The sequence below is a fragment of the Triticum aestivum genome, chromosome 6B (assembly GCF_018294505.1).
Source record: "Triticum aestivum cultivar Chinese Spring chromosome 6B, IWGSC CS RefSeq v2.1, whole genome shotgun sequence".
NCBI classification, from domain to species: domain Eukaryota; kingdom Viridiplantae; phylum Streptophyta; class Magnoliopsida; order Poales; family Poaceae; genus Triticum; species Triticum aestivum.
The window spans coordinates 706,758,376-706,830,464 of NC_057810.1; the positions used below are offsets into that span (position 1 = coordinate 706,758,376).

Consider the following 72,089-nt stretch of genomic DNA (forward strand, 5'->3'; position numbering starts at 1 on the left):
CACCCCTGTGTATGCGCAATGAGGGGTCGCCACATTACTTAAAGATAGATTTATTCCATATTATTGTGCAAACTTTTGCCTCTTTGTCTCTACCTCAATCCCAGGGCTCACCGGTACCCGAGACTCCCAAGATCTGGACAGAGAGGTAAAGTGCAGAGGTGAGAGGAAAGCTATGACGAAAGTGGTGACACTAGGCCAGTATGGTAGGCAGAATCAAGTCTCTGGGGAGACTATGACACACTCAATGTGTTAGTCTAGATATTTTGTTAATAAACAAGGTAACTCCACGAATCGGATAGGGCTGAGGTTGAAAAATAGATCCTCAATGTCGGAGGCAGTCGGTCGTGTTGTTATTAGTATGCATCTCCCACATAATATGTTCAGATGATATATGTAATGGTGTTTACCGCTGCCATTGTTGATTAACACTTTGAAATAACAAAGTACTTGAAGGTACTTATTCACTAAGCTTAATTCACTTCCTAGATTTGATAAATCCATTCCTATGGTCTCTAGGGAGGGAGGCTATATCTACATCCGAAACTGGGTCAAAGGTAATCAACCTTTTTTCTGCCATCGTTGTTGGGGAAGTATTTTTCTGCCATCCGAAATCATTGTATTAAATCTAACAAAAAGCTTGTGATGTTTGCTACTCCCAATAATGATTATATGTGTGCACTTATTGCACAACATGATGTAAAAATGAGAATGGGATAAAACCAAACCTACTAACTATGGTTCAGCAAAACCAATTTGAAGGCTCTGCTGTGGAGTACGCAAGTATGCATATGCATATTTTTACAGAACTTTATGACATGACTCGCATAAAAGATATTGATCCCGATGCACATAAACATTACACTTATTTCCTTTCATTAATAATTTTGCCTAAATAATGTCTAATTAGTATTATCTAAAGGAGCAATTAGTTTCTGCAATATGTTCGTGACTAAATATTTTCTACCTGCAAAAATCGTATAACCACATGCTAATATTTCAGCTTTTAGGTAGGAAGACCGCGAGCCATTGGCGCTTGAGTGCAAATGCATGAGGAAGGCGTTAGAAACTTTCCTAAGCATGGCATCAAAGGAATGGCTAATCCTTAATGTATTTTATAATGCCTTAAACACTTTATCAAACAACATGTTTGACATTGTCGCAGGCGAAACTATCATGGGAAAACAGGCTACTCAAGCATATGAACTCCCGGATGATATGTAAGAAAAACCATGCTCAATGGCATGTTAATAGATCCACGTCTAGGAAGGTAAATGACATCAATGAACAAAAGAATGAAGAGATTATGGTAAAAATTGGTGAGCTCATAGGGTATGATAAAAGGTAAAGAGAAAGTCCTCATAAATGATTTTGTGAAGCTAATGCCAGTGATGTCAACTTTATTGCTTGCAATACTTACAGTCATGGGTGGAAGGATAAAAAATGGTTCTAATTATAAGAAACAACCATATCCTAACACTGCATGAACACCGAATAATTATAATTGAGGGGATAATAACACTAATCGCCAAACCCTAGAGAAAACCCTCAAAGCTTTTATTACTACCTAACTTGAGCAAAACAATACCTTTACGCAAACTCTTGAAAGCTCATGATTATTGTCTTCGTCAAATGACCCATAAAGCTAGACTAACAACTGATGTGCATGATCCTCAAGAATGAACGCGCAATATGGAGGCACAAGTTGTTAAAATAGCTAAGAGCAAAACCCTCATCGAAGCCAAATTTCCAGGTAAACTGGAACCAAATCCGATATAAACAGTAAAGATGATGAGGAATGATGAAGACATGTCTGAAATACTTGACAACAATTACATTGTGAAAGATTTCGATAAAATGACAAATTTTTTGAAGAAACCAGTTCTGGAAGGATGAGAATATGAACCCCACAAAAAATGCATTCATCTTGTTCCCACATACTTACACGCATTAAATTGGGAATATAAAAGATTGATTGATAAGTTGTTGGCTCAACAAGAGGACATATTTCAGCCTACTATTGAACTAGAGTTGGGAATTAACAAGTTCAAAGCATGATGTGATCTAGGGGCTAGTGCTTCCATCATTGTAAGTCTTTATATGACAATCTTTTTTTATTAGCAAGCTTAAATTGAACACTGTTGATTCCACTCATAAGCAAGTAGTGGGTGTCAAAAAAACATGTGTGTGCAAATTAATGGACGTCTTACTCTTATTGATCTAGTCATAGTGGATATACATGAAGATCTGATTGACCCTATAATTCGTTGAAGTAAATCACAACACAATGAAAAGGGGATCAGGGTAGGGTTAATAAGGATGTGAGCTCTCGGCCTTTTTTGTGTGAATTGACTGAAAGATGAGGATCAGTGGCGAAGGAACGCCGGCGACTGCCAGAGTAGCTTGTTATGTTGCAGGAACCCAGCGACAACGATGATGGCTACAGATTATGCCCTCCTCTCACTCCCATGTGTTTGAATGGATGAGGAAGGGGAAACTGAGTGAACAGATGAGAAAAAATTGGGTTCCTACCTTTTATATCCCGAGGGATCAGCTCGGAGCCGCACAGACAAGCTCTCGGGAGCGGGGAGGATCATTAACCCCCCCCCCCCTAATTTGGAACGAACGGACAGTGAAAACTGTAATTCATCAATGACCACTCTGTAAAACTGGCCGGTCGTTCTTGACTTATTATTAGTGACCCACCTAATGTTTGTGGCCGGTCAGTGATGACTCATGTGCCATCAGTGATCAGTCTAGAACACTAGGGGAATGGGATCAACAATGACAAGTCATCAGTGATCCCCCAAGTTGGTCGTTCAGTGGTGATTGTCATCATTGATGCCTTTAGAGTGGCCGGCTAGTGATGACCCTCATCAGTGACCGTCCCAAACTGGTCGGTCACTGATAAGGGGTCATGGTGTTCGGTCCTGTAGTAGTGAATTATAGATACGTTGGAGACGTGTCACGACCCACACGTAATGAGGTCCACTCATCATCCACCTCTTTAGGTTGCACTAATGTAACTAAAGAATCAATGTCCCACCACTTCCTAGACATCGAAAATGTACATCACTAAAAGATCAGACGGTGCGGACAGAGAAAATCGTCTGGATGGCCCGAGGAGGCGGTTACTCCAGCATTCTTTATAGCATGAGGAGGCGGTTACTCCAGCATCCTTTATAGAAGTAACGACAGGTGGTTTGAACCCTATTTTTGAAGAATGTGGAGAATTGTTGTATATACATAGAAGGAGAAACTGGTATTTATTATATTATTGTTTATGCAAGGGAGTGATATCTAAGCCGTTGCTATAAATATGCCACATTACACGACGAGATTGCCATCAATGGAGCATTATATTGTTACTTAGATAGCTATTTCGTGAGAACCATGGAGAATCAAATCCGCATAAATAAAATGTTCATGTTGTAGCCCGAAGGTGGCCAGAGTGGACCATGGACCCACGCCGACTATTTCTCGCATTAAGCGAGCCTGTATAAAACTCTCGATGAAGGGTGTAGAATAGTTGGGCCGGCCCATTTTTGCACACAGTTAAACTGTAAAGGGAATGGAAAAATGGGAGAGGTGGGGATCAATCTCTGCTCTTCTTGGAGAGGGCTCGCTAAGCTAGCCACTGCGCCCGTGTCTTGCATGCAACAAGTCGTTGGCGCGATGTGTACTTGTTTAATAGTTTCAAATACATGATTAACATTTTTTCAAATACTTTTCAAACATTTTTTCAAATACTTGTTCAACATTTTTCAAATACTTATTCAATATTTTTACACACATGATCAACATTTTTTCAAATGCTTGTTCAACATTTTTCAAATATTTGTTCAACATTTTTCAAATATTTGATCAACATTTTATATACATGATCAACATTTTTTTAAATACTTGTTTAACCTTTTTCAAATAGTTGTTCAACATTTTATAAATACCTGTTCAATATTTTTTTCAAATTTTTTAAGAGTGTTTTTGTAATATATATAAATATATTTAGAATATTTTAAAGTATAAAAAATAGTACAGAAATAAAAGAAAAAAAGATAAAAAAAGGACAGCAGTTGTCGTCTCCTAAACTCATGGGCCGGCCAGCTCGCTCACCCCTTCAGCGAGTCTGAAAGCAAACTCGCTGAAGGCGAAATATAAGGGTGCCCCATTGACCACCCTGGGTTTTTGCCATTAGGCCATGTAGGCCGATGTATTGCTTCAGCCCAAAAAACAAACACAACGCCGAAGCCCAGAATGTTTCTTGGTATGGGTAATAGATATTCCAAATTACGTTGCTGAACCCATAAGAGTCGACCCATATCCTTTTTTTCTATAAAGGGTGTTATTTATTAACACATAATGAAGCATCAAGAGGATACAAACACAATAAGCACACACCTGGTCACTGCACGACTAGAATACACACAACCAATCCCAACGTGCCCACACATAGGATAATGCTAGCAAGGACCAAAAACATGCCAAGACGGAGGGAAATACAAAAGGAGCGGAAAAAGAGCAACATAAATCTTCACCGAATAGTTGCTGGCCCCAAAGAAGACCATGCAAGCCCGCACGATCCAGACATGGACCCAGCCATGCTGCTAAAAACCATGCACACACCAGGCAAGCAGCTAATCACCAAATGTCGCATGTGGGTCCAAGAATATTCGCTGATACACGAGTGATGTTGATCGATGGGACAACAAAAGACACTACCGCAAAAATCTCACGTTGGAGACGCTCTGGCGATCCCTAGCCTTCAAAGCAAGTGTATTCAGTGGTAAATCTAGACATGGCAAATAACCCACAAACAATACACCACGGTTCGCCACTACATGTCGCCAACTTGAATCTGACATGTGAAGCTAATCCCATGGTCACTATCTACCTCCATCAACTTCGATGAGCATCGATGACTTGGTCATTTGCATCGCCCTCAAACATCACCAACACTGCCACCGCACATCACCTTCCAAAGCCAGATTGCAACGGAGAATCGTTGGTACCCACCGCCGTGCATCATCTCCATTCCTCAGCCACCCAAATCACACAAGAGAGACAATGAAGCGGTTGCAGCACAATACTCCCACCAGTCCACGGGTCCCTCAAGCCAAGATCATCTTCAAAATGATGCCCCGGACGGTCCTAACAAAGGTGGCATCATCGTCCAATATGAGGAAATTTGAACCTCATGTTTTCCCCTACAGCAAATGGGGTTGGGACGGGAGAAGCGCATCTTAGACGATCTATCAACGCGACACCCGTTGGCACCGTCGCCATCATCTTTCGACGGCAGACTCACAACCCAATCCGCCGATCGATTGGGCAGGGTCGACTACCATCGCCACCAACATCGGATCTGGGTGTCACACAGACCACGGGCGCTCACGACACCTGTCTACCGAATGTTGCCCGAGCCACCAAAAGGTGCTTGAGCTGCCAGCATCAGCTCCAAGCTAGATCTGAGTCGGACGCTGGTGCCAGCTCCCATGTTTTTCTGCCACCATCGCCTCCGCATAGCGGCCATTAGGAAGGTGGCACCAAAGTCAAGCCTGGGTAGGGCACGACCGTCGCCCCCGAGTATCGTGTCGACCGTTCTCTGTGTCAAAAGTCCACCTATTCACATAGGTCATCTACAACAGGACACACCCATTTTGACACTTTTAACGAGTCAAGTAATTTCTTTTTGCGTATTGTAGCGGTAGTAGACAAAAAATCAGCCACAATAGGTAAAGTTAAAAAGTAAAATAAAAAAACTTATTCCTTTTAAACTGTTTTTAATATTTTAAAATTATAAGAAATAGAAAAAAATTGGTGAACATATTCTTAAAAACTAAAATCATGTTTCTAAAAAGAGAACATTTTTTGTGAACCATGAATTTTCTGAACTCTTTTGGAATAATGCAAACATGTTTTAAAAATAATAATAATTTAAATTTTTCAAAAACATTTTTATAAACTGTGATTTTGAGCAATTAAAATGTAAAAATAAAAAAGAAAAGAAAAATAACAAATTTTGAGGCAAGAGAGATATAAAAAATGGAAAATCAAAAATAAAAACCGAAAAAACATGTCCCAAGACTGAAAATTGTGCAATAGGAATGTAAACAGGCCGGACCAGTTGGTGGCTGCTGCCGCAACAGTTGTGTGATTGCTAGGCACTTTACTGCAGTGAGCGACAAATAGGATTTCTTCTGTCTACTAGACGAGACCACACGCCTCGATCAGCTGCTTCATGAACTGGCCAACAAGAACATTAAGGTTTATTTGCTAGGGTGCATGGAAGATGTGTGAGGGCAAAAGTTCCCTACCCAGCCCACTTTTGGGTGTTTGGTAGCCTACATAGAGCGTCCTCAACATGCACGAGCTCAACCCAAATACCATCATAGCATGCACAAAGAGAGAACACCCTAGCAGCCATTCATTGATCAGCATGCACGAGCAAAGTGAGTGATGACGTGAAAGGTCCATAAATTCAAATTATGGTTAGATTTTCAATTATATGACCCCGTCAGCCTCGCTAAGGCCAAAGACGAGCTTTTCAGTCTCCCTTAGGCCGAAAAGGCCTTTTCGATCTATGTTATAGACCAAAAACTGAGTGCCCAGGGCTTCGGTCATGCTTAGGCCGAAAAGGCCTCTTCGGCTTTTGCCAGGCCAAATAGTACTTCGGCCCGGCACTTCGCGTGAACGGAAGGACAAAGTTGCATGTACTTCGGCCTAAACCAGGCTTTAGAGTACCTTTTTTTTTCTTTAATGGGCTATGTATTCAAGGGCGTGCTGGTCGTGCAAGACTGAAAATATATATAGACTGCCAAACAAAGTCTCAGCTCAGCATGTTTTAACATATACACTGCTACCAAACAAAAACAAATGCATGCATTAAACATGTCTACACTCAACATGCATCAGAGGAGAACAACCATCCTAGGTTGAGAATGCTACCAAACAAACCCATTAACCTAGTATCTCGGATAGCATATATGCAGCGGAAGCCGGCCACACGACAGGTTTCTTACGGTGGACGTCGATCCTAGCAAGTGCACTCGTGCAGCTCAGTGGAGACATAGGATCCTCTCTGGAGCAACGAATGATTGGCGGGGGCAAACGCACATGACAACAGAGCAAGTAGTGCTCCCTACAACTTTATTTGGAAGAGATGGGCTCGCTCTGGAGCTACCTATCACCATGGCCACAAATTAAACAAGCACGATTATATACTAGAGTACCGTCATGTGCACGCACATACGCCATGGCGCTTCATGGGCTCGCTTTGCCTCGGGTCGCCCTGCCAGCAGCACGCACGAGTCCACCGGTCACAGTCGGACTACGGTCAAGCCCGCTTCGTGCATTCCTCGCCGTCTGCGAACCGCAAGCTCAGCGTTTGCTCGTCGTCCACTGCCTACTCGACAACCGGCGGCAAGGTATGTACGGTATAGTTGTGCTCAAAATGTATATATGTTCCCTCCGTCATTTAGTTCCCGCATAGGAAGAAGGGGAAGCAGGGGCAGACGCGCAAGAGCTAAAGCTTCTGGGGACGTGGAGGGGGCCATTCGCGCTGTGAGTGAAGCTCGCGCTGAACTTCAAGGGCTTGAGCTATGAGTACGAGGAAGAGGACCTTGCCAACAAAAGCGATCTTCTCCTCGAGTCCAACCCGGTGAACAAGAAGGTGCCCGTGTTCATCCACAACGGTGTGCCCATCTACAAATCGCTCGCCATGTTGGAGTACATCGACGAGGTCTACCGTGGGATGGGATCATCCCTCCTCCCCGCCGACCCCTACCAACGCGCTAGGGCTTGATTCTGGGCCGCCTACATTGACAACAAGGTTCATCATTTATTACCATTACTAGTGCATGTGCTAGTTTTATTAGTTTGTTGATGTAGTGTGTAATATATATTGTTTGTGTATATGCATATGTGTCTGCAGCTAGTCACTCCATGGTGGAAGATGTTTGTGGACAAGACAGACAAGGAGAAAGATGAAGGGACAAAGCAAACACTTGCAGCAGTGGAGATGCTAGAGGGGGCACTACAAGAAATATGTCAACTTATGACCACCACTATTAGTCACTGAAAGGTCACAAATTTCCATTTATGACCTTTTTGTGACCAAAAACATAAGGTCAAAAGCTGGGCGTCGTAAACTGACTATAGCGACCTTTCTTCTGGAATGGTCGCAAACGTTTATGACCAAAATACGTCTACTGTGGTGTTTTGGTCACTAGCAACCTCCCCAGGACACGTAGGCATCCAGCATGGCAATCTGACGTGGCACAAGATTCAGCCCGGTCCAATTCGGTGTTTATATGGGCCGAACCCATTAATTCAGCCCATTTATATTTTTTTCCTCTGTGCTTTGATTGGCTAAATGGGCCTGGCCCAACAATTAGGATTTTTTTCTGAGATGCAGTCTTTTACAATCCATTTTTTTTGGGCCTCAACCTTTTTAGAATCTGAAAGTTATATTGCTCTTTTTAGAAACAAGTCCAACATAGTTTGGGCCATGGTCTTTTTAGAGCCCAAGTATTGAGTGCAATATAAATTCTGGACATGGCCTTTTTACAATCCAATAGTGGGCCAAGCCCTCTTTTATTTACAGCCAATATTCTCAAGTCAATATAGTAATAGTACTTCTTTCCCACAATAATAACACAAGTATAGAAAACTTTCTCACACAACTTTATCTCGCATAACATTAGACAAACGAACACATATCAATAACTTATCTCCTATGTTCACAAATACATAACTTTTGGAATAGCGGCACAAGCTGCGGCAATACAAGCATTCAAAAAGCAGAAGCCAGCAAGCAATATCCATTAGGAGGTGCCTTGCATATTGCCTCCTTCGAGCCTGCGAGAGAAAAAACAAGGTGAAGGTCAGTACGCATCAAGGATGCTACTGTTCTGGGTCAAGCCAAGTCAAGCGCATAAGAGAATTTAGTCAACAAAAAGTAATACACTACAAAACAAGGGAGCTCTCAAACCATACATCCTTGATGCTATTAATACACTACAAAACAAGGGAACTCCACAGCAAAACAAGGGAGCAATTCAGGGAAAGGAATACTACAGTTGCTTGAGACATGTGCTACTCGCTCGAAAGTAATCAGTAACCAACGAGTCAATAAAAGTGTGCAAGTAGGCCACTCTACCCAGTGAGATTAATACACTACAGAATCTATCTAAGACAAGACCACCACCGACATTAAACTGTACTATATTTCTGGACAGCAAACTAAATGGACGGCTGCTCTCAAACCATACATCCAAATGAAGCAAACGAGTACTCTACGGAAACCTTAGAGCATGCTTTACAACTCGTATGTAGAGGCCAACTTGAAATTATGAGCATAACAAACTCGTTTTTCAGTTAGAAGCTCGCTTCCCAAAACTGTCAGGTAGTGCAGTTTTTTAACTGAACCAAATTTAGTTTACGAAACGGCCAGAGAAATCCAATTCTACAGGAGACATGATCATATTCCTAATCATCATGCATTTGCCATGCAGATCAACCAATTCTTCTTGAAAAATGAAAATTACAGCAGTGATTCTGAAATGGCATTTACCTTCCATATCAAAGATGAAGCGTTCCCTTCTTTTAACTTCTTCAACCTAGAGCTCCTGTAGAAGAATGAAAATGACCGTTATCATGGCCGCCAATTCAAAATGAAAGCAATACCTTCCAACAGAGAACAGCTAGGAAAAGAATAATTAACAGAATAATAAATAGATACACAAGCAGCTAGGAGTCAATCCTGAAGCATGAGGGCATGGATAACAGTAGCAACCATGAGGAGTAAATAGTAGCAAATATTATATTGGTGGAAAAAGGTAAATACCAGCAAGCTCTAAGAAGACTCCAAGAGCTTGATGGCTCACAATACAATCATGTTTTCGATAACAAATACTACTAGAATTAAGGCACTGAACATATTCTAAGAAGTATCAACATCATGGCAGTAAAAATTAGTAGTAGCAGCTAGCAGGACATCAATCGAACACAACGTAATTATCATTTGAACAATACCGGTCACAACAAGTAATCAGAATACAGCAGCGAGTGGGTGCAAACACCAACCATAACCAGGAATACTGGAGAACTACAAGTTAAATGTACTCAAAGAAACCACCAAAATCTCTCAATACCGGTCACAACAAGTAATCAGAATATAGCAGCAACAAGTACCAGGAATAAATCACGTTAGTAACTAGAACAGAGAAAGAAAATGTAGAAGTGGCACGAGTCATGAATGGTGTCTTGAGTTACTGCTGCATCGTCCGTAACAGAGGTCGAGGAACTCGCTGTGATGGGTTGCAGCATCTATGCTGATGCAGTCTCAGCCACAGGCTCCTCCTCACACCTGAAGTGAAACACGCAGGTTGGTCAGCAGAACTACAACAGTTTAGCTTTTGGAGATGACAAATAACTCAAATTACCCTTGATATCTGTTTCAAAGAAATTAACCTTCTAGTATGGCCATGTTAATACATAAAATTAACCTTTTCCCTTTTACTTTCTATGAAAAATGTAAGAGACCAGAATTCTACATGTAGCTTCTGTAGACATAAATCCTAGAGAAATACAACTCTGTACGAGAATCACCCCAAATATGAAAAGAACAATTCGGTATCGCCTAGACAAGGAATTGAAAACGCATGAGCTGATGCTATTGTATGATACAGTTATATACTCCCATAAAAGAAGTGTTGTTTAAGTACACTCTCTTCTCTTTATTCCATCTATTAAGTATATACTCCCATAATAGATAAAAGAAGTATATACTCCCATAAAAGACTTCCAGCTGCCTTTCAGTGCCTACGTACAGTGCTTTGCAGTCAGGTTTAGGACTAGCACAGTGAAAACAAAACTATCTACTTGTTGTACTTGTTATGTTAAACCATCGAAATCAATCTGGTGTGACACAGGTGGGTTATGCTATCCATGACACGAGCACTGCATTTGTTAATATCGACTGCAGTAACGAGGGACTGTTCAATGCTACGATTCAACCACGGAGTAAACTCAAATGAGCATGGAAGAAGAGCTCACCTCATTGAAGGCGAGGATCTGGCCGTAGCTCTTCTTCACGCATTCTCGAGAGGCTTCCGAATTTGAATCATGTCCTCACCAGAACTTGGACTTTGCGTGGATCTCGCTGGTGGCCCAGAGCTTCATGCGATAGATCCTGGGATGCTCCTCGGTCGGCGTCGGCAGGCCCCTCCCGACAACCTCGTATTGGTGGAACTGCACGAGTGCGAGCGCCAAATGGTTAGTTCAGATCACACGACAAGAACTAATCCCCATGATAATGGTGCGTACGAGTAAGAGGGGCTCACCCTGACTGTGACCATCCTGGCCGGAGTTGCTGAGGTCGCCGTGCGTCGGTCTGGGGCGATGGGATTGCTGTTGTGCGATGCTGCGACGGGCTTCTGTTCGCGGGAGCCGCGCCAGCCCAGGGCCCCGCCGGTGAGCTCCGACGAGGGGAGGGGGGAGGGAGGCGACCCCCATCACCATGGCTGCCAAATCCCTCCGTCCGAATCGAGGCTGTGTCCGCCAGATCGGTGTGGCCAAGGCTGCCAATCCGCCTCGCCTGCTCGAACTGGGCCTCGAGGAGAGGAGGTGGTGGCCATCGACGGTGGGGATGGGGGGCGACGGCGGCGGCGGCGTCCATCTCCGCCTGGATCACGCGCGTGGGGGTATGGGGAGGGGAGGGGAATTGGCTCGCGAGATTTGTTCGTGAGGGGGCGACTCGGACAAGAGGGGTGGTGGAAGGAAGGATGGCCGGTGCTGGGAGTGATGAGGAGGTCAACGGCGGCGGGGGTGGGGAGGCCGGCGGCGGGGTTGGGATGGCAGGGAGAGGGAGGTCTGGGTCGGGGACAGGGGGATCTGGGAGGAGGTGGCGGCGGTGAGGAGCTGAGGGAGGAGGAGTGTGGGTGCGGGTTAGGGTTTGGGCTGCGGATGGATGGCTGGATGGAGAGGTGGAGAGTTGGACGAATGGATGGGCGCCATGTCATCGATCCGTGTGACAACTAAACCCACCAATGAGAATAGAGCACATATAATTGTGTTTTTCCTTTTGTTTTTCTTCTACTTTTACACATGAAAAAAAATCAAAAAATGGTCTCACATTATGCACAAGTTTGTATCTTGAATGAAAAACAATGTTGCCTAAGAAATTTTTCATTTTCGTTGCATGAAATATTCATTTTCCATTTCTCGAGTGCTCAAAATGAGTTTTTTTGTAAAGAACATACCAAATATTTGTTGCAAAATTGTATCAAATAATTTTTCTAAAATACTAGACCATATTTAATGTACAAATAACCAAATGGTTGGGTGTCAAAAATTTTAATCTACCTCTCGTGAAAAAGACAAATTTCCGTCGATTCAGCTGGAAGCGGGTCAAATTTGAACTACAGTTGCCTCATAGTTTGCTATTTATTTTTTCCAAAAATCATTTCTAGGTACATAAGTATCTATTTAATCAGAGAAACATCAAAAGTTTTCCAAGATTCAACCACTAGCTAGGAACGGTCAAGCCCGCCGTTTTGATCGCATTTTGAAACGGGCATAAAAAATTCAAAAAAAATCAAAAAACTGGAAAACCTTTGCATTGTGTCATCATATGTGGCCAAGTTCGTAGGAAAAATAACAAACTTGTAATACGACAATTATTTTAAAAAAGTGTTCTCAGAAACGAGCTATCATGTGTGGAGATCAATGGCTTTCAAGCCAAATGATCAATCTTATGGCCACATCCATGGCATAGTTTGTTCAAATGATCTCATATTGTGCACAAGGGTGCATATTGGAATGGCAAACAATGTTGCCTAAGGAAGTTTTCATTTTCGTTGGACGAAAAAACCATTTTCCATTTTTCGAGTGCCCGAAAGGAGCTTCTTTTGTGAAGGAACTACCAAATAATTGTTGCAAAATTGGACCAAATCATTTTTCTAAAATACTAAGCCATATTTAATGCACAATTGACCAAATGGTTGGGTGAAAAAAGTTTTGATCCACCTCTGGTGAAAAAGACAAATTTCCGCCGATTCATTTGGAAGCGGGTCAAATTTTAACTGTAGCTGCCTCGTAGTTTGCTCTTTATTTTTTCCAAAAATCATTTCTAGGTACATAAGTATCTTTTTAATCAGAGAAACACCAACAAAATTCCAAGATTCAACCCACTAGCTAGGAACGGTCAAGCGTGCCGTTTTGACCGCATTTTGAAACGGGCATAAAAAATTCAAAAAAAATCAAAAAATTGGGAAACCTTCGCATTGTGTCATCATATGTGGCCAAGTTCCTAGGAAAAATAACAAACTTGTAATACGGCAATTATTTTAGAAAAGTGTTCTCTGAAACGAGCTATCATGTGTGGAGATCAATGGCTTTCAAGCCAAATGATCAATCTTATGGTCACATCCATGGCATAGTTTGTTCAAATGATCTCATATTGTGCACAAGGGTGCATATTGGAATGGCAAACAATGTTGCCTAAGGAAGTTTTCATTTTCGTTGGACGAAAAAACCATTTTCCATTTTTCGAGTGCCTGAAAGGAGGTTTTTTTGTGAAGGAACTACCAGATAATTGTTGCAAAATTGGACCAAATCATTTTTATAAAATACTAGGCCATATTTGATGCACAATTGACAAAATGGTCTGGTGTAAAAAAATTTGATCCACCTCTCGTGAAAAAGACAAATTTCCGCCGATTCAGCTGGAAGCGGGTCAAATTTGAACTGTAGCTGCCTCATAGTTTGCTATTTATTTTTTCCAAAAATCATTTCTAGTTACATAAGTATCTATTTAATCATAGAAACACCAAAAAAATTCCAAGATTCAACAACTAGCTAGGAACGGTCAAGCGCGCCGTTTTGACCGCATTTTCAAACGGGCATAAAAAATTCAAAAAAAATCAAAAAATTGGGAAACCTTCGCATTGTGTCATAATATGTGGCTAAGTTTCCAGGAAAAATAATAAACTTGTAATACGGTAATTATTTTAAAAAAGTGTTCTCAGAAATGAGCTATCAAGTGTGAAGATTCATGGCTTTCAAGCCAAATGATCAATCTTATGGCCACATTCATGGCATAGTTTGTTCAAATGATCTCATATTGTGCACAAGGGTGCATATTGGAATAGCAAACAATGTTGCCTAAGGAAGTTTTCATTTTCGTTGGACGAAAAAACCGTTTTCCATTTTTCGAGTGCCCGAAAGGAGGTTTTTTTGTGAAGGAACTACCAAATAATTGTTGCAAAATTGGACCAAATCATTTTTATAAAATACTAGGCAATATTTAATGCACAATTGACAAAATGGTCTGGTGTAAAAAATTTTGATCCACCTCTCGTGAAAAAGACAAATTTCTGCCGATTCAGTTGGAAGCGGGTCAAATTTGAACTGCAGCTGCCTCATAGTTTGCTATTTATTTTTTCCAAAAATCATTTCTAGTTACATAAGGACCTATTTAATCATAAATACATGGTTTGGTGGCAATACATCAAGGTTTGGGCGGTAGCCGAGGGCCCCAACTCTAGAGCGCGTAAACTCGCATGCCCGCCGCGTGGTCACCGCGTGACCGTGGCGTTGCCATGTGTTCTGGGCGGCCTAGGCATGTCTAGTGGGTTGGGCACTCCCCAGGTTGGTGCTAGGAAGAAAATTACAACATAAGATTCTCACGAGGAGACCAATCAATGCTCAAACATGAATTAGCAGCCAAGTGTTTGATTAGTGGTACGGGAAATGTACATGGCTAATGGGCGTGAGTTTTGGCTGAGGATGATCAGTTACTAAGAAGACCATTTTCACAAATTTTCAGCTCAAAAGGAGGAGCCTAGGTGGTACTTGCTTTGCAAACTACCACACTGGACATAACTACGAATGTTGAAGCTCGGCTCAAAATAATGAATGGATTGAGCTGGCATTTGGTGGAGGATGGTTATTTGGGCATAGGAAAGCACTGTAGAAAATGGATGCTATTTGGACATGCCAAAGTGGTACCTCCTTCACAAACTGTTACTCTGAACAGAATAGGAAAACGAATATTTTTGAATTATTTTTGAACTAGGCAAGGAAGATTTTTACATATTTGATGATGATATGACCCAAAGAATTTATGAGATTTTTTTGGGAATTTTGGGAATGATAGAAATATAGGTTGCTTCACAACCTAGGGCAAAAACTGCCACATGGACATGACACATAGGCAAAACTGATGAGATGGCGCCTAGTCATCACAACCCACCACAATCTACAAGATTATGACCATCTATATTGGTCATTAACAACTAGAAATAAGGCAGCGGACTAGCACTGTTTGCTTTGTGACCATTTTGTGTAAGGAAATTATGACCTTTCTGACCAAAATGGTCGCAATGGTTTAGGGTTTGAAGCCTCCTGAACAGCTTTTGACCAATTGGTCTAAATGGTCATAAATTTATGACCAATTCTTCGAGGGTCACTGACAGAAGGTCATAAGTTGACATATTTCTTGTAGTGGGGCCTTGAGGGAATTCTCCAAGGGAAAGCCATTCTTTGGAGGAGAGAACATCGGCTATGTTGACATTGTGTTGGGTGGTATGGTCGCATGGATGCAAGGAACCAAGGCGCTTTGTGGTGTGGAGCTCCTTCATGCCACCAAGACTCCGCTTTTGCTGTCATGGATGGAGCGCTTTGGCAAACTAGAACCTACCAAGGTGGTTCTGCCAGAAGTCGATAGGTTGGTCGAGTTTGCAAAGATGAAACGTGCCCAAAGGACCCTAATCTAAGATGTCTAAATATTCCAAGAATAGTTGAGGATCTTAAAAGGAGTGCAGAGAAGTAGTCATAACACCGGATTATTATTGTTCTCTCTCATATGTTTCTTGTGACAACGTAGAGTGTTATTATTCAGACAAGCTAGTATTTGGAGTTCAATCATCTACACATTATTCCCCTCCTAGTACAAGTAGCACGTTGTCGATAAGCTATGATTTTTATGGAGTGAAAGGATTGTTGAAACATATGCCCTATCACCCCCCCCCCCCCAAATCAGTCCAGACATTTGGAGTAACTGGACGGAGCATGAACTTAATACGGTTAGAGAAAAGAGATCTTGAATTCATGACATTATCAATGCAGTATCTAAAATAATAGTTGCAACTTACATCAATCATATCCTAGATGTATGCACAAGGGAGACCAGTAAGGATCAACGATAAATTATTCTATTAGCCTTGTGTGACTACAGTATGCAGGAGCACAACACCTTTGGACGGTTGGAAACATGCCATGGAGGCAATGGTAAAGTGTTTACATGGTACCATTATGTTCATGTAATGTGATGCATGTAGGATGCGAAACACTTGGTGGAAGAGGCCAAAAATGATCATTGTCTTAGCATAGTTGTAAGAACATAATCAAAACATCGTTTCCATCCACAAAATAGTACCTCTGAGCACGCTTGCGATGAGATGTCACATTGCAAATGGATGTTTGGCTATTTCATTTGCGTTATGGTGGACAGAGGATGTGGCCCCATCATTGCTAGTGATACACTACTAGGGAAAATCCTAGTAGTAGCGCGGGTTTAAAGCCCACTAGTAGCGCGTGCTGTCGCGCTACTAATAAGGCGCTACAGCTATTACTTAGCAGTAGCGCGTGTGGCACACGCTACTGCTAAGACACATAGCGTCAGCGCTTCTTCTCTCACGCGCTGCTGCTAATCAAGCTAGTTGCAGCGTGTTTACTATCCATCACTATTAGTATTCTTTTTTTAGTGTATTTATACGCCGTTATATAAATTTTGGTACAATACCTATTATGAGGTTTATATCTTTATGTCCATAACAGTGTGTCAAATAAAGGTGGATTAGGTTCAAGTGGAGGCAATATGTGGTGCATGTTAAAAGTATACTACTAATCCAAACTTGATCTAGTTTGGACTAATAGTACTTTTGATGTGCACCACATGTTGCCTCCACTTGAATCTAATCCGCCAGCACAAGCTATTTAATCATCATCATAGTCATTACCACCAACAGTATTTATTTAATCACCATAGTCATAGTGTAGCACATAATCATCTTCAAACTCATTCTAGCTAGCTAATCACCACCAACACTAGATGCGGTAGCTATCTAATCACCACTAACACTAGCTAATAATAATCATCATAGTCGTTACCACCAACACTAGCTATTTAATCATCATAGTCATAGTGTAGCACATCATCATCTTCAAACTCATTTCTAGCTAGCTAATCATAGTGTAGCACATTATGATTGAGAAACTCACATAATGGTATAACTGAAGGCGTCTGCACATCGACTCAGATGTCGGTATTACCTTCAATATCATCTTCCGGACGAATATCAAAGGTGATAACCATATCAGGCTCAAATGCATAAGTCGTCCATAGTGCTCGTCATGTTTTGCATCCAAAATAGGTGTAGTCGTCTGTGTTGTATAATTTTGCATGGAAAATATAACCATGCTCGGCCTTCAAGTAAACTTTCTTTACCTCCATAGTACGACTGAAACCTATCTTATCCAATACAAAAACTCTTGCATGGCACGAGATACGCTAGTAGAATGGTAAAATAAATAAATTATAAGTTGAAGCAAATGAAGCAGATGTCATGCTTAATTACGAAAAAAGAATTGTCGTTGTGACTTACTATATCCACTTCAAAGTTCTCGTCCAGCTTGATGTTGTCCTATCATCATCTAGGAAGATTCCGTCGCACAGGCTGCGCTCGTCTTCACACTATTTGCAAATACCGAAATCCTTTTCGTCGTCAGACATTTCCTATGTTCATAGTTGAAACATTAATTGAAAATCGATCGAAGACAACTACCAGGATACTCAACACACAAATCCGAGGCACTCGATATTTCCTACATATTCTGGCACAAGTCATGTCAAAATTCACGGAAAAATCCGGCATGACCTTTGCTAAAATAGGACATATCGAGCGCCTGAAATATGCCGGAACAGAATGAATCAACACTCCGGCAAAACATAGGCCACTCGGAGGTGTAACCTGCAAACATGACCGGCCACTTGGGCAAGCACATATCCTATTTGAGCAACACAAGATAACATTTCAAAATATCTTATAAGACTAAAATTAGCATGCATTCAATAAGCAAAAGTAAATCATCTGATGCGTCCGTACATCGTCGAATATTAACACTAATACATCCCGAATAGTATCATACATATAACATCACTAATTACCATCTAATTTGAGGAATCTAGGGGTGGAAAGTGGTAGCGGATATTCCAATTATCCAACTTAAATGTGAAATAAGTGGTCAAATTTTACTCGTTTTATGATTCATTTTAGAAATTTGATTCGTTTTCACCCTTACATGAACCCTAACTAATTTGAGCCGCATCCGCATCTGATTCGTTTCCATCCTTACATGAACCCTAACTAATTTGATGCAAATAAAATATAAAGAAAACCTAGGCAGAGGTAGGGGAGAGGGAGGAGCAGGCGTGCTCACCTTGGGTGCCTGCGACGAGGGAGGGGCAGGCGGCGTCGAGGTCGGGGTCGGGGCTCGGGCGCGCGGCGGAGGGCGGCGTTGAGGTCGAGGTCGGTGGCGGTGTCCGGGGCGGCATTGAGGTCGGGGGCGGGGGCGGCGTTGAATCCGGGGTCGGGCGGCGTAGAGGGTGTGCGTAGAGCGCGCGGCAGCCGACGGGCGACGGCGACGGCGAGAGCTGAGGAGTTGGATTTGCGGGAAGTGGTCGTGGGGAAGGACGAACCCCGTGGTTAAGTCAAAAGTAGCAGTAGCGCGTTCCAGAAAGCGCGCTACTGCTACGTTAGCTACAACGCTTTCTGGGATACGCGCTACTGCTACTCCTTTCTCTTTTTTTCCCTTTTTCATTTTTTCACATTTTATTTTTTTTCCTTTCACCTTCTTCTATTTCTTTCATTTTCAATTACCTTTTTATTTGCTTTTCATTTAATTTTATATCCTTTAGCAGTAGCGAGTTTAGAATAAAACGCGCTGCTACAAAGAAAGTAGCGGTAGCGCGGTCCGGTATAGATCACTACTACTATGTGTAGCCTATCGGTTAAGCCGTGGAAATTTTAGTAGTAACGTGTTTAGAATAAGGCGCGCTACTGTTAGAACCTTATCTGTAGCGCGGTTTGCACAGGCGCGCTGCTGCTACTTAGCACCAGCGTGCTTTTCTGACCCACGCTACTGCTAAAGTTTTGTGTATACGATTTTCTTTAGTAGTGATATATAGGACCCCCTCATTGCTCACTTCGATAGCAGTTGTTTACGGATCAACTCACTAGTGGAGTTGGCACAGAAGATCTCATTGCGTGGGCAAGGAAACCTAGCAATATCGCCCCCTACCGGTTGGGGCAGTGTGGACGGCAAAATTCGGCCACGCCTCCCCCTGTTATTGTCGCTAGCAAAGCTTGCATCAAGCATGCAGTGATCCGGCACGATGTGGCCTTTCACATATGGAGCTTAAACAAGTTTTTAAATCTAAGTTTTAGAACTATTTTAGCCTTTGCCGAAATCACCAAATTTCTGTGAGTTTCAGATTTCGGTTTCATTTTGGCCAAAGGAACGAAATTTTCACTTGAATTTGATTGAGTCTGAACCAAAACATTCTAAAAAATGTAAAACTACTTAATGAAAATAATATGTGCTGAATTAATGAAATTTCATTGAAAAAGTGAGAACCATGCTATGCCCAATCATGCATGAGGTGGCACTAGCGGCACATAAAGATGTTGTAATTTTAGTGAGCATCTGATTTACATTTGTAATCGAAAATATTCAGCACTTCCTTTGCAAAAATGAAACAAGCCCCGGCAAGAAGAGCATTCTATCCGATCCATATGCTAATCACTTGTGGCCGGCTGCTGAAAAGCATGGGACCCACATACCGTATGAATGCAAGTGTCAGAAATGTGCAGAGTGTATTGTCGTGTATTTCATTTGGGAAACGATTTACAAGTTATACAGCAATTCGACGCTTGAATCTTGAGAACTGAACGAATGGCCGAGGATCTGCCGGTATCTAGTCGTTACCGCTCAATTTTCCGTTTCACTAAACTTGGCCCGTCAATGCACGTCTGGTCCAAATCTTCCGACACGGAAGCAAGACATGCATAGTGTCGAACATTATTGCAGCAGTGGCACCCTATACCCTATGGACTACACGTAATAAGATGGTGATGAAGAGGGCTTATGGCATGCTTCACACTTTGTGTTTAATCTTGGCATTTTTGCAACAGTGGCACCCGATATGTATGCGGTGGTACATGGACCGACTAGGCGGCACGATGGATGGTATTCAGGTGGTCGACCGTCGCCAGCTCGGTGCGCCTCTAACAGTTGATTCCTCGTATTGACTTGTTTTTCACTTTTGGCATGTCTTTATGTTGTTTTCCCAAGTGATTTTGTTAATTCATATTTAGATCTCTTGTTGTATGAACTTAGAGGACTTAATAATAATAATAATGCAGTTTTTAGAGAGAACTCTTGTCCGGTAGAGAAATCATAGTGCAGTTAATTTCCTACAATGAGCTGGGTAGAAATGATCTGTGATGTCGGGGCTGTTTGGATTGTGACTATGTTTGTCATATATTGCCACATTATTTTTGCCACACTTGCCTAACTTGAGTTGCTCAAATTGTTAGCCACACTTTGGCTTGCCTAAGGGAATCTTGCCACACCTTTTGTGTCTATGACACGTGGGGTTCACTTCTCATAAAAAAAAAACTCTTGCCTTAGGTGTGGCTAGAACCAAACACCCACCTAACTTGGTCAAACTTGCCTAACGTGAGGTGTGGCAAAGTGTGGCAAGATGTGGCTAGAAACCAAACAGCCCCGTAGTGCAGTTCGATGGAGACATGGGATGATTTGTACTCCAATGGGTTTTCCCGGTGCATGGTTGGGGGAGGGAAAATGTACAAGACAAGACGACACAGCAAGGACGAGACATGACTGTTGTTGGAAAGTGACACAACAGGAGACCATTCCAAGAGAAGAAACAGTGGATAGCGGTCCATTTATATCCTCGTACGCTCGCCTCTCAACCGTCCATGCGTCTATATAACGGTCCTACCTATCTTCCTGGATCGGGAACCGACCACACAAGCACGGTTAGACACGAGCTCAAATCTACGTGCGCATCTAGCTTGATTTTGTTTGCTTGTTCTAGTGTAAAACTCATGGCAAGCCAATGTATTGATCTAGATTCAGAAGAAATGTAGTTGTTGCTGTCAAGACCACTTCGGTTGTTTTTGCTCGCTGTGAGTGTGATCAGGCTGATGCCATGTGGATTCAAACTTAGGGTTATTGTTCTATTTCTTCGTGAGTGTATTGGTCGGTTTTTTCTGCAAAAATTGTTGCTTGGCCATGTTTCTGGCTACAGTATAGTTTCCAGTACAATTGGGATTTGAACTAACGAAGGAGAAGCTGTTGCATAAATTGTTTTGGCATGCTTAGCTGTGTCATCGTGTATTCATGCGAACTGATTCATCTCCACTTATCGAAGGTATGGCATGGCAAATAGGTTCATGTCAGCTGATTTTTCTCCACTTATCCAGCCATGGCGGTTCATTTTTTAAAAGCAGGGTCGTGCTGTTGGGCATGAAGAAATGACAGGCAATGTAATAGCTTGCCTAGGGTGCTCCATTGTACTGTGGACCGGCTGGCAAGGGTGAGCACGCCTCCTCTGTCGCACAGATGAAGAACAGAGAGACCTGGCGGTGAGTTCGTTGGGTGGAGGTAGATGACAACAGTGGCTGGTTTGATGTGAGGGCGTAGTAAATTGGGAGAGATGACAGGACGGGGAAAAGTAAAGCACGGTACACGACGCATAGCTGTACCACTGGGCGCGGGCATCTCTCCATGCACATATTAAGCTGATTCCCTGAACAGATGTACATGAACATGACGACGTGGCGTGATTACTACTGTAAATGATAACACTGCTTGATCTCCCCGATTCAACACAATCACGCATGCAGCTATGGTGAAATCAAAATGAGAAGAGCTTATTGTTTATCGGTTTTGATCACACCCGTGGACAATTTGCTGGTGAAATCAAACATCATATTAAACATGACCAAAGATATTGTTGCTTGCTTAGTACTTAAAACGCTAATGGTGAACGCTCCTCCGTGCTTCGCTGGACGCAAACGGTCCACGTACGCCTTTTGCCAGCCATGCATGCACAGGTACGTACATCGGCCCATGCTCTGCGTACACGTCAGATGCCTGTAAGATGCCTGGGTCCTTTTGCATGTGCGTGGGCCCTCGCTGGTTCAATACAGGCCAAAAATAATTCGAATACAGCTATCCATTTATAACCTCGTACGCTCGCCTTTCAACCGTCCATGCGCCTATATAACGGTCCTACCTATCTTCGGGAACCGACCACACAAGCACGGCTAGATACGAGCTCAAATCTACGTGCGCATCCACGTACATACGCCATGGCGCTCCCTGGGCTTGCTTTTTCTAATTCTCAGGTCGTCATGTTGGCAGCATGCACGGGTCCGCCGGTAACAGCCGGACGACCTTCAAGGGCACGCTTCATGTATTCCTTGACGTCGGTGAACCGTAAGCTCATCGTAAGCTCGTCCTCTATCAATAATCCCTACACGGCAGCTGGCGGCATGGTATGTACGGTATAGTTTGGTTCAAACTTCGTACATATTTTCTTTTGATTGAGAATTTATGCATGTTGCATCGATTTGTTTTAAAAAAAAATTGCGGTAATCATCGATTATTTATTTGAGCTAGCGTAGCAACAAGTGGCAGCAGGGGAAGACGAGCATGAGCTAAAGCTCCTAGGGACATGGAGGGGCCCTTTCGCGATGCGAGTGAGGCTGGCGCTCAACTTCAAGGGCCTAAGCTACGAGTACTAGGAAGAGGACCTTGCAAATAAGAGCGACCTTCTCCTCGCGTCAAACCCGGTGAACAAGAAGGTGCCCGTGCTCATCCACAATGGTATGCCTATCTGCGAGTCGCTTGCTATCTTGGAGTACATCGATGAGGTCTACCATGGGATAGGACCCTCCCTCCTCCCCGCCGACCCCTACCAACGTGCTAGGGCTCGATTCTGGGCCATCTACATTGACGACAAGGTTCATCATTAGTTATCATTACCGGTGCACGTGCGAGTTTTATTAATTTGTCGATACACTACGTAATATATATTGTTTGTGCATATGTTTGTATGTATGCATATGTATTTTCAGCTAGTCGCGCCATGGTGGAAGATGTTTGTGGGCAAGACAGATAAGGAGAAAGATGAAGGGACAATGCAAACGCTAGCGGCGGTGGATATGCTAGAGGGGGCCTTGAGGGAATGCTCCAAGGGGAAGCCGTTCTTTGGAGGAGACAACGTCGGATATGTTGATGTTGTGTTGGGTGGTATGGTTGCATGGATGCAAGGAACCGAGGCGCTTTGTGGTGTGGAGCTTCTACATACCACCAAGACTCCGCTTCTATTGGCATGGATGGAGCGCTTTGGCGAAATGGAACCCGCCAAGGTGGTTCTGCCAAAAGTCGATAGGCTGGTTGAGTTTGCAAAGATGAAACGTGCCCAAAGGGCTCTAATCTAAGATGTCTCAGTAGTCCGAGAATAGCTAAGGATCTTGATAGGAGTGCAATGCAAAGAAGGAGTCGCGACACCGAATACTATTGTTCTTTCTCTCACAGGTCTGTTGTGACAACGTAGAGTGTTATTGTTCAGACAACCTAGTACTTTGAAGTTCAATCATCTTCATGTTATTCCTCCCTAATATAAATAGCTCGATGTCGATAAGTTATTATTTTGATGGAGTGAAAGGATTGTTGAGACATATTTTCTATTCCTCCCTTCAGCTCAGAATTTTGGAGTAACTGGATAAAGCATGAACTTAATACAATCAGATCAAAGAGGTTTTGCATTTAAAACCCTGCCAACGCAACACTAAAAATATATTTTACAGTCTACATTGATCCTAGCCTAGACATATACAGAAGGAAGACAAGTAAGGATCGATGGTAGATTATTGTATTATTAGCCATGTGTGACTACATGATGCAGAAGCACAACACCTTTGGACGGTTGGAAACATGCCATGGAGACAATGATAAAGTGTTTATATAGTACCATTATGTTCATGCAATATGATGCATGTAGACTGCAAAACACTTGGTGGAAGAGGTCGAAACGGATATCGCTTATCGTTAGCGTCTTGGTCGGCTGAGAATTAGAGATTAATCGGAAATCCGATGATTAATCGATCTTATCGGTTGACTATTAATCAGTCTTTTTTTTGGTAAATCCCACGTTCCAAGCACTAAAACATGCTATATTCAACACAAAAACAATACTGAATAGAAGTGTTACATTGATTGCTTGCCTTTGAATTCTTGTACAACTACAAAGAAAATAGGACAACGGTACATATTACGTTACAAGGTCCACGAAATACAAATAAACATAGTTCTTGCACACATAATGGTAGAAATAGGCCCAAATTCTGATAAATCGTTTGCAAGAGCGATAAATCACCACAACCAATAAACGACGATGATATGACATAATCTTATCGTTCACCCACCGAATAGTGACAAATCGGATGATACATCGTTGAATCGGTTGGTTTTTGAACAGTACTCTAAGCATAGATGTAAGAACACAATCAAAACATGGTTTACATCCACACGGGTCCTTCTGAAAGCGTTTGCGATAAGATGTCACAGTGTAAATGGATGTTTGGCTATTTCGTTTGTGTTATGGCGCACGGATGATATGCCCCCTCATTGATAGTGATAGGACCCCCTCATTGGTCATTGCTCACATCAATAACAGTTGCGTGTGAATCGCACGCGTGGTCAGAAGAACTCCTTGCATGCACAAGGAAATCTAGCCAATGTCTCGCTAATGGTTGGGATAGTGTGGACGGCAAAATTCAGCCTCGCCTCCCCTGATTTTCGCTAGCAAAGCATGCCTGAAGCCTGCACTGATCCGACATGATGTGGCACTTCGCATATGGTGCTTGAATATGGTTTTAAATTTAAGTTCTAGAAATATTCTAGACTTTGCAGAAATCACTACATTTCTGTGAAATTCATATTTTGGTTTTGATTTCGGCGAAAGGAGCGAATTTTCCACATGAATTTGATGGAGACTGAACCAAAAATTCTAAAAAATCCAAAACTAATTTAAAAATCATTTGAATTTATGTGTACTACCAAAATTACTGGAGTATTTTGACCGAGAGGAGACTATTTTAATATGTACAGAAATTAATGAAATTTCACTGAAAGTGAGAACCAGTGATGCACTCATCATATGACCGGCGGTCATGAGCGTTTCGTGATTTTGATCCTCATACTATGACCAATCATGGCATGATGTGGCACCGGCGGCACATAAGATGTTGTAAAATTAGTAAGAATCCGATTTATTCCCCACAAAAAAAAGCATCCGATTTACATTTGTAATCTAAAATATTCAGCACTTCCATTGAAAATATGAAATAAGCACTGGCGAGAAGAGCATTACATCCGATCCATATGTTAATCACCCGTGGCTGGTCGCCGTACACGTACACATGAATTGCCTGACCACTCGGACCAGCTCGTCTGAGGCATCACCGAAGGGGGCGAACACGAAGAAGCCCTGGCCCTGGCCCTCGAACTCGGCGAGCTCGACGGGCTTCCCCATGGCCCGGAGCCTCGCCACGTACTCAGCCACCCGGTCGCGCATCCGGTCACGGCCGGCCTTGGCTGTTGGCGCCACCTCCTCGCCGCAGCGCCCTTCTTCTACCTCTTGCCTCACACAAGGAGAAACTCCACACACACCCACGCACACATGCACCAAGGAAGAACTCACAAGCTTTGCCAAGAGACTCCCTTGGTGATCACACAGTGGCTACATTGTTTCTCCAGCCCTCACGGCCCCTTTTCATTGCTCAATGTGACACATATATACACAGGAGGGCACACAGCCAGCCATCACGTCTGGCCATCACGCACGCACTAACCGGCCAGCACATCCAGCCACTACTCCAACTAACTCCATGCATGATGCTATCCATTCCTATCCATGCGCCACCAACACACGCCAAGAGCCACCGGCTTGGACTCATTCCAGGCAAACTACACCGACTCATCCATGCACTAACTAACCGAGTGACCTGACTAGCTAGTACCGTATTAAACGTCACCTAACATGGTTTACTCCAACACACTCCCCCTAAACCATGATCTCGCCGTTACCGGAGTTGTTGCAGCTCCTGTCATTGTCGTCGTCATGGCCGTGACCCAGCCCGCGGATCCGACCCGGCGCATCGACGCCGGTCGCACCGCCACGGACCCGACCTGGCGCACTCGCCGAGCTCCATCTCCGCCGGCGACACACGCCTGGCGTCCCTTTGCGTCCCGCACGTCCCGCACGCATCCGACGTGCCCGACGAGCCCGACCGCACCAGTGCGTCCCGCACGTCCCGCGCGCATCCGGCGCGCCCGACGAGCCCGACAGCACAAGACGCTCACCGCGTGCCGCCTCCGCGTCCGCCCTGGCAGCCGTCACGCCACGCCTCCGTGCCACGCACCTTCCACGGTTGTCGCCCCGAGCCGTCGCGACCTCTGCGCCACCACGCAGGTCCTTCGCGACCTCCTCGTCTCCGCGACCGCCGTGCCCTTCGCGCGCACTCCCCACGTCCCCGCGCTCCCGCCGCGCACGTACACGATCTGCGCAACCAGGTCCAGCGCCTCGACGCGGTCCATTCCCGCGGTCCCGACGCGCCCGACACGTCCAGTGCGCACCCATAACACGCACCGGTCGCGCCCGGCTCGCCGCCGCGTCTTATTGCCCTGCACCGCCGCGGCCTCCATGCCGCCATGCACTGCCTCCACGCCGCCACACCGTGTTGCGCCGCCGCGCCATGACGCAGCGCCTCGGCGGCCTCCGCGGTCGCCGCACGTACGACGTCACCGCCCGCCGCCTCCGCCACGCGCTACGGCCGCCCCTCGAACCTTGTGGCTCTGATACCAATTGTTGGCGCCACCTCCTCGCCGCAGCGCCCTTCTTCTACCTCTTGCCTCACACAAGGAGAAACTCCACACACACCCACGCACACATGCACCAAGGAAGAACTCACAAGCTTTGCCAAGAGACTCCCTTGGTGATCACACAGTGGCTACATTGTTTCTCCAGCCCTCACGGCCCCTTTTCATTGCTCAATGTGACACATATATACACAGGAGGGCACACAGCCAGCCATCACGTCTGGCCATCACGCACGCACTAACCGGCCAGCACATCCAGCCACTACTCCAACTAACTCCATGCATGATGCTATCCATTCCTATCCATGCGCCACCAACACACGGCCAAGAGCCACCGGCTTGGACTCATTCCAGGCAAACTACACCGACTCATCCATGCACTAACTAACCGAGTGACCTGACTAGCTAGTACCGTATTAAACGTCACCTAACATGGTTTACTCCAACATTGGCAACCAGCACCGGAGGGAACCGCACGTCATCGAGCGGGGCGCTCTCCGGCCCGAACGGGTTCGCCGCCGGGTGGTCCCTGGTCGCTCCGTCCGGCAAAGCCAGCCGCCACATCTGGTCGAAGTTCTTTCCAGGGTCGAACTCGGACGACGGCGCCATGGCCTCGGCCTCGGCCTCGGCCGCCGTCCTCTCCACGCCACCGAAGTAGGGCCAGAGTATCACGCACCCGACGACCCGCACCCGGTCACCGAGCGCGAGGGCGCCCGAGCCGAGGCGGGCGGCGACGTGGTGCACCATGTTGCCGCCCGCGGAGTCGCCGCAGACGAACACCCGGCCGAAGTCGGCGCACTCGGCGAGCCAGGCGTCGGTGCCGGCGGCCGCCTGGTCGCGGAGCCACGAGAGGACGGTCTCGGCGTCCCGGTGCGCGGCGGGGAGGCGGTGCTCCGGGGCGAGCCGGTAGTCGGCGGAGAGCACGAGCGCCGGGAGCTCGCCGGCCAGCCGGAGCGCGCCCGCGTGGAAGTTGGGCCACTCGAAGCTGCCGATGCAGAAGCCTCCGCCGTGGAAGTAGACGAGCACCGGGAGCTTCGGGTGCTTCTTCTCTGCGCGGCCGGCGGTGGTTGGCCTGTACATCCGGAGGCGGAGGCCGTTGCCGGTGTCGTACACCACGTCTTTCCACTGGACGGGCAGGTCGGAGGGGACGTGTCTCAGCATCGGCAGGTGGGAGTAGTCCAGGCTGCGCCTCACGGTGCCGTCGCTCAGGAGCTGCACGATGCCCATGCAGTCCTCCACCATATCCGGCGGCGGCGCCGGCGCCGAACCCGAGACAGCGGACGCGGGCGAGGACGGTATAGTCGACATTGTGGTACGAATGGATTGGCTTGGCTACACGGCGGTCTTTCCTATACAAGCTACAAATAATAACCGGCCGGGCCAAGCAACTCTACATGTGCTCCGTTTAGTCACCCACAAGAAACACACAAACACAAAAAGCTTGGCTCATCAGGCTGGTGCCTCGTTGTCTTTTTTAGGGAATGGTGCCTAGTTGCCTGATGACCGTGTACTCCCTCCGTTTTTATTTAGCACGTGTATTAGCTTTAATCAAAAGTCAAGCTTTATAAACTTTGACGAAGTACATAAACAAAAATATTAACATATAGAATAACAAATCAACAATATTAGATTTATTATTGAATGTGCTTTCACATCATATAGATTTGTTATGGTAAATGTCTATATTGTTTTCTCTAAACTTGGTCAAACTTTCCGAAGTTTGACTTCAGTCAACTCTAATATTCAGAGTCGATAAAAATGAAGGGAGTATATATGAGGAAGAGAAAACAAATCAAGGCACATTACTCGTGGTGCTCTAGACGCCTTCAGCGGCGCTCACGCACACCCCGATCAGGTCGCGGCCTAGCAGAGTTCGCTACGCAACCTAGTTTTTTCCTTCCCTTTTTGTGTTGTTGATCTGGTAGATAAGAACCAGCTTTTTTAATACTTTTGATTTTTTTTCATGAAATCTAAAAAGGTTTATGGATTTTATTAAAAATGCTCATCGATTTTGGAAAAAAGTTCATAACTTTTTAAAAGATCACAAATTTGAAAAAAGTTCATCGATTTTTTTTAAAAATTCATCAATTCTAAATAATTTCACAAATTTAAGAATAGAAAAATAGAAAAAGAAAAGGAAAAGGAAAAGGAAAAGAGAAGAAAGAAGAAAAAGAGAGTAAGTAATCGCAACATGTGTGGTGCCCCAGTTGGTTACTGCAGTTTATCTTTTTTTTTAGGGTAAAGTTACTGCAGTTTATCAATAAGAAGGAGATCGTGGGTTTGAATCACCTTGCACGCACGTTTTTAGCAGGTTAATTGAAGATAAAAAAGCTAAGCGGGCCGGCCAGCGCGAATGGAGGTGTGCGCCGGTTTATGTAAAACGAAGAAATAGGTGCTGGAGGTGCCGAATAGGAAATGTCGTTGTAGTATGCACGCTATGTGGCAGGCCTGTTAATGAAAGCTCTAGACGTGAGTCATTCTTTGATCTTTTGTTTTCTTTGAAATCATTAGTAAAGGGTTACCCTTTGCGAAGTTTACTCTCCACCAATTCAGACGCTGACAAGTTAAGTACTACAGGTATGTCACTTTGTCTCAACTGTGAGTTTTTTCCCATAGATTAGTTATTCAAAATATTCTTGAAATGTGTGTTTCACTGTTATATTTCTTTGTGGCGAGGTCTTTGAAATTAGATCCCATGTTAATAGGTCCCACGAACCTTTTTTACAAAAAGAAAAAAGAAGAAAGAAACAAAAAACAAAATCGGTAACTGAAAAAACTAATAAAAAAAGCTGGAGCCCAAAAGCACAGTTGCAGTTTTCACCTTCTTTTGAAAGCATAGGCTATTTTTTCCCATTTCTGGGAAGCACAGGCCGTGCTTCTTACAGTAGCAAGACTTTGGTTCTCGTGAAAGCCCAAATGTGCTTTTCGTAAAATCACACGCTGTGCTTTTCTTTTTTCTGGTGAAGCATAATTGTGTTTTTTGAAAAGCACAGCTACGCTTCCAAGAAAAGCATAGGCGGGAAATATAGGTTCTGCTTTTCATGAAAGCATAACATGTGCTTCTTGCGGAAGCAAATCTGTATTTTCAAAAAAGAACATGCTTCCGCCAGAAGCACGGCATGTGTTTTTCTTTTTTTTTATGAGAAGAACAACTTTGCAAAGAAAATCCAAAAAAGGTTTTCCACCCAGACCAGGGAAAGTTAGGCAAAAGCCAGAAAGCCAAAAGAACCCAAAAAAAAATCTGAAAAACGCTTGCTAAAAAATGAAAAATCCTTGCCCCCACCAGTGCATCCTGCACACGACATGTGGCGGCAACTAGACGGGCGCTCCCATAGTGAGGCCCCACAAGGATGCCCGTTCAAATAAAAGTTAGTTGCTCCCTCCTTTCTTAGCGTTCCATCGAGCTTAACCTCTTCTTTGATAATAGCGATCAACTCCGTGTTTACCTCTTCTTTATCTTTCATCACATAGATGAGTTCATCTACTTTGGCGGTCAACTCCGTGTTTTTTTCTTCAATAACATTGACCCTTTTGGTGTGTTTTTTTTCCGGCAAAGTAGGTCTTTTTTTTCTTTGAGTAATATTAGTAGGCCAGATATAACCCTGACGTTCTACGGGCCGCTGCCAAGTAGTGTGTGGCTTCGACTGTTTTACTAGGCCGTCCTGATCCTTATCTTATTGGGCCCGGCCCACAACTTGCCGCCTATCTATCTTGCTTCCACGCCGGCCGCAACGCAGAGCGACACCGCCGCCGCCGCGGGGCCTCGCCGGAGAAGCAACCCAGCTTCCGCGTCTTCAGGATGGTGGCGACTCTGGGGAGCCTCGGTATCAAGACGCGGACGTGCAGGAGGGCCGTGAGGGAGCTTCGGTCGTACGAGGAGGAGGTGGAGAAGGAGGCGGCCAAGACCGCAGCCATGAAGGAGAGAGGCGCCGATCCCTACGATCTCAAGCAGCAGGTGAAAAATCTCCTAACTTACAAGACTCTTTCTTTTCTTGTCTTCTTAGTAGTTCTACTTCTAGTCCGTTCCAGTTTCCCCCCGAAAATATTAACCTAAATGAATACTCTGCATAATTTTCTTCATCTATTGTCACAATAGAATATTAGACAATCTATTGTTCTTCAGGCTTCAGCCAGCAAAGAAAATCTTCTTCTACTCTTCATATATTGTCACAATAGAGTACTCACAACCTAGACTTGGTGGTGGTTGATTGAATTTCTGTCTGTGGTTTCTGCCCATGTGGTAGTCTTGATGTTAGAGTTAGAGTAGACAATCTATTATTCTTCAGGCTTCAGCCAGCATATAGATAATCTTCCAACAAGAACTGGTTTGCATTTCTTGTATGTATGTATGCATGTATGCTATTGGTCGGACAGCCTATCTAACTGTTACAAAAAAAAAAAAGCATCTTGAAGCCATGATGGGCATAGCATGCGACGAACCGTAAATCAAATGAACATGTGGTATATGTGCTCTTTGCATCCCTTTTGACAAATATATATATATTTCCATTAATTATCACATTTTCCAGGCTTAACGTGTAGCTACAACCACATGCTTATGAGATATTACAATTCACATGTGTTTGGAGAACTCTGACATGTTTTTTTACTTTTTTGTAATTGAGATCAAGAATGGCCATTGCTGTCAATGTCTAAGATCCTTTATCTAAGTGCCTCTTTAGATGAGGAAATGCCAATTTGTTGATCATACAAATATCTGAAGTTGTAGCTCCATGTGAATTGCACTGTATCTTAATGTCATTTATTTCTTCAGGAGAATGTTTTGGCAAGGATGATGATCCCAGACTGTCATAAGCGTCTTGAAGCCACACTGGCAGAACTGGAAGCAACTCTGGTACCGTTTCTGAAACATTTGAGCTAAATTTGACATTATATATGTGTGATCTTGTCATGAGCTGTTCCAAGCTATTTGCAGGCCGAGTTGAAGGAGTCAGGAGAACAAGGTGTTGAGATAGGAGAGGCGGAGAGCGCGATCACAGAAGTTGAAACTGTATTCGAGCAATTCGAAGATCAGCTCACTAGTCAAGAGCGCCAGTGTGTTGAAGTTTTAGCAAGCATCTTGATAAAATACTTGCCCTGACTTGTAACTGATTACATGAGATGTTTTCAACCGTTGTTCGTACCTTAGAAACTCATTCCATGAGTTGTTTTCATGTGAGTTGGTGTACCCATTTTATTCGGTGTTTGGTTGGTTGCAATCTCATTATTACGCAGCTGAGAGCGGTTGACTCAGAAATTTGTCTCGGATGAATCAGATGGAGTTGTAACTTGATATTTGAGTGGATACATTAGAGACATGCCAATTCAGATTCTGTAAATTTTTCAGCTAGTTTGAACTATTTGGACCAGCGGAAGGTCTCACGAAAAATAGCATAAGCCGCAGCAGGCGCAGGCCAGAACAGTTAAATTCGAGATTTTACCAGTGCAAAACTGCAGACAATAGAGTTTAATTAGCTCTTAAACTTCTCAGTGGCGGAGCAAATGCGCAGTGTTACTTGAGATATATCTAGTCAAGAAGAGGAGGATTTTTGCAAGCAAAATAATGAGAGGAGTTAAGTAATTCACGGCATAACATGCTCGGCCTATCAACTGTGATGCATTTTATATGTAATCCTTATGGGTCATGGCATCTGTTTCGCATACTCAATCGCTTTAGGGCATTTGTAACCGATCACCTATCCGGTTGTAAGAGAGGATAAAATCGATTTTCGTCCCTTATGCAACACAGCTGATCCCCTAAGCCGAATAGAGGATAATTTATCCTCCGGCGTCTATCAAAACCCCCGTCTGAAAAACGGCCGAGGAAAAATTTTCATCACGCAAAGGCCTCCTAGTGACCGGCCGGTGACTCGTGTGAAGCTCCCTTGTCAACGGCTGCCCTACGGAATCACTACAAGAAATATGTCAATTAGTGACCTTCTCTTAGTGACCCTAGTTGATTTGGTCGTAAATCCACAGCAATTTCGCTTAGAAGGGCTCAAACCCTGAATTGCCTTACACCAAATGGTAATAAAGCAGACAAGAGTGGTCCATGACCTTATTTCTACCTGATTACGACCAATATAAATGGTCATGAGGTTGTGAACGTGGATGCATTAGTACTTATTGCTATGACTAGACGCCACCTCATCAGTTTTGCCTATGTGTCATGTCCATGTGTCAATTTTTGCCCTAAGCAACCTATATTTCTGCCATTCCCAAAATTCGCAAAAAAATCTCATAAATTCTTTGGGTCATATCTTCGTCAAATATATAAAAATCCTTCCTTGCCTAGTTCAGAACTAATTTAATAATATTCATTTTTCTATTCTGTTCACAACAACACTTTGTGAAGGAAGTGTTATTTATATATTCTTGATTGTCCTTGAAATTTTTGGGCACTCTTTCCTATCCAAATCATTGCCTCATGACAAAATTCAGCTCCATTTGCCTAGCAAATCTTCCTCGGCAAATTTCCAAAGTTTTTGTCCACCTAGAAGCATTGTGAAGGAAGTACCTTTTTTATATATCCAAATGACATGAAATTTATACAGTTTCTTCATATGCCGAAATTATCACCCCCCTTCAAATTGCAGCTCAGTCAAATCATCTATGTGAGCCCAGGTTCAATTTATATTTTATGGCCAGATTGGCATGTTGCAAAGCAAGTGTTATCTAGACCACTCCTGTTACCCTCAAACTTTTTCGGCACTCTTCCATGCACAAATCATTGCCACATGATAATATTCGGTTCCATTTTCCTGGTAAATCTTTCTCAGGAAATTTCCAAAGTTTCTAGCTCGAGAGAAGCTTTGTGAAGTAAGTACTAGTACTAGCTAGGCTTACCCAAATGACCTTAAAATTTACCAGCGCATGACCATACCTATTTAACTTAGCTACACCAAATTTGAGCTCATTTCATTCATCCAATTTCTCTCGCTAATTTTCCCAAGTTTATGTCCATAGAAGAGCATTGTGAAGGATGTACCACTTTGGCATGTCTAAATGGTATTAATTTTCTACAGTGCTTTCCTATGCCCAAATAACCACCCTTCACAAAATTTCAGCTCAATCCATTCATTATTTTAAGCCCAGCTTCACATTCATATTTTTGTCCAGTGTGGTACTTTGCAAAGAAAGTACCACCTAGGATCCTCCTTTTGAGTTAAAAATTTGTGAAGACATTCTTCTTAGTAGATGATCATCCTCAGCCAAAACACACGCTCATTCGCCATGTGCATTTCCTGTACCGCTAATCAAATACTTGGCTGCTAATTCATCTTTGAGCATAGGTCGGTCTCCTCGTGAGATACTTCTGTTATAATTTTCTTCCTAGCACCTACCTGGGGAGTTCCCAACCCACTAGACATGCCTAGGCCTCCCAGAACACATGTCAACGCCAAGGTCACGTGGTGACCACGCGGCGGGCATGCCAGTTTACGCGTTTTGGAGTTGGGGCCCTGGGCCACCGTCCAAACCTCGACGTATCGCCACCAAACCATATATTTATGCTTAAATAGATACTTATGTAACTAGAAATGATTTTTGGAAAAAATAAAGAGCAAACAATATGGTAGTTACAGTTTAAATTTGACCCGCTTACTGCTGAATCGGCGAAAATTTGTCTTTTTCACCATAGGTGGATCAAAACTTTTGAAACCCAACCATTTTATCAATTGAGCATTAAATATGTCCTAGTATTTTATAAAATTTATTAGGTCCAATTTTGAAACAAATATATGGTAGGTCCTTCACAAAAAAAACTCATTTCGGGCACTCAAAAAATGTAAATGAATTTTCCGTGCAAAGAAAATGGAAACTCCCTTAGGAAAAATTGTTTGGAATTCCAAGATGCACCTTTTTGCACAATATGAGATCATTTGAACAAACTATGCCTTGAATGTGGCCATAAGATTGATCATTTGGTTTGAAAGTCATGAATCTTCACGCATGATATCTCGTTTCTGAGAACACTTTTTAAAAATAATCATCATATTACAAGTTTATTATTTTTCCTGGTAACTTGGCCACATATAATGACACAATGCGAAGGTTTTCCAATTTTTTTGATATTTGTTGAATTTTTTATGCTCGTTTCAAAATGCGGTCAAAACGGCATGCATGACCGTTCCTAGCTAGTGGTTGAATCTTGGAAAAAATTTGGTATTTCTCTGATTAAATAGATACTTATGTACCTAGAAATAATTTTTGGAAAAAATAAAGAGCAAACTATGAGGACCTGCAGTTCAAATTTTGAAACAAATATATGGTAGGTCCTTCACAAAAAAAACTCATTTTGGGCACTCGAAAAATGGAAAATGGTTTTTTCGTGCAAAGAAAATGGAAACTCCCTTAGGCAACATTGTTTGTCATTCCAACATGCACCCTTGTACACATTATGAGATCATTCAAATAAACTATGCCATGAATGTGGTCATAAGATTGATCATTTGGCTTGAAAGCCATGAATCTCCACACATGATAGCTCATTTCTGAGAACACTGTTTTAAAATAATTTCCCTATTACAAGTTTAATATTTTTCCTGGAAACTTGGTCATATATAATGACACAATGTGAAGTTTTTCCAATTTTTTGATTTCTTTGAATTTTTTATGCCCGTTTCAAAATGCGGTCAAAATGGCTGGCTTGACCGTTCTTAGCTAGTGGTTGAATCTTGGAATTTTTTTGGTGTTTCTCTGATTAAATAGGTACTTATGTACCTGTAAATGATTTTTGGAAAAAAATAAAGAGCAAACTATGAGGAAGCTACAGTTTAAATTTGACCCGCTTCCTATTGAATCGGCAGGAATTTGTCTTTTTCACCAGAGGTGGATCAAAACTTTTGACATCCAACCATTTAGTCAATTGTGCATTAAACATGACCTAATATTTTAGAAAATTAATTTGGTCCAATTTTACAACAAATATATTATAGGTCCTTCACAAAAAATCTTACTTTGGACACTCTAAAAATGATTAAAAATAACTGCAAAGATCAGAAATGCATACAAATTAGTGCTCATCCATAAAATGTGGTCTAACTTGAGTGAAAATTTATGTGATGCCCTTTTGCAAAATATTTTTGATAGCTGCTTCACAAAATAGCTCTATTTTAAATCACTGATTTTCCGAACCAATCAAAACTCTTCCCATGGATCAATGACATGACGCCCATCCATCCATCCATCCCTATCTCAATCCCACATCCATCCATCCATCTATCTACAGGAAAAAAAAGATACCCCCGCAGCCCAAACCCTAGATCAGATCCCCCCATCGCACCCCTCCTCCCCGCTCCCAATCTCCTCGCCGCCGCCGCCACCTCCTCCCCGTCCCTGTCCTCTCCCACCCACCGCTGACCTCGCCGTCCTCCTCACCCACCACCGCCGACCTCATCCCTCCCTCCCCTCACCATCTCTCCCTACCCTAACTCCCATCGATGCCCTCTCGATCATCCTCTCCCCCGATTCAGATCGACCACCGTCCGCCCCCTAACCCGATTCAGATCGACCACGCCTCACCGGAGAGAGAGAGAGGCGTCGCCCCCAGCGACTACGGCTGGCTTGCTCACCGGCTCGCGCGTGCGTGCTTCGAATCCTTCGATGTGCGGCGCTCCATGGGGCTGGCTGGACCGCGGCGCGCGTGTGGCTTGCCTAGGGTTGGCGGTGGCAGCGCTGCACGCCATGTCTTCGGCCACCACGACGGCGACGGCGCGAACCTCGGAGACCGTCGTCCACCTCCCGCTGCAGGACAGGTTCGTCGTCTTCCGACGGCCCGCCCGCTTCTCGGCCGCCTCCCGGGTACGGCGCGCCCCCACCTCTCAGTTTCCCCCTCGCCCTCCGCCCCGCCAACTCGGTCCGCTTCGCCGCCCGCAGCGGCGGCTCCCGCGCCGTCTCCCTCCGCGCCTCCAGGTCCGTGGTCAAACCAGATGTTGGATGTTCTCCTCCACGCATATTTTTAAAGTGAAATACGTAGGATCATTTTATCTTGGAAGGATTCGGATCGAATCCCCTTGCCAGACTTCTTCTGTTGTGAGAACCGGTAAAATGAAGCCGGATCGATGCGTAGCTGCATACCATGTGAAATATGCAGCGATGGCCACAGGGGCTGATCTTGATGTAGCAGTGACACGCCTCGTTATGTTGATTCAGTCAGCTGAAAATTGTCGATTGGAGTTTGGTGAGTGCGTAATTGATGGCGTTGCCTGGCCTATATTGCCTAAGTTAGTTGCCTGCTAGTAGCTTGTGTGCCAAAGTGGTTGTCCCCACTAGCTAGGCTTATAATCAGCGCGACCCCATCCTAATTGCAGATCTTCTATCCACGACCCCTATTAAACAATCAGGTTTGCTATTTCACATCTAGATGTAAAATAATTATCTCACATCTAAGGCTAGGGTCATCGGATTTTATTTCTGTTCAAGATTCACGTAGCTTGTTCGGCTCGCTCGCGCTCGCTGGCATCCATCGTGCGCGGCAGCCAGTGTCCAGCCCATGTCGGCCTCTTGTCCTGCCTGCCCGTTGTGGGCTTTTTTGTTTCTTGTGGGTCCTTTTTTTTTTCTTTGTGGGCTTTCAGCCATGGAAAACGAGAATTGTTTTTCTTTCAGGGAGGAAAGTTTGTCTAGTCGTTCTACCCCCTCCGTTCCTAAATATTTGTCTTTTTAGAGACTTCAGATGGTTACCACATACGGATGTATATAGATATATTTAGAGTATAGATTCACTCATTCTACTTCGTATGTAGTCACTTGTTGAAATCACTAGAAAGACAAATATTTAGGAACGGAGGGAGTATGTCTTTGTATAGTTTTCTACTACCTGCCAATTGTTTGGTTTTTTGTCTCCCCGGATGTGAATGAGCTGACCCTTTTTTACTAGTTTTGGGAGAAGCTTCCAACCCTTTTTTTGTCTTTTTCTTTGGTTTTTCTCTTTTTATTTTTTTCGCCTTTTCAAAAACTCGTGATTTTTGTTGGTGTCTCACATCTAAGTCCCTCACCGTTCGATCTACAGTCTTCTTTTTTTCATGCGAGCTGTCACGACCGGTTTTCCGGGTATTAATTTCCAGAAAATGGGCGTGTGCTCACCAGCCCCTGGATTACTGTTAGCTGATAAGGCACCAACTTGATACAGAAATTCCAAGCAAAATACAAAAAAATATGTAGTACAAGACCATTCTGGCCTGAGAGTACAACAAATGGTTTCCAGTGGTTGATGGCGGAAGCGGTTTGTGGATCATCAGTGTCCATGGAACTACATTTCCCACAGGAACAGCTGACCAGGTTAACTCCTATCTTCGCGAGGCTGCTATCACCATTGCGTAGGTTCCGGGGCTGTCATCGCAAAGCTCCTCTCCATGCAAGAAATCTGGCCAAGACAATAGCCAGGGACAAGCCAGTGAGTACTTTGAATGTACTCGCAAACATTATGAACACGGGTATAATATAAATGATAATCATGCGCTGAAATATTCTATGACCACATCGTCAGTCATAAAATAAAATCTCTGATGCATGCAAGCAGGTTATTTATATGCAACATGAATATGCAATAAAGGGGTAAAAATAACATGCACCGATCGGGTGTCTGAAGCGACGCCTCGAAAGGGCCATAATATGAAGCATGCGTCAGTCGGGCGTCTGTGTGACGCCACATAAAGGGCTTATAAAGTAAATAAATAACAAGTATGCCATGGTCGGGCGTCTGTGCGACGCCACATAAAGGGCTTATAAAGTAAATAAATAACAAGCATGCCACAGTCGGGCGTCTGCGCGACGCCACATAAAGGGCTTATAAAGTAAATAAATAACAAGCATGCCACAGACGGGCGTCTGCCCGACGCCTCATAAAGGGCTTATAAAGTAAATAAATAACAAGCATGCCACAGTCGGGCGTCTGCGCAACGCCACATAAAGGGCTTATAAAGTAAGTAAATAACAAACATGCCATAGTCGGGCATCTGTGCGACGCCACAAAAAGGGCTTATAATGAAAGTAAATAACAGTGAATATCCAGGAGGTAGAATCGTCCCAGGGATACTCAATAAATCAAGTAATGACAATAGTTAGTCCACGATAAAAATAATCACAATCATCGTAATCAACACAAGTCACAAATCATGACCCATGTTCTGGTTTAGCAGTTTCTCCTCCGAAGACCGACACTAAGACCGACACTTGACCCGACCCAGACTGTTGTCCTTAACCATGGACACGGCTATTTGAATAGGTTTAATATCTCTGCAGCGGGTGTACCCTTTACCCACGAGTAACGGATTTCTTTAGTCCATCGGGACTAATTCCGTCTACGGTCTTTTAGTCGAAAACACGCCTGACTTGCACACACCAGCTTAACTTTACTCGTGTCTGGAATCACCCACGACACTTGTTAAGCAAAACTCTAAGTGGGGAGGCTACAACCTCGCGTAGCATGGGATCAAATCTCTATCGCGCACTCTAAGGGGTGCCCCCCTCTCGGTCCCAACCGGAAACACCCATGCTCCCGGACCAGGTGGCATGCCTACCGGATGCAACCGGTATCTTCCACCATGGCCTCTTTGTACGGTGTGTGCCAAGACAAGGGTTGACAACTTACTGAACCATACCCTACCTACGGCAGGGACAAGTGGCAGCACGAAACAATTATGGGGGTTACTGGAACAAAACTCGATCTACGACCGACTCAGGAGGCTTAAGTATTCCCTGCATGATATGTATAACAAATATATATCAACCAACAGAATCACCACTCACTATACCTTACCATGCCATACCGGACATAGCCGTCCCGACGGAGACCGGAGACAAGCTCACGCCTACCCAAGGCAGAGGCTTTCCCGGATTTCTTTCCGGCATGCATGCAAGGCATTCGAGTATGATTATCATCACAAGAATATCTGTTTCCAACAGCAAGGAAATCTACAATATGCATACATGCAAATTATCGTATCACCACATAAAATAACGAGTTCTCTCAAATGAGGTGGTGTTATAATCATGTCAACCAACACACCAAAAATATTATGCCAGGGTTCAGGATGCTTGCTTTCAAGTTGTGGGGAGGCATGGTGCACTCCAAAACTTTTGAAAGCTTTATCTTCTCTCCAAAATCCTATTAAAAATATTTTTGAATCAACATATAGTTTCGAAAACAGTACCAAAAAGTTGTCTGAATTTTTTTAAAATAAATCTTAAAATAAATTAGACTAAATTTGAGGGAGGTAGGAAAAAGAATCAATTCATTTGGAGTTATATTTAAAAAGTTATAGCCAGTCAAAGTTTAGTCAATATTATGTTTTTTTAATAAAACGGAAAAAAGAAAAAAAACAATTCGAAAATGAACACGTCGAAGACGTACTCTGGAAATACGCTTCCACTTAACCCACGTGGACAGGTGCGGGGTCACTGACAGTGGGTCCGGGAGGCCCACTGGTCAGGTTTGACCAGTCGTCCTTCCCTCCTCTTCCTTTGCCCGAGCGGAGGCGGGACTCCGGTGATCGTCGCCGGCGATTGGCAGCTCCTCGTGGGGCCCCGAGGGTGGGGATGGATCCGCCACTCCAGGGCGGTCCTCCCGGTGGTCGCCAGGCAGGTGGGGACGGAGGGAGTCGCCGGCGGCGAGCTCCTCGGCGGAGGTGGCCTCGGGAGCTTTTGGGGCTTCTGGCTATTGTGGTTCCCGAGCGGATCTGAGGTGTTGGGCGGCTCCGTAGGGTCATGGGGAGGAGGATGGAAGCACGGGAGGGGTCTGGGAGCTTTGGCCTTGGCCGTATTTTGCCGGAGCGAGGTGGCGGCCGATTCTGCCGGAGTTGGGGAACAGAGTGCCCCCTGGCCAACTGGGTAGGGGGGAGGCTTCCTACGGCTCGAGAGAGGCTGCTGATGAGCCTAGGCAGGATCGAGAGGGCTTTATATAGCCCGGCGAGGTCGGTTCCCATGGCCGCGGATAAGCTTGCCGGCGAACCGCCTCTCTGTTTGCGGTAGGGTGACGTGGTGGAGGCTAGCGGGGTCGGGAGGGCGAGCGGATGAGGACGGCCTGCTCACGAGGGTAGCTGGCGAACGAAGGAGGCTCAGGCGGCGCCATCCGTGGCAGAGGCGCACTGCGGACGCCGGCGTGCCGCCAAGAGTGCCCTGACGGCGGCGCTGTAGGGTGTCGGGGCTGCTTGGCGTGATGCGGTGAGAGGGAGAGTGTGTGGCGCGGCTCTGCAGTGTGGGAAAACCCAGGGGCGCGACGCGGCGGCTCGGGCGCGGCACATGCAAAACGCGTGCTCTGCTCGCGCCCAGAGCACGCATGGGACGTGCTCGACAAAATGCCAGAGCGTGCTAGATGTCTCGGGGGAGGTTGGGGTTTAACAGACCTAGGTTAGGAGTAACTGGGAGTCTATTGGACAAGGTGGTTAGGCAAGGGAAGCAAGTTCATAGTGCAAACTAAAACTCATGCCAAATTGGTTCATGCTCTCAAGGTGTTTGACAAAATGCGACGGGCACCTAGGCATTTCTTGGAGTGGCCAATTCTTCCATATTGGGGTCTCTTTAGATGAATAAGAGGGTGGTGAGGTTAGTTTGTGAAAAGCACAAACTTGTTAGTGCAAGTTTTGTAGAACTTCAATTTCTGGACAGGAGGTAAATGGCATTATTTCATGAACCAAAAATATTCCAACGAGCCCATCCTCCTGGACATAAGGGTTTTGTAGGGTGTGCTATAAGCAGGAGAAAGTATCAAGGGCAAAAGGGCAAGCAAAAATATGGTTGCTGTACAAACCATCAAGTTGGACCAGAATGAAAGTGAGGTTGATTGACTCAAATTTTTCAAAGAACATCACTGGGTTTTTGCACAAAGTGGAATAATATGCTCCTACCGACGAGCCAAAATTTTGGTAGAGGTTTTAAAGAAATATTTAAATAGGTTGTAGTGTAAAATTGCTCTCTGGACCAGATTTGAAAATTTGATGCAGAGCTCAAAATATCCAAAGAATGAAATATCTTTTTGCATAAAAGTGATTTAAAAACATCACATGATATCCCCAAATTCTGGTGGGATTTTTAAAAGAATTTATCAAAGGGTTGCAGTGCAAATGGAACCCTAAAACTTATGAAGAACCAATTTAGAGAAATAAAGCTCAGGGGGAAAATAATTATATAGATAATCCCACTGATAAAAGAATTGTTTTATTTGATAGGGAAAATAAGTCCAACAATGATTGAAAAGTTTTCACTTGGGGTAAAAACTCCATAATAATAAGGAAAAGAGTGGTTCTGAAATCAGAAGGAAATCCAGAAAATAAAAGTTTTAGTTTCCTGGCAAAATTTTAATTTATAAAACAAGGTTAAAATTTTGGGGTGTTACAACACTACCCCCCTTAAGAAAAATCTCGTCCTCGAGATTTATTAGGGGTTGTTTTGAAAATATCATTCCTGTTAGCTGAAACCAAAAAGGTTTATTCGTAGCACAAACTTGCGTCGTCGAGGTTGGTCTTTGGCACCTACGCTTGGGATAGAAAAAATGCAATCGCACATCAACCTATTCATGCATGCTTATAACAAAAATAGGGGTGCACAGGCAAACAGTATTTAATTACGGCGATACAGGATCACACAGTTACAAGGCGAGGACATACTAAGACTCGGTACTGCTCGGGTGACTCAGTCTACCTCGTTAATATCTAAGCGGGCTTGCCTTGTGGACGTCGGGGTTTCTCCACAGTTCTCACCGTCAGGATTAGCTGGAGGGGGTTGAGGAACTGCAGGGTCGGGGTAGCGATGATGACCATCTCGGGGATTGTTGGCCACAATCCCGTTGGAGCGTGTTCCCAAAAGGCGACGAAGCACTTCTGGGGTCATCAAGGTATTTTGGTCGATGGCTGGGGCAGACCTCAAGGTCTCGATCGGTTGTCCGAACAGCACGACTGGGTTGTCGGCGTCGGGCTCATCTTCTCTTCTTCCTGGGGCTCGGCGAATCAGCTCTCCACGAGCTGCGACCAGATCAATGGTGATTTGATCGAACAGTTCCTCTAGTGCACCTACATAGTGCACTAAGTGCAACAAAGCAGGATCCGTCTCGTGATCTATGTTGGCAACTTGGGGTGGTCTACCATATCCGTTACGGCTGGGGTAGTAGTAGAACGAGCGACAGTTAACTCTGGGCGACAAATGCCGGAGTTGAACTATAGCCTCTCGAGCAGCTAGTTGGATGGCTTGTGGCTCAAAGGAAGTTGTCCTTCCGGTGAACCTGTAGGGGCGTTCTGGCAATAGACCCCTACCATAAATATGCACTGTGGCCCAGAATTGACGGCTCTCACCGCTTATGGATCCTTGGTAAACAACGTATTCTGGGGGCTCTTCTAACGCGAAGGCACGGCGGGTGAGGTTTGTGAGCACGGTCACAAAACCTCCAAGGTTGGTTGCTGTGGTCTCATTGTGCACGATGGGGCCAGGCATTCTGGCTCGGTTTGAGGAATAGGCTGGGTTGTGCTGTGTTGAGGCTAGCGTGCCCTTTTTATAGAAAAAGGGACGGAGTCTTCCTTCGCACGCTTGCGAATAAGACAGATTATGTGTCGGTCACTGGCGCATGATCGACAGGCTAGGGTGATAGGTTGGGCACCGAATGCCAAAAGGTGTCGGGTCACTGTGTGTCTATCTTGCACGAGAAGCTTGGCTGGGATTAGGTTAAGGTCTGGTGGGTTGGTTTGCCTAAGTTTTTCGACCTAGCTAAGATAGGGTTAGCCAATGGTCAGCCTGGCTCTGATACCAAGTTTGTCACGACCGGTTTTCCGGGTATTAATTTCCAGAAAATGGCCGTTGTGCTCACCATCCCCAGGATTACTGTTAGCTGATAAGGCACCAACTTGATACAGAAATTCCAAGAAAAATAAAAAAAAATGTAGTACAAGACCATTCTGGCCTGGGAGTACAACAAATGGTTTCTAGTGGTTGATGGCGGAAGCGTTTTGTGGATCATCAGTGTCCATGGAACTCCATTTCCCACAGGAACAGCTGACCAGGTTAACTCCTATCTTCGCGAGGCTGCTATCACCATTGCATAGGTTCCGGGGCTGTCTTCGCAACGCTCCTCTCCATGCAAGAAATCTGGCCAAGACAATAGCCAGGGACAAGCCAGTGAGTACTTTAAATGTACTCGCAAACATTATGAACACGGGTATAATATAAATGATAATCATGCGCTGAAATATTCTATGACCACATTGTCAGTCATAAAATAAAATCTTTGATGCATGCAAGCAGGTTATTTATATGCAACATGAATATGCAATAAAGGGGTAAAAATAACATGCACCGATCGGGTGTCTGAAGCGACGCCTCGAAAGGGCCATAATATGAAGCATGCGTCAGTCGGGCGTCTGTGTGACGCCACATAAAGGGCTTATAAAGTAAATAAATAACAAGCATGCCATGGTCGGGCGTCTGTACGACGCCACATAAAGGGCTTATAAAGTAAATAAATAACAAACATGCCACAGTCGGGCGTCTGCGTGACGCCACATAAAGGGGTTATAAAGTAAATAAATAACAAGCATGCCATAGACGGGCGTCTGCGCGACGCCACATAAAGGGCTTATAAAGTAAATAAATAACAAGCATGCCACAGTTGGGCGTCTGCGCGACGCCACATAAAGGGCTTATAAAGTAAATAAATAACAAGCATGCCACAGTCGGGCGTCTGTGCGACGCCACATAAAGGGCTTATAATGAAGGTAAATAACAGTGAATATCCAGGAGGTAAAATCGTCCCAGGGATACTCAATAAATCAAGTAATGACAATAGTTAGTCCATGATAAAAATAATCACAATCATCATAATCAACACAAGTCACAAATCATGACCCATGTTCTGGTTTAGCAGTTTCTCCTCCGAAGACCGACACTAAGACCGACACTTGACCCGACCCAGACTGTAGTCCTTAACCATGGACACGGCTATTCGGATAGGTTTAATACCTCTGCAGAGGGTGTACCCTTTACCCACGAGTAACGGATTTCTTTAGTCCATCGGGACTAATTCCGTCTACGGTCTTTTAATTTAGTCGAAAACACGCCTGACTTGCACACACCAGCTTAACTTTACTCGTGTCTGGAATCACCCACGACACTTGTTAAGTAAAACTCTAAGTGGGGAGGCTACAACCTCGCGTAGCATGGGATCAAATTTCTATCGCGCGCTCTAAGGGGTGCCCCCTTCTCGGTCCCAACCGGAAACACCCATGCTCCCGGACCAGGTGGCATGCCTACCGGATGCAGCCGGTATCTTCCACCATGGCCTCTCTATACGGTGTGTGCCAAGACAAGGGTTGACAACTTACTGAACCATACCCTACCTACGGCAGGGACAAGTGGCAGCACGAAACAATTATGGGGGTTACTGGAACAAAACTCGATCTACGGCTGACTCAGGGTGCCCGGGCTGGTTGGCGTGATGCGGTGAGAGGGAGAGTGCGTGGCGCGGCTCTGCAGTGTGGGCAAACCCAGGGGCGCGACGCGGCGGCTCGGGCGCGGCACGTGCAAAACGCGTGCTCTGCTCGCGCCCAGAGCACGCACGGGACGTGCTCGACAAAATGCCAGGGCGTGCTAGAGGTCTCGGGGGAGGTTGGGGTTTAACAGACCTAGGTTAGGAGTAACTGGGAGTCTATTGGACAAGGTGGTTAGGCAAGGGAAGCAAGTTCATAGTGCAAACTAAAACTCATGCCAAATCTGTTCATGCTCTCAAGGTGTTTGACAAAATGCCACGGGCACCTAGGCATTTCTTGGAGTGGCCAATTCTTCCAGATTGGGGTCTCTTTAGATGAATAAGAGGGTGGTGAGGTTAGTTTGTGAAAAGCACAAACTTGTTAGTGCAAGTTTTGTAGAACTTCAATTTCTGGACAGGAGGTAAATGGCATTATTTCGTGAACCAAAAATATTCCAACGAGCCCATCCTCCTGGACATAAGGGTTTTGTAGGGTGTGCTATAAGAAGGAGAAAGTATCAAGGGCAAAAGGGCAAGCAAAAATATGGTTGCTGTACAAACCATCAAGTTGGACCAGAATGAAAGTGACGTTGATTGACTCAAATTTTTCAAAGAACATCACTGGGTTTTTGCACAAAGTGGAATAATATGCTCCTACTGACATGCCAAAATTTTGGTAGAGGTTTTAAAGAAATATTTAAATAGGTTGTAGTGTAAAATTGCTCTCTGGACCAGATTTGAAAATTTGATGCAGAGCTCAAATATCCAAAGAATGAAATATCTTTTTGCATAAAAGTGATTTAAAAACATCACATGATATCCCCAAATTTTGGTGGGATTTTTAAAAGAATTTATCAAAGGGTTGCAGTGCAAATGGGACCCTAAAACTTATGAAGAACCAATTTAGAGAAATAAAGCTCAGGGGGAAAATAATTATATAGATAATCCCACTGATAAAAGAATTGTTTTATTTGATAGAGAAAATAAGTCCAACAATGATTTAAAAGTTTTCACTTGGGGTAAAAACTCCATAATAATAAGGAAAAGAGTGGTTCTGAAATCAGAAGGAAATCTAGAAAATAAAAGTTTTAGTTTCCTGGCAAAATTTTAATTTATAAAACAAGGTTAAAATTTTGGGGTGTTACAACACTACCCCCCTTAAGAAAAATCTCGTCCTCGAGATTTATTAGGGGTTGTTTTGAAAATATCATTCCTGTTAGCTGAAACCAAAAAGGTTTATTCATAGCACAAACTTGCGTCGTCGAGGTTGGTCTTTGGCAGCTACGCTTGGGATAAAAAAAATGCAATCGCACATCAACCTATTCATGCATGCTTATAACAAAAATAGGGGTGCACAGGCAAACAGTATTTAATTACGGCGATACAGGATCACACAGTTACAAGGCGAGGACATACTAAGACTCGGTACTGCTCGGGTGACTCAGTCTACCTCGTTAATATCTAAGCGGGCTTGCCTTGTGGACGTCGGGGTTTCTCCACGGTTCTCACCGTCAGGATTAGCTGGAGGGGGTTGAGGAACTGCAGGGTCGGGGTAGCGATGATGACCATCTCGGGGATTGTTGGCCACAATCCCGTTGGAGCACGTTCCCAAAAGGCGACGAAGCACTTCTGGGGTCATCAAGGTATTTTCGTTGATGGCTGGGACAGACCTCAAGGTCTCGATCGGTTGTCCGAACAGCATGACTGGGTTGTCGGTGTCGGGCTCATCTTCTCTTCTTCCTGGGGCTCGGCGAATCAGCTCTCCACGAGCTACGACCAGATCAATGGTGATTTGATCGAACAGTTCCTCTAGTGCACCTACATAGTGCACTAAGTGCAACAAAGCAGGATCCGTCTCGTGATCTATGTTGGCAACTTGGGGTGGTCTACCATATCCGTTACGGCTGGGGTAGTAGTAGAACGAGCGACAGTTAACTCTGGGCGACAAATGCTGGAGTTGAACTATAGCCTCTCGAGCAGCTAGTTGGATGGCTTGTGGCTCAAAGGAAGTTGTCCTTCCGGTGAACCTGTAGGGGCGTTCTGGCAATAGACCCCTACCATAAATATGCACTGTGGCCCAGAATTGACGGCTCTCACCGCTTATGGATCCTTGGTAAACAACGTATTCTGGGGGCTCTTCTAACGCGAAGGCACGGCGGGTGAGGTTTGTGAGCACGGTCACAAAACCTCCAAGGTTGGTTGCTGTGGTCTCATTGTGCACGATGGGGCCAGGCATTCTGGCTCAGTTTGAGGAATAGGCTGGGTTGTGCTGTGTTGAGGCTAGCGTGCCCTTTTTATAGAAAAAGGGACGGAGTCTTCCTTCGCACGCTTGCGAATAAGACAGATTATGTGTCGGTCACTGGCGCATGATCAACAGGCTAGGGTGATAGGTTGGGCACCGAATGCCAAAAGGTGTCGGGTCACTGTGTGTCTATCTTGCACGAGAAGCTTGGCTGGGATTAGGTTAAGGTCTGGTGGGTTGGTTTGCCTAAGTTTTTCGACCTAGCTAAGATAGGGTTAGCCAATGGTCAGCCTGGCTCTGATACCAAGTTTGTCACGACCGGTTTTCCGGGTATTAATTTCCAGAAAATGGCCGTTGTGCTCACCATCCCCAGGATTACTGTTAGCTGATAAGGCACCAACTTGATACAGAAATTCCAAGAAAAATAAAAAAATGTAGTACAAGACCATTCTGGCCTGGGAGTACAACAAATGGTTTCTAGTGGTTGATGGCGGAAGCGTTTTGTGGATCATCAGTGTCCATGGAACTCCATTTCCCACAGGAACAGCTGACCAGGTTAACTCCTATCTTCGCGAGGCTGCTATCACCATTGCGTAGGTTCCGGGGCTGTCATCGCAACGCTCCTCTCCATGCAAGAAATCTGGCCAAGACAATAGCCAGGGACAAGCCAGTGAGTACTTTAAATGTACTCGCAAACATTATGAACACGGGTATAATATAAATGATAATCATGCGCTGAAATATTCTATGACCACATTGTCAGTCATAAAATAAAATCTTTGGTGCATGCAACCAGGTTATTTATATGCAACATGAATATGCAATAAAGGGGTAAAAATAACAAGCACCGATCGGGTGTCTGAAGCGACGCCTCGAAAGGGCCATAATATGAAGCATGCGTCAGTTGGGCGTCTGTGTGACGCCACATAAAGGGCTTATAAAGTAAATAAATAACAAGCATGCCATGGTCGGGCGTCTGTACGACGCCACATAAAGGGCTTATAAAGTAAATAAATAACAAACATGCCACAGTCGGGCGTCTGCGTGACGCCACATAAAGGGCTTATAAAGTAAATAAATAACAAGCATGCCACAGACGGGCGTCTGCGCGATGCCACATAAAGGGCTTATAAAGTAAATAAATAACAAGCATGCCACAGTCGGGCGTCTGCGCGACGCCACATAAAGGGCTTATAAAGTAAATAAATAACAAGCATGCCACAGTCGGGCGTCTGTGCGACGCCACATAAAGGGCTTATAATGAAGGTAAATAACAGTGAATATCCAGGAGGTAAAATCGTCCCAGGGATACTCAATAAATCAAGTAATGACAATAGTTAGTCCATGATAAAAATAATCACAATCATCATAATCAACACAAGTCACAAATCATGACCCATGTTCTGGTTTAGCAGTTTCTCCTCCGAAGACCGACACTAAGACCGACACTTGACCCGACCCAGACTGTATTCCTTAACCATGGACACGGCTATTCAAATAGGTTTAATACCTCTGCAGAGGGTGTACCCTTTACCCACGAGTAACGGATTTCTTTAGTCCATCGGGACTAATTCCGTCTACGGTCTTTTAATTTAGTCGAAAACACGCCTGACTTGCACACACTAGCTTAACTTTACTCGTGTCTGGAATCACCCACGACACTTGTTAAGTAAAACTCTAAGTGGGGAGGCTACAACCTCGCGTAGCATGGGATCAAATTTCTATCGCGCGCTCTAAGGGGTGCCCCCCTCTCGGTCCCAACCGGAAACACCCATGCTCCCGGACCAGGTGGCATGCCTACCGGATGCAGCCGGTATCTTCCACCATGGCCTCTCTGTACGGTGTGTGCCAAGACAAGGGTTGACAACTTACTGAACCATACCCTACCTACGGCAGGGACAAGTGGCAGCACGAACCAAGTATGGGGGTTACTGGAACAAAACTCGATCTACGGCTGACTCAGGAGGCTTAAGTATTCCCTGCATGATATGTATAACAAATATATTTCAACCAACAGAATCACCACTCACTATACCTTACCATGCCATACCGGACATAGCCGTCCCGACGGAGACCGGAGACAAGCTCACGCCTACCCAAGGCAGAGGCTTTCCCGGATTTCTTTCCGGCATGCATGCAAGGCATTCGAGGATGATTATCATCACAAGAATATATGTTTCCAACAGCAAGGAAATCTCCAATATGCATACATGCAAATTATCGTATCACCACATAAAATAACGAGTTCTCCGAAATGAGGTGGTGTTATAATCGTGTCAACCAACACACCAAAAATATTATGCCAGGGTTCAGGATGCTTGCCTTCAAGTTGTGGGGAGGCATGGTGCACTCCAAAACTTTTGAAAGCTTTATCTTCTCTCCAAAATCCTATTAAAAATATTTTTGAATCAATATATAGTTTCGAAAACAGTACCAAAAAGTTGTCTGAATTTTTTTAAATAAATCTGAAAATAAACTATACTAAATTTGAGGGAGGTAGGAAAAAGAATCAATTCATTTGGAGTTATATTTAAAAAGTTATAGCCAGTCAAAGTTTAGTCAATATTCTGTTTTTTAATAAAATAGAAAAAAGAAAAAAAATGATTCGAAAATGAACACGTCGAAGACGTACTCCGGAAATACGCTTCCACTTAACCCACGTGGACAGGTGCGGGGTCACTGACAGTGGGTCCGGGAGGCCCACTGGTCAGGTTTGACCAGTCGTCCTGCCCTCCTCTTCCTCTGCCCGAGCGGAGGCGGGACTCCGGTGATCATCCCCGGCGATTGGCTGCTCCTCGCGGGGCCCCGAGGGCGGGGATGGATCCGCCACTCCAGGGCGGTCCTCCCGGTGGTCGCCAGGCAGGTGGGGACGGAGGGAGTCACCGGCGGTGAGCTCCTCAGCGGAGGTGGCCTCGGGAGCTTTTGGGGATTCTGGCTATGGTGGTTCCCGAGCGGGTCTGAGGTGTTGGGCGGCTCCGTAGGGTCATGGGGAGGAGGATGGAAGCACGGGAGGGGTCTGGGGGCTTTGGCCTTGGCCGTATTTTGCCGGAGCGAGGTGGCGGCCGATTCTGCCGGAGTTGGGGAAGAGAGTGGCCCCTGGCCAACTGGGGAGGGGGGAGGCTTCCTACGGCTCGAGAGAGGCTGCTGATGAGCCTAGGCAGGATCGAGAGGGCTTTATATAGCCCGGCGAGGTCGGTTCCCGTGACTGCGGATAAGCTTGCCGGTGAACCGCCGCTCTGTTTGCGGCAGGGTGACGTGGTGGAGGCTAGCGGGGTCGGAAGGGCGAGCGGATGAGGACGGCCTGCTCACGAGGGCAGCTGGCGAACGGAGGAGGCTCGGGCGGCGCCATCCGTGGCAGAGGCGCACTACGGACGCCGGCGTGCCGCCAAGAGTGCCCTGACGGCGGTGCTGTAGGGTGCCCGGGCTGCTTGGCGTGATGCGGTGAGAGGGAGAGTGCATGGCGCGGCTCTGCAGTGTGGGCAAACCCAGGGGCGCGACGCGGCGGCTCGGGCGCGGCACGTGCAAAACGCGTGCTCTGCTCGCGCCCAGAGCATGCACGGGACGTGCTCGACAAAATGCCAGGGCGTGCTAGAGGTCTCGGGGGAGGTTGGGGTTTAATAGACCTAGGTTAGGAGTAACTGGGAGTCTATTGGACAAGGTGGTTAGGCAAGGGAAGCAAGTTCATAGTGCAAACTAAAACTCATGCCAAATCTGTTCATGCTCTCAAGGTGTTTGACAAAATGCCACGGGCACCTAGGCATTTCTTGGAGTGGACAATTCTTCCAGATTGGGGTCTCTTTAGATGAATAAGAGGGTGGTGAGGTTAGTTTGTGAAAAGCACAAACTTGTTAGTGCAAGTTTTGCAGAACTTCAATTTTTGGACAGGAGGTAAATGGCATTATTTCGTGAACCAAAAATATTCCAACGAGCCCATCCTCCTGGACATAAGGGTTTTGTAGGGTGTGCTATAAGCAGGAGAAAGGATCAAGGGCAAAGGGGCAAGCAAAAATATGGTTGCTGTACAAACCATCAAGTTGGACCAGAATGAAAGTGAGGTTGATTCACTCAAATTTTTCAAAGAACATCACTGGGTTTTTGCATAAAGTGGAATAATATGCTCGTACTGACATCCCAAAATTTTGGTAGAGGTTTTAAAGAAATATTTAAATAGGTTGTAGTGTAAAATTGCTCTCTGGACCAGATTTGAAAATTTGATGCAGAGCTCAAAATATCCAAAGAATGAAATATCTTTTTGCATAAAAGTGATTTAAAAACATCACGTGACATCCCCAAATTTTGGTGGGATTTTTAAAAGAATTTATCAAAGGGTTGCAGTGCAAATGGAACCCTAAAACTTATGAAGAACCAATTTAGAGAAATAAAGCTCAGGGGGAAAATAATTATATAGATAATCCCACTGATAAAAGAATTGTTTTATTTGAGAGGGAAAATAAGTCCAACAATGATTGAAAAGTTTTCACTTGGGGTAAAAACTCCATAATAATAAGGAAAAGAGTGGTTCTGAAATCAGAAGGAAATCCAGAAAATAAAAGTTTTAGTTTCCTGGCAAAATTTTAATTTATAAAACAAGGTTAAAATTTTGGGGTGTTACACGAGCCCTTGATTCATGTAGTTTGCCGCGTCCGTTGTGCTCGCATTGTTGCTGCGTTTCTTGGGCCCATTATGTCCTTAGTCATTGTTTATTGGCATGTGTTCCTTGTGTCAGTGTTTGGGCCTGGTTTTTTTCTTTGTCCCCCGATCATTTCACGTCCATCTGAGTTGTTCGACCACCTCAAAAAAATGCGAGTTGTTCATTTGCCTTTAAAAACTGTGAGTTGTTTGTGATTTTCGAAAAGAAAACTGTTATAATTTTTTGAATTTTGTTTTTTGTACAAATCAGATTGACTATTTGCTAATTCTCTCCAGATGATTAATTGTTGTACGGTTCATGTATTTTGTTTTGTCTGGCGTGGCTTTTGCCCTCCATTTGTCCAGTCGAAACCTTTATACTAAATTGCAAAATCGCATCTAGATGATTTTTGATGATGTCTCATCTAAGTTTTTTACCGGTTGATTTAGTTTTTCTAATTTTTATGCAAGTGCTATCCCCGCCTTGTTGGTCGATATTTTGTTTGTCGCGCATCCTTTTGTTGGTCACTTTGGCTCACACTTTTCTGCCCATTATTGTGCCGCGCTGACAAGCCATTTCTCTACGTTATTTCTAGGCCACGGTGTAGAATTAGAAGAGACAAGAAAAGCGAAGGTCTATCGCGGTTGTTACCTTCTTTGTTCATTTTCACATTGTCTCCCATTTCTTCTAAGCTTTATCAAGATAAAATTAGCAATGTTCCATCGGATCTTGATGTTGTAATTTAGTGTAAATTTTTTATCTTGCATGTCGGCCAATGTATTCCTCTATCGCTTTGTTCCCTTCTATTCATTTGTCGTCCCGCCCGTGTTGTACATATGTTTTTAGTGGGCATTTTTTGCACGCGTTCTTGAGTGCTCATGTCATTTGGCAATGTCATAGAAGTCAAAGAGGTAGGTTATGCGCTTGTCCCAGTTGCAAGTCTACCTTCAGACTCACCTGGTTGCAAGTCCATCTTTTGCTCGTAACTCGGCTCATAGTTTGCAATTGTTATAGTTTTGTAGTTTTGTGTAGTTGTCCCAGTTGCAAGCTCGCCATTGACTTGTAACTAGGCATGTGGTTTGTTTTTTATCCCAGTTGTAAGTCTACCCTTGGCTCGCAATTAAGGTCACAGTTTGTAGTTGTCACACTTACAAACTCAACATTGACTCGCAACTCATATCATAGTTTTGTACAGTTGTCCCAGTTACAAGTCCATCCTTGATTCGCAACTAGCAAGGCCCATAGTTTGTTTTATCCTCGTTGGAAGCCCACCCTTGACTCGCAACTTGGCCTGTATTTTGTCTTTTCATCTTAGTTGCAAGTTCATCCTTGACTCGCAACTAGGATTGTAGTTTTTTTGATCCCAGTTGCATGTCGACCCTTGACTCGCAACTGGGTTTGTAGTTTCGTAGCTATCTCAGTTGCAAGTCCACCTTCGACTCGCAACTGGCCTCATAGTTCTCCCTCTTGCAAGCCCACCCTCGACTCGCAACTAGACATGTCTTTTGTTTTATACTCCGGTTGCAATTCCACATTTGACTCGCAACTGGGTCCATAGTTTGTTTCATCCCAGTTGCATGTCGACCATTTACTCGCAACCGGGCGTGTTGTTTCATAGTTGTCCTAATTGCAGGTCCATCCTCGACTCACAACCAGGTTCATTCTTTTGTTATTCTCAAAGTTGTAAGTTCACCCTCGACCCTAACTAGGCCCATAGTTTGTTGTTGTTCTAGTTGCAAGTCCACCCTCGACTCGCAACTGGGCCTCTATTTTGTTTTTCATCTTAGTTGCGAGTCCACTCTCGACTTGCAACTGAGCTCGTAGTTTGTTGTTGTCCTAGTTACAAGTCCACCCCCGACTCACGGGTGGGGGTAGTTTTGTAGTTGCCCTAGTTGCAAGTCCACCATCAACTCGCAACTCGGGGGGTGTTGTTTTTGTTCTTGTTTCATAGTAGTTGCAATTAGACCCTCGACATGCAACTAGGGGTTTCTGTCGGCCCAGTTGCAAGTCTACCCTCGACTCGCAACTTGGGAGGGTGTTGTTTTGTTTTCACCTGAGATGTAGTTTGTAATCGCCCCAGTTGCAAGTCAACCATGTACTCGCAACTCGGGAGGGTGTTGTTTATTTTCACCCCAGTTGCAAGTCCACCCCCGACTTGGAACTCGAGGATGTAGTTTGTAATTGCGCCAGTTATAAGTCAACAGTGTACTCGCAACTCGGGAGGTGGTAGTTTTGTAGTTGCCCTAGTTGCAAGTCCACCCTCGACTCGCAAGTCGAGGGGGTGTTGTTTTTTGTTCTTGTTTCATAGTAGTTGCAATTAGACCCTTGACCTGCAACTAGGGATTTCTGTCGGCCCTGCTGCAAGTCCACCCTCATCTACAACTCGGGAGGGTGTTGTTTTGTAGTTGCCTAATTGCAGGTCCACCCTCGACTCGCAAGTCGGGGGGTTGTTTTTTGTTCTTGTTTCATAGTAGTTGCAATTAGACCCGCGACCTGAAACTAGCGGTTTCTGTCGGCCCAATTGCAAGTCCACCCTCGACTTGAAACTCGGGAGGGTGTTGTTTTGTGTTTTCACCCTAGTTGCAAGTCCACCCCCAACTTGCAATTGGACATGTATTTTGTTTTTCATCCCACTTGCAAATCCATGCTCGACACTCAATTGGGCATGTAGTATATTATTGTCCCATTTGCAAGTCCATCCTCGAATCACAAATGATATGTTAGTTTTGTGTAGTTGTCCGAGTTGCAAGTCCGCCTTCAACTCGCAACTAGGCCCAGTGGCAAGCCAACCCTCGACTCGCAACCGGGGCTCATAGTTTGTTTTTGTCCCAGTTGCAAGTCCACCCTTGACTCGTAACTGAGTCTGTAGTTGTTGTTGTCCTAGTTGCAAGTCCATTCTCGAGCCGCAACTGAGGCCTGTAGTTTTTGTTGTTGTCATAGCTGCAAATGCACCCTTGACTCGCAACCGGGTCCGCAGTTTGTTTTCTCCTAGTTTAATGTCCGCCCCAACTCGCAACTAGCCTATAGTTTTTTCTTTGTTGCAAGTCCCAGCAGCTCGGCCCGTAGTTCTATTTTATTGTCCCAGTTGCAATTCCACCCTCGACTCGCAACTCAGCATGCAGTTTGTTTTCCTCCTAGTTAGATGTTCACCCTCGACTCGCAACTAGGGTTTGTAGTTCTGTTTTTGTTGTCCCAGTCACGAGTCCACCCCCGACTCATAACTAGGGCCCATAGGTGTTGTTGTACTAGTTGCAAATCCACGGTCGACTTGACTAGCAACTAGGGGAGAGCCCATAGTGTTTTTCCATTCAACATTTTATGTAAACTAGGGGGTCATTTTTTAGTGGTTTGGTGCTCCTTATCTCAGCACACATCAGATCATAGTTCAACTATGGCGAACTAGCATATACATTCTGGGTACATAAACACACAAGCAAAAGCATTCAACCTCACTTTTCCCTTGTCTCTATTTGTTTTTTCTGATGTTTTTTTATCGACAAACCTCATTGTCTGCAACAAGTAAAAGTTGTATATATGACATGCCCATTCCAAGGCCCTGTAATGATGATCCTACCCGCATTCAATATTTATTGCAAAAAATTATACCACTGTCAATGATGAAGATACTTTGAACATTATTTTCTTCTTATCTTTTTTTGTTTGTGGGTACACTCATCGATGTTTCCTGCTGTAGTATAGGGTTAAGTAACTAATAAGCTGGACCAAATGAGCGAACAGGGTAAATGGTTGGTACATAGTCAAAACAACAATTTGTTCCCAAACAGAAAGTTCAGTATCTAGAAACAGAAGTTGTTTCCTACTTTGGTTCACTTTTTTTTGTTTTTTTCAAGGGCCTATTTTGTCATAGTTTCACAACACATTTTTAACAATGATATTTTTTGTTTCCCCACAAGGTGCAAGCATGTGAGAATGGAAGCAGGGAAACCCGATCAGTATTTGTGAAGGTGGATGTCATCAACAGTCTCCCAGAATTTTTAGATTGATCAACCTACAGATTGTTGTGGCAGGCAGAGAAGTGAGGAAAATTTTATCAATGTTTTTCTGGGTTTGTTTGTTTCACACACCGACACTGATATTTTTTTGTGTGTTTTTTAGACCCTGTGGTGTTAGCCTAATGGTTTAGATTGGAGGCCTTTTTGTTTTTTTGCAAGGTGCCAAGGTGGCTACATGGACTATCTAACTTTGTTTGTTTATGAAATTTGTTAGAAGCTTGACAGCAAGGTCAGTCTATGTCAGCTAACATTTTTGTATCGGTGCCTGATATACCCTGCATTATCGAGTTTTATGATATACATGCTTTCTGATGTTTTTCAAATCTTTTTAAGTTATCGGATGTGTCCGAGCGGCGACGGCGGAGTGTTGGTGTCCATTTTCTCTTTGTAAATAAATTTGCTTGATGTGTGGTCCAGTTTCTGAATACTTTGTTAAGAGGTGTAGTAACACTGTCGGTCTATCAGGTTTGCCTGTTGCATGCTGAGTTGTGTAGTACTTATTTTGGACAATGAGCAACGGTACTACTTTTTTGTGGTGATTAGATGTTTATAGGTTTTTATTGACAGTATATTATCATTGTTTGTTCCATGCTATGAAATGTAATTTTGGTTGCACAAACGCTAGACTCATGTAACAATGTTAGTCTAGAACCAATGAAAAACATAAGATGGAGTTATTTTATTGCTTTTTAGGCAGGATTAGGTTGTCCAAGTGAAAATGAATGAAAATTTTGTGCATTCGAACACTGAATTATAATGTTTCCCTTTTTCTTTTTCTGCAACAGTGCTCCCTGAAAAATGTAAGAATACTTTTAGTTGTCATATATAGGCCATATTTTGTCAGAAAAAATGGAACATAAATATCAGTGTATAGAACTTCATGTAAATTAGAGTTAGCTTACTAATGACACAAGATCTAGCACGCCAGTGCGTGACTCGCTACTAGGATTTTTCCTACTTTCCCAGCCACCCAACTTCTTTTACAAGCAAGCAAGTTCTTTTCTTTAACAAACAAGGCCCAGGCCTGTGAGCAGATCTTGCTTTTTTCAAACAAACAAACATAAATACAATACAAAGCCCAACTAACAAGGCCCACCAGGTGGAAGGGTAGTCGGGCTGGGTGGGAGGGTTGACGACATACAAACAACGGCATGTGGGAGATCGACAATCAAACAAGCTGATTTTTTGTTTGTCAACGAGGTGGGGACAGAATTTAGAGGATGACGTCACCTTAGATGTGAGGTATTATCTCACATCTAGATGTGACATAGACAGACCCTTAAACAATTTAGACAACATGGGTAGATCGGACACATGCTCCTACTAGGCAATCCTACTTCTGGTTGCAGTATCAGCCTATCAGGTGGGAAAGCAATTATGTTACGCGTGTGGCATGTTTCTGTTCTCTTCTCTGTGGCATTCTGGAGTTTGTTTGTACCAGATAAAAACTTAAATAGATAATAATGTAATTGTTATACATTAGTTTGATCATTATATGTTGTATCTGGTATGCGGTATGCATATATCTATTGGGGAACATAGTAATTTCAAAAAAAATTCTACGTACACGCAAGATCATGGTGATGCATAGCAATGAGAGGGGAGAGTATCGTTTACGTACCCTCATAGACCGTCAGCGGAAGCGTTATATCAACGCGGTTGATGTAGTCAAAAGTCTTCACGATCCGACCGATCCAATTACCGAAAGCACGGCACCTCCGCATTCGGCACACGTTCAGCTCGATGACGTCCTTGCCTTCTCGATCCAGCAAGAGGGGTGAAGTAGTAGATGAGTTCCGGTAGCACAATGGCGTGGTGATGGTGTTGGTGAAGAACAATCTCCGCAGATCTTCGCCTAAGCACTACGAAAACTATGACGGAGGATAAACTAGAGGGGACGGGGTTGCCAGCACACGGCTTGGTGTTTCTTGATCTGTCTTGGGTGCTAGCCCTACCCCTTTATTTATATGTTGAGCCTTGGGATCGAAACTTGGAGTAAAAGCCTCCACAAAGTCAGTTTCACCCGAAAGGCAAGAGTCCTTCTCGGACTCCAGGGCCAGACGCCAGGGTTCCCGGCGTTTGGACCCAAACGGCAGGGACCCTGGCGTCTGGCCCCTGGACTCCGCAAAACTTCCTTTTGTGCTTTCCAAAAACCTTGTGGGTTTTCCCCTTTGGCCGAGATAAAGTGTTTTCGTGCCCAAACATTTCGGGAAACATCCGGAACCCCTTCCGATGGATTCCGGAACCCTTCCGGAGATCAAACACTACTATCCACATATCAATCTTTACTTCCGGACCATTCCGGAGTACCTCGTCATATCCGTGATCTCATCCGAAACTCCGAACAACATTCGGTCACCAACAAACATAACTCATAGTACTATATCGTCAACGAACGTTAAGCGTACGGACCCTACGGGTTCGAGAACTATGTAGACATGACCGAGACACCTCTCTGGTTAATAACCAATAGCGGAACCTGGATGCCCATATTGGCTCCTACATATTCTACGAAGATCTTTATCGGTCAGACCGCATAACAACATATGTTGTTCCCTTTGTCATCGGTATGTTACTTGCCCGAGATTCGATCGTCGGTATCTCAATACCTAGTTTAATCTCGTTACCGGCAAGTCTCTTTACTCGTTCCGTAATACATCATCCCACAACTAACTCATTAGTCACAATGCTTGCAAGGCTTATAGTGATGTGCATTACCGAGAGGGCCCACAGATACCTCTTCGACAATCGGAGTGACAAATCCTAATATCGAAATATGCCAACCCAACAAGTACCTTCGGTGACACCTGTAGAGCACCTTTATCATCACCCAGTTACGTTGTGACGTTTGGTAGCACACAAAGTGTTCCTCCGGTAAACGAGAGTTGCATAATCTCATAGTCATAGGAACATGTATAAGTCATGAAGAAAGCAATAGCAACATACTAAACGATCAAGTGCTAAGCTAACGGAATGGGTCAGGTCAATCACATCATTCTCCTAATGATGTGATCCCGTTAATCAAATGATAACTCATGTCTATGGCTAGGAAACATAACCATATTTGACTAACGAGCTAGTCAAGTAGAGGCATACTAGTGACACTCTGTTTGTCTATGTATTCACACATGTATTATGTTTCCGATTAGTACAATTCTAGCATGACTAATAAACATTTATCATGAAATAAGGAAATAAATAATAACTTTATTATTGCCTCTAGGGCATATTCCTTCAATATCTTGCTATCTGTATCTATCGTTAGTACATACTAGTAGTTAGGTACTTAGGCCTTGGTTGCATTATTCCTATCCATCCAGGGGGATTAAGCAAAGATGTTGTCATTATAAGTTCTTTCCTTGTAAACTTATGATGCACCCGTCCTGGCTGAGAGATGCACTTATTGGTGCTGATTTGAATTGATGTTCGTGACTGTTCTACAGATGCAGTAGACTGATGTTTATTGTTGTTTTGTTAATTGTACAGAACGAGGAAGCATCCAAGGTTGAGTATAGGGTGTGGAACCCCTTCAGATCCAAGCTGGCTACTGCTGTGCTCGGTGGTGTGGACAACATCTGGATTGTAAGTCCTTTTTGTGCCTCCGCTTGCATTCTGGATTGTTTGAATACCTTGTTTTGTCAAGGATGTAATTCAGACTGGAACCATTGTTGTAGTAGCTGACTTTGTGGTTCTTGGTTCAGGCTCCTGGAACACGTGTGATGTACCTCGGAGCTGCCTTTAGAACAACCGTGTCTCATGTGTCTGACATTGTTGGACCGGTGAGATCTCGTCACTATTTCCTTTGTGTATTTCAAGTGAATGCTGCTTTATGTGAGTTGTCTTAACGAAGTCTTGTCACTTTGCAGACTGGGTTGGTGTATGCCGTTGAGTTCTCTCACCGGAGTGGTAGGGATCTTGTCAACATGGCCAAGAAGAGGACCAATGTCATCCCCATCACTGAGGATGCTAGGCACCCGGCAAAGTAACGGATGCTGGTCGGCATGGCTCAAGCTGTACCAAATCAAGGTATCTCGCTTTCCATGTTCGCCCCTTTCTTTATGCTTGCTAGCTGCATCTGGCGCAAAGCTCAATTTCTTCTGCTCCTAATTCAGTGACGCAGCTGCAGCTCATTGGTTGCATGGTCTTCGGTTTTGTTGTGCTGATTCGATGTTGTAGGATGTACGTAGTACTGTCTTCAAACCTTGATGCATTCATTCGTTGTGTGGTCCGTGGACGAACTAGAATTAGCTGGTTCACTCGGATTAGTCTGTGTTAACATAGTAAGTTAGCAAGACCATGTTTAGTGAGATATATCAGCAAGAGTAGCTGCATTTGCTTCAGTTGTACTCTATATGTTTGAGAGAGATATATCTTTAGAGTATTGCCTTCATATACTATCTAATTTCTGCAGTTATTGAAGTGAAAATGCACGATGCTGGTGACTAACCGGAAAAGTTCTTTGAGTTCCATACATTGATTAAAACATTTCAATCTGTCATTGAGTTAGCTATATATATCCGTGATACCATTTCTGTACTGTGATAGTTTCTCATATTTTTGTATTATACTTGTATACATTATTCCTATTTGAAGTCATCAACTAAGATGTGGTAAACATTCCTGCCATGTGCTGCTTCCTTTTTCATGCTTTGCTACTATAGGTGATTTGCTTGAACTGAGATGATTGGTGTATTTGTGCTTATAATTATGCTTCTATGTGATTGTTGTAGCACGACCCAACCAAATAAACATTTTGTGCCTTGATCTAGCTCTAAAAGTGTGGTGTTACCTATCTTTACAGGAGCTCTGGGCTGAAGAAATTTGAAGAAGCTTGAAGCCCGACAAAGTAAAGAGTAGCGAGTAATAATGTAGTGCTAGTTATGTTGTACAGTAGCCAGCATATCTGGTTGTATGAACACTATTGTAAATACTGTAATTTCATATTTGTACAATAGTCAGCATATTTGGTGCTAATATTGGCTATCATTTTACAGTTTCATATGTTCTCTTGCCATTTGAAATATTTTTCATTTGTTTATTGCGAAAGTGTGAGAAATAGAAAGATGACCAGTGTGACAAACGAAAATGCCAAGGCCCAAAAAGTAGATGGAATGTAAAAAGGCCGAGGCCCAAGACAGAAATGGACTATAAAAGGGTTGAGGGTGAAAAAAATGTACTATAAAAGGCAATGGACAAGAAAAAAAGCCGAATTGCTGGGCTAGGCCCATGTAGCTAGCAAAAAATAACATGAAAAAATACATTAAAAATGCCGAATTGTTGGGCTTGGCCCATGTAAAACGCTGAATCAGACCGGGCTGATTCTTGTGCCACATCAGCTTGCCACGCTGGATGCCTACGTGGCCTGGGGAGGTTGCTAGTGACCAAAAATTTGGTCGTGGAACCAGCAACCTTTTACAGATCACAAAGAATGTCATAATTTCAGTTTACGACCGCCACCTTTTGACCTTCTGTTTTTGGACACAAAAAGGTCGCAAATGAAAAACTATGACCTTTCAGCGACCAATAGTGAGGGTCACAAGTTGACATATTTCTTGTAGTGAATCCTCGCAGAAGGCAGCTTCCCAGCTACATCCATGTGACTGCTCGCATGCATAGCTTCGCCCCGGCACTGCTAGCCTCGCCGGCTCACTGTGCATTGGCTCCATCGGCACGGCTGGTGGTTATCAAGATCGCACCGGCACGGACACGCATGGCATATGTTCGATGAAGTGCACAAAAAAAGTAACTTTACTGCGTTATATAGGGGATCGGTTAGATCCGGTAAAAACTTAGTGTAGATCTAGGAGATGTTGCTAATAATTTGGACAAGTTGATGAAGTCTCTTCATGGGTGGAGTAAGGTTCACATTGTATATTTGCCAAAAAAGCTTGAAAATTTACTTAAAAGATTAATTGTGTTATTTAACAGAAATGATTATAAAGCAATAGTGGAGAGGAAGAAAATTTTAAAGGAAATGGATGAGCTCCTAATTAAGGAAGAAATCATGTGGAAGTAGAGATCATGTCCGGATAAAATGATGTGGCGAGATAGGAACACAATTTTTTCCATAGGAAGGCCACTTGGAGAGCGAGAAAGAATAATATTTCTGCCATCAGAAGAAATGATGTGTCTCTTTCTCATGATATGTAAGAAATCAAAGGTATCACAAATTCTTTTTTCAAGGATCTTTAATCCTTTGATTCTATGGTAAATCCGTCATGTATTATTTCTCTTGTGAAACCTTTGGTGACTGATCAAATGAATGAGGATCTTTGTAAATCCTTTTTTGAGCAAGAAATCGGCGATGCCCTCTTCCAAATGGGTTTCCTGCAAGGTTTTTTCAAAGAAATTGGGGTTTGCTTAAGGAGGATATTGTTCGTGCCGTCCAACAACTCTTTATATCTGGAAATATACCTAATGGGATAAATGATACAATGATTGTTCTTATTCCTAAGGTGCAGAATCCTGAGTCGATAAAGGACTTTCGCCCAATCAGCCTTTGTAATGAGATTTATAAAATTATCTCCAAGTGCCTTGCCAACAAACTGAGACCTCTGCTGGATGGTATGACTTCTCCTACCCAAAGTGCATTTATCCCTGGAAGATCAATATTTGATAATGTCCTCATCTATTTCGAATGTATGCACTCTTTAAATACGTTAAAAGATAGTTGTGGTGAATTTTGTACATATAAGTTGGATCTCGCTAAAGCATATGATCGTGTCCACTGAAAATTCCTGGAAAGTATGCTACAAGCTTATGGGTTTGCTCCAAGTGGATTAAGTGGATTATGCCTTGTGTTACTACGGTGAAATTTGCTGTGCGTTTGAATGGCCAACTGCTTGAGCCTTTTCATCCTTCACGTGGTCTCAGGCAAGGGGATCCGCTATCACCATACTTATTCCTCTTTGTGGCCAAAGCTTTGCCGTTGTTACTTAATGATGCTTCGGCAAGGGGGGTTATCCTAGATTTCCGGCTAAACAGACATGCTCCAGGTATATCTCATCTAATTTTTGCTGATGATAGTCTCCTATTTTTCTAAAGGTAACTTAGAGCAAGCTCTAAATGTTAAAGGTATTTTGTCGGCTTATGAGGAGGGAATTGGCCAACTATTAAGTCCGGATAAATGTTCCGTCTTATTTGGCAAAAAATGCTCAAAGGAGGACCAGGTGTCCATCCTGGTTATCCTTAAAATCACGATCGATGGTTTTGAGGATAAATATCTGAGCTTGCCTGCACCAAAACTTTTGAAAGCTTTATCTTCTCTCCAAAATCCTATTAAAAATATTTTTGAATCAACATATAGTTTCGAAAACAGTACCAAAAAGTTGTCTGAATTTTTTTAAAATAAATCTTAAAATAAATTAGACTAAATTTGAGGGAGGTAGGAAAAAGAATCAATTCATTTGGAGTTATATTTAAAAAGTTATAGCCAGTCAAAGTTTAGTCAATATTATGTTTTTTTAATAAAACGGAAAAAAGAAAAAAAACAATTCGAAAATGAACACGTCGAAGACGTACTCTGGAAATACGCTTCCACTTAACCCACGTGGACAGGTGAGGGGTCACTGACAGTGGGTCCGGGAGGCCCACTGGTCAGGTTTGACCAGTTGTCCTTCCCTCCTCTTCCTCTGCCCGAGCGGAGGCGGGACTCCGGTGATCGTCGCCGGCGATTGGCAGCTCCTCGTGGGGACCCGAGGGTGGGGATGGATCCGCCACTCCAGGGCGGTCCTCCCGGTGGTCGCCAGGCAGGTGGGGACGGAGGGAGTCGCCGGCGGCGAGCTCCTCGGCGGAGGTGGCCTCGGAAGCTTTTGGGGCTTCTGGCTATTGTGCTTCCCGAGCGGATCTGAGGTGTTGGGCGGCTCCGTAGGGTCATGGGGAGGAGGATGGAAGCACGGGAGGGGTCTGGGAGCTTTGGCCTTGGCCGTATTTTGCCGGAGCGAGGTGGCGGCCGATTCTGCCGGAGTTGGGGAACAGAGTGCCCCCTGGCCAACTGGGTAGGGGGGAGGCTTCCTACGGCTCGAGAGAGGCTGCTGATGAGCCTAGGCAGGATCGAGAGGGCTTTATATAGCCCGGCGAGGTCGGTTCCCGTGGCCACGGATAAGCTTGCCGGCGAACCGCCTCTCTGTTTGTGGTAGGGTGACGTGGTGGAGGCTAGCGGGGTCGGGAGGGCGAGCGGATGAGGACGTCCTGCTAACGAGGGTAGCTGGCGAACGAAGGAGGCTCGGGCGGCGCCATCCGTGGCAGAGGCGCACTGCGGACGCCGGTGTGCCGCCAAGAGTGCCCTGACGGCGGCGCTGTAGGGTGTCGGGGCTGCTTGGCGTGATGCGGTGAGAGGGAGAGTGCGTGGCGCGGCTCTGCAGTGTGGGAAAACCCAGGGGCGCGACGCGGCAGCTCGGGCGCGGCACATGCAAAACGCGTGCTCTGCTCGCGCCCAGAGCATGCATGGGACGTGCTCGACAAAATGCCAGATCGTGCTAGATGTCTCGGGGGAGGTTGGGGTTTAACAGACCTAGGTTAGGAGTAACTGGGAGTCTATTGGACAAGGTGGTTAGGCAAGGGAAGCAAGTTCATAGTGCAAACTAAAACTCATGCCAAATCGGTTCATGCTCTCAAGGTGTTTGACAAAATGCGACGGGCACCTAGGCATTTCTTGGAGTGGCCAATTCTTCCAGATTGGGGTCTCTTTAGATGAATAAGAGGGCGGTGAGGTTAGTTTGTGAAAAGCACAAACTTGTTAGTGCAAGTTTTGTAGAACTTCAATTTCTGGACAGGAGGTAAATGGCATTATTTCATGAACCAAAAATATTCCAACGAGCCCATCCTCCTGGACATAAGGGTTTTGTAGGGTGTGCTATAAGCAGGAGAAAGTATCAAGGGCAAAAGGGCAAGCAAAAATATGGTTGCTGTACAAACCATCAAGTTGGACCAGAATGAAAGTGAGGTTGATTGACTCAAATTTTTCAAAGAACATCACTGGGTTTTTGCACAAAGTGGAATAATATGCTCCTACTGACATGCCAAAATTTTGGTAGAGGTTTTAAAGAAATATTTAAATAGGTTGTAGTGTAAAATTGCTCTTTGGACCAGATTTGAAAATTTGATGCAGAGCTCAAAATATCCAAAGAATGAAATATCTTTTTGCATAAAAGTGATTTAAAAACATCACATGATATCCCCAAATTTTGATGGGATTTTTAAAAGAATTTATCAAAGGGTTGCAGTGCAAATGGAACCCTAAAACTTATGAAGAACCAATTTAGAGAAATAAAGCTCAGGGGGAAAATAATTATATAGATAATCCCACTGATAAAAGAATTGTTTTATTTGATAGGGAAAATAAGTCCAACAATGATTGAAAAGTTTTCACTTGGGGTAAAAACTCCATAATAATAAGGAAAAGAGTGGTTCTGAAATCAGAAGGAAATCCAGAAAATAAAAGTTTTAGTTTCCTGGCAAAATTTTAATTTATAAAACAAGGTTAAAATTTTGGGGTGTTACAACACTAACCCCCTTAAGAAAAATCTCGTCCTCGAGATTTATTAGGGGTTGTTTTGAAAATGTCATTCCTGTTAGCTGAAACCAAAAAGGTTTATTCATAGCACAAACTTGCGTCGTCGAGGTTGGTCTTTGGCAGCTACGCTTGGGATAAAAAAAATGCAATCGCACATCAACCTATTCATGCATGCTTATAACAAAAATAGGGGTGCACAGGCAAACAATATTTAATTACGGCGATACAGGATCACACAGTTACAAGGCGAGGACATACTAAGACTCGGTACTGCTCGGGTGACTCAGTCTACCTCGTTAATATCTAAGCGGGCTTGCCTTGTGGACGTCGGGGTTTCTCCACGGTTCTCACCGTCAGGATTAGCTGGAGAGGGTTGAGGAACTGCAGGGTCGGCGTAGCGATGATGACCATCTCGGGGATTGTTGGCCACAATCCCGTTGGAGCGTGTTCCCAAAAGGCGACGAAGCACTTCTGGGATCATCAAGGTATTTTGGTCGATGGCTGGGGCAGACCTCAAGGTCTCGATTGGTTGTCCGAACAGCACGACTGGGTTGTCGGCGTCGGGCTCATCTTCTCTTCTTCCTGGGGCTCGGCGAATCAGCTCTCCACGAGCTGCGACCAGATCAATGGTGATTTGATCGAACAGTTCCTCTAGTGCACCTACATAGTGCACTAAGTGCAACAAAGCAGGATCCGTCTCGTGATCTATGTTGGCAACTTGGGGTGGTCTACCATATCCGTTACGGCTGGGGTAGTAGTAGAACGAGCGACAGTTAACTCTGGGCGACAAATGCCGGAGTTGAACTATAGCCTCTCGAGCAGCTAGTTGGATGGCTTGTGGCTCAAAGGAAGTTGTCCTTCCGGTGAACCTGTAGGGGCGTTCTGGCAATAGACCCCTACCATAAATATGCACTGTGGCCCAGAATTGACGGCTCTCACCGCTTATGGATCCTTGGTAAACAACGTATTCTGGGGGCTCTTCTAACGCGAAGGCACGGCGGGTGAGGTTTGTGAGCACGGTCAAAAAACCTCCAAGGTTGGTTGCTGTGGTCTCATTGTGCACGATGGGGCCAGGCATTCTGGCTCGGTTTGAGGAATAGGCTGGGTTGTGCTGTGTTGAGGCTAGCGTGCCCTTTTTATAGAAAAAGGGACGGAGTCTTCCTTCGCACGCTTGCGAATAAGACAGATTATGTGTCGGTCACTGGCGCATGATCGACAGGCTAGGGTGATAGGTTGGGCACCGAATGCCAAAAGGTGTCGGGTCACTGTGTGTCTATCTTGCACGAGAAGCTTGGCTGGGATTAGGTTAAGGTCTGGTGGGTTGGTTTGCCTAAGTTTTTCGACCTAGCTAAGATAGGGTTAGCCAATGGTCAGCCTGGCTCTGATACCAAGTTTGTCACGACCGGTTTTCCGGGTATTAATTTCCAGAAAATGGCCGTTGTGCTCACCATCGCCAGGATTACTGTTAGCTGATAAGGCACCAACTTGATACAGAAATTCCAAGAAAAATTAAAAAAAATGTAGTACAAGACCATTCTGGCCTGGGAGTACAACAAATGGTTTCTAGTGGTTGATGGCGGAAGCATTTTGTGGATCATCAGTGTCCATGGAACTCCATTTCCCACAGGAACAGCTGACCAGGTTAACTCCTATCTTCGCGAGGCTGCTATCACCATTGCGTAGGTTCCGGGGCTGTCATCGCAACGCTCCTCTCCATGCAAGAAATCTGGCCAAGACAATAGCCAGGGACAAGCCAGTGAGTACTTTAAATGTACTCGCAAACATTATGCGGGTATAATATAAATGATAATCATGCGCTGAAATATTCTATGACCACATTGTCAGTCATAAAATAAAATCTTTGATGCATGCAAGCAGGTTATTTATATGCAACATGAATATGCAATAAAGGGGTAAAAATAACATGCACCGATCGGGTGTCTGAAGCGACGCCTCGAAAGGGCCATAATATGAAGCATGCGTCAGTCGGGCGTCTGTGTGACGCCACATAAAGGGCTTATAAAGTAAATAAATAACAAGCATGCCATGGTCGGGCGTCTGTACGACGCCACATAAAGGGCTTATAAAGTAAATAAATAACAAACATGCCACAGTCGGGCGTCTGCGTGACGCCACATAAAGGGCTTATAAAGTAAATAAATAACAAGCATGCCACAGACGGGCGTCTGCGCGACGCCACATAAAGGGCTTATAAAGTAAATAAATAACAAGCATGCCACAGTCGGGCGTCTGCGCGACGCCACATAAAGGGCTTATAAAGTAAATAAATAACAAGCATGCCACAGTCGGGCGTCTGTGCGACGCCACATAAAGGGCTTATAATGAAGGTAAATAACAGTGAATATCCAGGAGGTAAAATCGTCCCAGGGATACTCAATAAATCAAGTAATGACAATAGTTAGTCCATGATAAAAATAATCACAATCATCATAATCAACACAAGTCACAAATCATGACCCATGTTCTGGTTTAGCAGTTTCTCCTCCGAAGACCGACACTAAGACCGACACTTGACCCGACCCAGACTGTAGTCCTTAACCATGGACACGGCTATTCGAATAGGTTTAATACCTCTGCAGAGGGTGTACCCTTTACCCACGAGTAACGGATTTCTTTAGTCCATCGGGACTAATTCCGTCTACGGTCTTTTAATTTAGTCGACAACACACCTGACTTGCACACACCAGCTTAACTTTACTCGTGTCTGGAATCACCCACGACACTTGTTAAGTAAAACTCTAAGTGGGGAGGCTACAACCTCGCGTAGCATGGGATCAAATTTCTATCGCGCGCTCTAAGGGGTGCCCCCCTCTCGGTCCCAACCGGAAACACCCATGCTCCCGGACCAGGTGGCATGCCTACCGGATGCAGCCGGTATCTTCCACCATGGCCTCTCTGTACGGTGTGTGCCAAGACAAGGGTTGACAACTTACTGAACCATACCCTACCTACGGCAGGGACAAGTGGCAGCACGAAACAATTATGGGGGTTACTGGAACAAAACTCGATCTACGGCTGACTCAGGGTGCCCGGGCTGCTTGGCGTGATGCGGTGAGAGGGAGAGTGCGTGGCGCGGCTCTGCAGTGTGGGCAAACCCAGGGGCGCGACGCGGCGGCTCGGGCGCGGCACGTGCAAAACGCGTGCTCTGCTCGCGCCCAGAGCACGCACGGGACGTGCTCGACAAAATGCCAGGGCGTGCTAGAGGTCTCGGGGGAGGTTGGGGTTTAACAGACCTAGGTTAGGAGTAACTGGGAGTCTATTGGACAAGGTGGTTAGGCAAGGGAAGCAAGTTCATAGTGCAAACTAAAACTCATGCCAAATCTGTTCATGCTCTCAAGGTGTTTGACAAAATGCCACGGGCACCTAGGCATTTCTTGGAGTGGCCAATTCTTCCAGATTGGGGTCTCTTTAGATGAATAAGAGGGTGGTGAGGTTAGTTTGTGAAAAGCACAAACTTGTTAGTGCAAGTTTTGTAGAACTTCAATTTCTGGACAGGAGGTAAATGGCATTATTTCGTGAACCAAAAATATTCCGACGAGCCCATCCTCCTGGACATAAGGGTTTTGTAGGGTGTGCTATAAGCAGGAGAAAGTATCAAGGGCAAAAGGGCAAGCAAAAATATGGTTGCTGTACAAACCATCAAGTTGGACCTGAATGAAAGTGAGGTTGATTGACTCAAATTTTTCAAAGAACATCACTGGGTTTTTGCACAAAGTGGAATAATATGCTCCTACTGACATGCCAAAATTTTGGTAGAGGTTTTAAAGAAATATTTAAATAGGTTGTAGTGTAAAATTGCTCTCTGGACCAGATTTGAAAATTTGATGCAGAGCTCAAAATATCCAAAGAATGAAATATCTTTTTGCATAAAAGTGATTTAAAAACATCACATGATATCCCCAAATTTTGGTGGGATTTTTAAAAGAATTTATCAAAGGGTTGCAGTGCAAATGGAACCCTAAAACTTCTGAAGAACCAATTTAGAGAAATAAAGCTCAGGGGGAAAATAATTATATAGATAATCCCACTGATAAAAGAATTGTTTTATTTGATAGGGAAAATAAGTCCAACAATGATTGAAAAGTTTTCACTTGGGGTAAAAACTCCATAATAATAAGGAAAGGAGTGGTTCTGAAATCAGAAGGAAATCCAGAAAATAAAAGTTTTAGTTTCCTGGCAAAATTTTAATTTATAAAACAAGGTTAAAATTTTGGGGTGTAACAACACTACCCCCTTAAGAAAAATCTCGTCCTCGAGATTTATTAGGGGTTGTTTTGAAAATATCATTCCTGTTAGCTGAAACCAAAAAGGTTTATTCATAGCACAAACTTGCGTCGTCGAGGTTGGTCTTTGGCAGCTACGCTTGGGATAAAAAAAATGCAATCGCACATCAACCTATTCATGCATGCTTATAACAAAAATAGGGGTGCACAGGCAAACAGTATTTAATTACGGCGATACAGGATCACACAGTTACAAGGCGAGGACATACTAAGACTCGGTACTGCTCGAGTGACTCAGTCTACCTCGTTAATATCTAAGCGGGCTTGCCTTGTGGACGTCGGGGTTTCTCCACGGTTCTCACCGTCAGGATTAGCTGGAGGGGGTTGAGGAACTGCAGGGTCGGGGTAGCGATGATGACCATCTCGGGGATTGTTGGCCACAATCCCGTTGGAGCGTGTTCCCAAAAGGTGACGAAGCACTTCTGGGGTCATCAAGGTATTTTGGTTGATGGCTGGGGCAGACCTCAAGGTCTCGATCGGTTGTCCGAACAGCATGACAGGGTTGTCGGCGTCGGGCTCATCTTCTCTTCTTCCTAGGGCTCGGCGAGTCAGCTCTCCACGAACTGCGACCAGATCAATGGTGATTTGATCGAACAGTTCCTCTAGTGCACCTACATAGTGCACTAAGTGCAACAAAGCAGGATCCGTCTCGTGATCTATGTTGGCAACTTGGGGTGGTCTACCATATCCGTTACGGCTGGGGTAGTAGTAGAACGAGCGACAGTTAACTCTGGGCGACAAATGCCGGAGTTGAACTATAGCCTCTCGAGCAGCTAGTTGGATGGCTTGTGGCTCAAAGGAAGTTGTCCTTCCGGTGAACCTGTAGGGGCGTTCTGGCAATAGACCCCTACCATAAATATGCACTGTGGCCCAGAATTGACGGCTCTCACCGCTTATGGATCCTTGGTAAACAACGTATTCTGGGGGGCTCTTCTAACGCGAAGGCACGGCGGGTGAGGTTTGTGAGCACGGTCACAAAACCTCCAAGGTTGGTTGCTGTGGTCTCATTGTGCACGATGGGGCCAGGCATTCTGGCTCGGTTTGAGGAATAGGCTGGGTTGTGCTGTGTTGAGGCTAGCGTGCCCTTTTTATAGAAAAAGGGACGGAGTCTTCCTTCGCACGCTTGCGAATAAGACAGATTATGTGTCGGTCACTGGCGCATGATCGACAGGCTAGGGTGATAGGTTGGGCACCGAATGCCAAAAGGTGTCGGGTCACTGTGTGTCTATCTTGCACGAGAAGCTTGGCTGGGATTAGGTTAAGGTCTGGTGGGTTGGTTTGCCTAAGTTTTTCGACCTAGCTAAGATAGGGTTAGCCAATGGTCAGCCTGGCTCTGATACCAAGTTTGTCACGACCGGTTTTCCGGGTATTAATTTCCAGAAAATGGCCGTTGTGCTCACCATCGCCAGGATTACTGTTAGCTGATAAGGCACCAACTTGATACAGAAATTCCAAGAAAAATTAAAAAAAATGTAGTACAAGACCATTCTGGCCTGGGAGTACAACAAATGGTTTCTAGTGGTTGATGGCGGAAGCGTTTTGTGGATCATCAGTGTCCATGGAACTCCATTTCCCACAGGAACAGCTGACCAGGTTAACTCCTATCTTCGCGAGGCTGCTATCACCATTGCGTAGGTTCCGGGGCTGTCATCGCAACGCTCCTCTCCATGCAAGAAATCTGGCCAAGACAATAGCCAGGGACAAGCCAGTGAGTACTTTAAATGTACTCGCAAACATTATGAACACGGGTATAATATAAATGATAATCATGCGCTGAAATATTCTATGACCACATTGTCAGTCATAAAATAAAATCTTTGATGCATGCAAGCAGGTTATTTATATGCAACATGAATATGCAATAAAGGGGTAAAAATAACATGCACCGATCGGGTGTCTGAAGCG

General features: G+C 44.5%; 2 protein-coding genes, 1 long non-coding RNA gene and 2 pseudogenes across 3 annotated transcripts; 4 read left to right on the forward strand and 1 right to left on the reverse strand.

The window, feature by feature from the left end:
- Positions 1 to 7,249: 7,249 nt before the first annotated feature.
- LOC123135040 (probable glutathione S-transferase GSTU6) lies at positions 7,250 to 15,773 on the forward strand (annotated as a pseudogene).
- A 6,628-nt stretch (positions 15,774 to 22,401) lies between these two features.
- On the forward strand, positions 22,402 to 23,836 carry LOC123135041 (probable glutathione S-transferase GSTU6; annotated as a pseudogene).
- Positions 23,837 to 25,420: 1,584 nt separating this feature from the next.
- LOC123139846 (probable carboxylesterase 15) lies at positions 25,421 to 28,408 on the reverse strand. The gene is made up of 2 exons (XM_044559544.1): positions 27,484 to 28,408; positions 25,421 to 25,747 (listed from the first exon to the last, which is right to left on the reverse strand). Exons 1-2 carry the CDS (start codon positions 28,342 to 28,344, stop codon positions 25,547 to 25,549), a joined length of 1,062 nt encoding a protein of 353 aa, XP_044415479.1. The 5' UTR covers positions 28,345 to 28,408; the 3' UTR covers positions 25,421 to 25,546.
- Positions 28,409 to 30,733: 2,325 nt separating this feature from the next.
- Positions 30,734 to 32,297, forward strand: LOC123135042 (tubulin-folding cofactor A-like). Its single transcript, XM_044554168.1, has 3 exons — positions 30,734 to 30,991; positions 31,811 to 31,891; positions 31,973 to 32,297. The coding sequence occupies exons 1-3, from the start codon at positions 30,836 to 30,838 to the stop codon at positions 32,135 to 32,137; spliced, it is 402 nt and encodes a 133-aa protein (XP_044410103.1). The 5' UTR covers positions 30,734 to 30,835; the 3' UTR covers positions 32,138 to 32,297.
- A 27,636-nt stretch (positions 32,298 to 59,933) lies between these two features.
- Positions 59,934 to 60,365, forward strand: LOC123135043 (uncharacterized). The gene is made up of 3 exons (XR_006465805.1): positions 59,934 to 59,948; positions 60,068 to 60,145; positions 60,233 to 60,365. It is a non-coding gene; the product is annotated as an uncharacterized lncRNA (long non-coding RNA).
- The last annotated feature ends 11,724 nt before the right edge of the window (positions 60,366 to 72,089 follow it).

Coding starts and splice junctions, on each gene's coding strand:
- LOC123139846 (XM_044559544.1), bottom strand. CDS start 28,344: ATGTCGACTATACCGTCCTCGCCCGCGTCCGCTGTCTCGGGTTCGGCG. Junction 25,748..27,483: donor CTCCGGTGCTGGTTGCCAAT/GTTGGAGTAAAC, acceptor CCAACAGCCAAG/GCCGGCCGTGACCGGATGCG.
- LOC123135042 (XM_044554168.1), top strand. CDS start 30,836: ATGGTGGCGACTCTGGGGAGCCTCGGTATCAAGACGCGGACGTGCAGG. Junction 30,992..31,810: donor CCTACGATCTCAAGCAGCAG/GTGAAAAATCTC, acceptor TTATTTCTTCAG/GAGAATGTTTTGGCAAGGAT. Junction 31,892..31,972: donor CAGAACTGGAAGCAACTCTG/GTACCGTTTCTG, acceptor AGCTATTTGCAG/GCCGAGTTGAAGGAGTCAGG.